At 35.9% G+C, this 72089-nt stretch overlaps 1 protein-coding gene and 1 long non-coding RNA gene across 2 annotated transcripts; one reads left to right on the top strand and one right to left on the bottom strand.

The window, feature by feature from the left end:
- The first annotated feature begins 18540 nt into the window (after positions 1-18540).
- On the top strand, positions 18541-41150 carry LOC122031114. Its single transcript, XR_006125747.1, has 2 exons — positions 18541-18604; positions 40919-41150. It is a non-coding gene; the product is annotated as an uncharacterized LOC122031114 (long non-coding RNA).
- A 14730-nt stretch (positions 41151-55880) lies between these two features.
- On the bottom strand, positions 55881-56353 carry LOC122031106 (calcium-dependent protein kinase 20-like). The gene is made up of 2 exons (XM_042590190.1): positions 56195-56353; positions 55881-56078 (listed from the first exon to the last, which is right to left on the bottom strand). Exons 1-2 carry the CDS (start codon positions 56324-56326, stop codon positions 55896-55898), a joined length of 315 nt encoding a protein of 104 aa, XP_042446124.1. The 5' UTR covers positions 56327-56353; the 3' UTR covers positions 55881-55895.
- Between the last annotated feature and the right edge of the window lie 15736 nt (positions 56354-72089).

The raw sequence follows: 72089 nt of genomic DNA on the forward strand, positions 1-72089 counted from the left end.
ACGATCCCCGTTCTTGATGCACCTGGGCTATTTCTGAGGGGGTTTGGAACAAGATGCGATGGAAGGGGATCGGCGCGGGCGACACTTCCCCTTGTGTGACGGTCAGCCTTCTGTTCTGCCCCCATACGGAGAGTGTTGGTTGCTACTCGGATTATCGTCCTAGTTCCCCTGTACAAAATATTTGTACAAGCATAAAACTATCCTAGCTACCCATGTGCTCTATTGAAATTAAATTTGGATTGCAAACGATGCTTAACATTATTAATCCAAATTATAGTTCAGAAGTTAAACTTGAATTAGGAACGAAACTTAACATTCTTACTTCAAGTTCAACCAATGAGATCTTCCTAAGTTAAACCATATTATAGAATTTATCAAATATATATTTCAAAGATCGACTTCTAGGTCAAACGTGGCGAGGCACTAGGCCTTCTTGGGTATGGGATCATCCACCACTGCCTAGACAAAACCTTTCAAAGAAATCGAATATTTAAACTTCTCACAGTAAACTAGGTTTAACTACAGAGACCTCAATAGAAACACAATATCAAAACATGAAATCAAAAAATAAAATCGATAACAAAATGATAAACTAAAACTCATAGCCTCTTGTGTTTGGTTTTTCAAGATCTAAACAAAGAACTAGTTATGATGCGGAAATAAATAACTAGTTATACCTTTCTTTGTAGCTAAAGATCTCTTGATCTTCGGTTGTATTCCTCTCCTCTTCTTGGATGTTGTGTGGGCAATGATCTACCAAGATAGAATCCACTCGAACCACTTCTTCTCCTCCAAGACTGCCGAGCCACCAAGGGATGCCAAAATAGGAAACTCCTTCTCTTCTTCTTCTCCTCCAAATAGTCGGCTACCAAGATAGAGTCTTCTCCAATTCTTTCAAGTTTTGGCCACCAAGAAGAGATGAGTGTCGACCTTAGAAAGAAGAAAGGAAGAGAAGAGATAATGGAGTGCCGCTGGCCTAAGGAAGAGAAAAGAGAGGGAGGAAGGGGTCGGCCACACCAAGGAAAAAGGATGAGAGAATAAGATTGTGTTACCTCAAGAGGCACCCTCTCCTTCTCTTTTATAATTCTTGGTCAAGGAAAAAAAGGAAAGTTTTATAACAAAAAATAAAACTTTCTTTTCTATCATGGTGTGGTCGGCCACAAGCTTGTGCTCCAAGCAAGGAAAAATTTTAAACAAAATTAAAATCTCTCTTTTAAAATTTCCTATTGTACATGGCAATAAAGGAAAGTTTTAAAATTAATCTCTCTCTTTTAAAACATGTAGACAACTACAAAAAGGAAAGATTAATTAAAACTTCTCCTTTTAAATCATGGTTACAAAAAAAGAATGTTTTATCAAAAATTAAAATCTCTCTTTTAAACATTTTAGATAACTACAAATAAGGAAAGATTTTAACAAAATTAAAATCTCTTTTTAATCTTTTGTAGATAGTTATAAAAGGAAAAATTTTAAAATTTTAAAACTCTCTTTTAAAACCATGAGGATGACTATAAAAGGGAATTGAAATCTTTCTTTTATCCATTATAGATAACTACAAATAAGGAAAGATTTTAACAAAATAAAATCTCTCTTTTAGCCATTGTAGATAACTACAAATAAGGAAAGATTTTAACAAAATTTTGTTTCAAAATAAAACTTCATTTTCCTTTTATTCTCCATGTGGTCGGCCCTTAGCTTGGGCACCAAGCTATGGCCGGCCACCTCTTGGCTTCCAAGCTCATGCTTGGTCGACCCCTTGCACCAAGCAAGAATGTGGCCGGTCCATTACTTGGGTAAAAAGTGGACTTTGTGGATACAAGGTTTTATAGAGGCTACAATAGGGACCGAGAGGAGAAATTAGTTTTGGTCTCCCGATGAGCTTGAGCTTCCTGTGTTCGCTCCGAACACCCAACTCAAGTTCATCAATAATAACTCATACCACTAAAGAGTTATTATTGAACTACCGCAGCAATCCTAAATTACATTATGGGCTTCTTCTTATTATGAGTGCATTAATCTCCCTGTATTTAAGATATAGAATGTCCACTAATTAAATGAGTTACTGACAACTCACTTAATTAATATCTAGCTCCAAGAGTAATACCACTCAACTTCATTGTCATGTCGGACTAGGTCCACCTGTAGAGTTTACATGACAATCCTTATTAGCTCCTCAAGGGGACATCATCAACCTAGATTACTAGGACACAATTTCATTCTATAATCAACAACACGCCATATAAATAATATCATTTCCCAATTTATCGGGCCTATTAATTTAACGAGTTAAATCACACCATTTGATAAATTAAAGAAATAAATATTAAATATACGTGCTTATTATTATATCATGATTAAGAGTATGCACTTCCATAATAACAGAGGTTTTGTTCTTTTATATAGTCAGTATAAAAAGAAAATACCTCAAATGGTCCTGCTCAATACACTCATAGTGTACTAGTGTAATTTTATAGTCAAGATAAACTAATACCAAATTACACTACAACCACTCCAATGGTCTGCCCATTCCATCTTGGTTGTGAGCTACTATTTATAATTTATAAGGATCTGATAACATGATCTTTTGTGTGTCTCCTCACACCATGTTATCTACAATATAAATTAAATGGACAACTACACTTAGCATAAATGTGAGCATTTGACCAATGTGATTCTTATTTCTAAATAAATGTTTATACAAAAAGCTAGACTTTTAGTATACAATCCAACAATCTCCCACTTATACTAAAAGACTATGCTGTCATATACCCTGCCATACATCTGATTCTCAACCCCTCAACATGCTCATTAAAAGCTCTTGTCTTAAGGGCCTTAGTGAAAGGATCTTCCAAGTTATCATCTGATGCAATCTAGGCGACAACAACTTTTCTTCGTTTATACGATGTCTCGTCTTAGGTGGTACTTACGCTCAATGTGTTTACTTGCCTTATAGACTCATAGTTTCTTCGAGTTTGCTACTGTACCACTATTATCAAAATAAATTGTAATAATTTTTGGGCAAACTAGGAATCATATCTAAGTCCATCATGAAGTTTCTGAGCCATATAGCCTTTATGGCTGCCATATACTCAGCTTCCATAGTGGAGTCCGAAAAAGCACCTATGCTTAACACTCCTCCATAGTTATGACTTCACCTTCTAAAGTAAACACAAAACCCCGAGGTTTACTTACTATTGCCCCTATCAGATTGGAAGTCTGAATCCGTGTAACTCACAGGGAGCAAATCATCAACCGTAAATGGACTGTTTGAGCTTACAAACAAGATGATCTTTGCCCTTTGCAATGAATCCCTTTGGTTGCATCATATGGATATTTTCTTCAAGACTTCTATTAAGGAAAGCTATCTTGACATTCATTTTCCAAGCCTCATAATCCATATGAGCAGCAATAGATAAAAGAATCTGGATAGACTTAAGCATGACTACCGGTGAAAAGGTTTCCTCATAATCGATACCCTTTTTCAACAAGCCTTGCTTTGAAGGTTTCCACCTTCACATCTGCCCCTCTTTTTCTTTTGTAGACCTATTTACACTCAATGACTTTTACACCATTTGGTGGTTCTACAAGCTCCCGGACTTCATTAGAATACATAGATTTTATTTCTGTATTCATTGCTATTTGCCAAGATGCTGCATCTTTATCTTGGAGTGATTCGTTATATGTCCGGGGATCAGGTTCACGTTCACCAGGGATCAAGTCCAAAGACTCTCCCCAAACATGAATCTTTCAGGTTGCCTAACAACCCTCCCACTATGACGAGACACTGTCTGTAATTGTGCATCATTTGTGACACGTGTTGCAGTTTCTTGTGGTTTCTCATCTTGTACTATTGGTACTAGATGAGACGTGTCCTTTATTATTTCCTTAAGAACAATTTTACTCATGGGCTTGTGGTTCATTACATAGTCCTCTTAAAAATCGGGTATTGGTGCTAACAATGATCTTCTGATCTTTAGGACTATAAAATAACCCACCTTTCGTTTCTTTAGGATTACCCACAAACAAGCAAACTTCTATACATGATTTCAACTTATCAGTGTCTCCCTTTAGCACATGTGTTGGTCTACCCCAAATCCGAATATGCTTCAGACTAGGCTTACACTCATTCCACAATTATATAGGAGTAGAGGGTACTGACTTAGAAGGTACCATATTCAGAATGTACACTACTGTTTCCAGAGTATATCCCCAAAATGAATTTGGTAATTCTAAATAACTCATCATTGATCTAACCATTTCCATAAGAGTCTCGTTCCTTCATTCTGCCACACTATTCTGTTGGGATGTACCTGGTGCAGACAGTTGGAATTGAATCCCAACTTGTAATAAGTAACTCCTAAACTCTCCCAAGAGGTACTCGCCACTACGATCAGACCGTAGTGTCTTGATATTTTTCCATGACGTTTCTCCACATCAGCCTTGTACTCTATGAACTTATCAAAGCACTCAGACTTGCAGCGCATCATGTAAATGTACCCGTATCTCGAATAGTCGTCGAAATATTTGAAACCACCTCTTGCATGGATAGTCATAGGTACAAATCAGAATGAACCAACTCCAACACATCTTTAGCTCTATACCTCTTAGTCTTAATAAAGCCTCTTGGTCATTTTCCCTTCCAAGTAAGGCTCGCAGGCTGGAAAGTTTTCCACCACCAATGAACCTAAAAGTCCATCGACTATTAATCTTTGAATCATACTCAAGTTAATATGAACTAGCCTTAGATGCCAAAGATATGTTTGGTTCTTTTCCAAAGGTTTCTTCCTCTTATTTAGAAGATGTGTTATTAATTTCCTTTTGTTGCATCGTGGGAGTATTGTCATTCAACATACCAGAATAGATAACTTCCCTATTTTTCTTGATAACAACTTTGTTATCAAAAGAGACAGAATATCCATTCTTTGAATAGTTTTAGAAACTGAAATCAAGTTCTTTCTAAAACATGGTATGTAAAGACAATCAATGTTTTATTCCTATCAAAGGATAAACATCTCCTACTGCAACAGCTACTGCTTTTGTAGCAGTGCCCATGTAGACGGTGTTTTCCCCTTCATATAGTTGTCAGGTTTCCTAGAACCCCTGCAATGAATTGCAGATATGATCAGTGGCTCCCGTATCTACACACCAAGTACCGATAGATAACACCATTAAACATGTTTTAACAACTAATGAATAAAATACACCTTTATTGTTCTCATTTCTGAGAGGACAGTCCACCTTAGTGTCCAAGTTTTGTTTCCAATCATTATAATTGGAACTAGTAAGTGTATTCTCTAACATATAGGGGATTAAAAAATATTTGAAATCCTAAGAATCACAAAAATATTTGGTCAAGACCAACACCTCAAAATCCCCGTGAATTTTGTATGTCACGTTAGTGTGGACGTATACAAATTCAAATATTTATAAGAGGAGATTTTATCCATTAATTTTATTGTCTTGTCAACCTATCTTTATGACAAATAAAATTAATAGTTGGTCTGTCTTCGATCAAATATTTGGTCAAAACTTTAGAATTTAAAATAATATTGATTCCTCAAAACAATATCATTTAAATTCATCAACACCTCAAACACCGTGAATTTTGTATGCCACATTAGTGTGGACGTATGCAAATTCAAACATTTGTAAGAGGAGGGTCTTACCCATTAATTATCTTGTCAACCTTAAATTACCTCAAACACCATGAATTTTTTATGCCACGAAAGTGTGAACGTATACAAATTCAATTATTTGTAAGAGGAGGTTTTACCCATTAATTTTATTTTGTCAACCTAACTTTATGACAAATAAAATTACTTCAAACAACATGAATTTTGTATGCCATGATAGTGTGGATGATACAAATTCAAACAATTGTAAGAGGGGGTTTTACCTAGCTTTATGACAAATTAATAGTTGGTTTTTCTTCGGTCACACAAATAATAGTAGTGACTCCGATGGGGAGGATACTATTAAATGTGCCTAAGTGTATACCATTACTTGATACTAAGTCCACTAAATAGAATTGTGCCCCTTCAGTTGGAGAAGATCACACACATCCTAAATAATTTCCTATAATCATCCATTAAGGAAGTTTGATCTAGTGATCCGCAAACAAACTCATCCGATGTGGAGGAAGGCACTCAGAGCTAACGAGTAAGTTTGAATGCATCACTTACAAACCAGTAATAGAGACCGTGGAATTTAATTAAATTCCTCTCCCACTTAGTTATTTAGAATGAGGAATTTTAAAATGCATACAAGCACACAAACACAAGCACTAACAGCATAAAAGACAATAAATAAGAAAAATAATTTTTCAACTATTATGACCTTTATCCATAGCTGTCCTCCGTGTGTCATCAACCCTAGCTGCTGCCATCTTTAGCCACCACCATCGGGTCTAGTTGTCGCATCTATCTTGCTTCTTTTTCTGTTGCGCCTCTGGTCCTCAAATAGTCCCACGCCTCGCAAGGATATGATCCGCGATAAGAATAAAATTTTACATTTATCGATCTTATATTCCATGAAGGAATGTACATATAATCTAGATCGAACAAAATGTAAAATCCTAATAATTAATACAGCTCCTGTTGTATTCAATATTACAATCATGTATACACATAAAATGCACTCGACATGTCCGAGGGTCCAATCACACACAAACACAACATGGCCATAATAGTTGGATCTAGGATGCCTGTAACCACAGAGTTAATCTATTTGCACATCCTACTATTATCATGCCTAATTATGTATGACATGTGCATAATTAAACTAAAAACCAAACACACAAAGGCTAAAACTTATCTCTGATACCAATTGTTGGTTGCTATTCGGATTACCATCCTAGTTCCCCTATACAAAAATTTATACAAGCATAGAACTATCCTAGCTACCCATGTGCTCTATTGAAGTTAAATTTGGATTGCAAACGATGCTTAACATTAGTAATTCAAATTGTCCTTCAGAAGTTAAACTTGAATTGGGAACGAAACTTAACATTATTACTTCAAGTTTAATCGATGTGATCTTCCTAAGTTAAACCATATTACAGAAGTTGATCAAATATCTATTTCAAGGATCGGCTTCCAGGTCAAACATGATGAGGCACTAGGCCTTCTTGGGTATGGGATCATCCACCACTGTCTAGACAAAGCCTTTCAAAGAAACCAGATATTTAAACTTCTCACAGTAAACTAGGTTTAACTATAGAGACCTCAATAGAAACACAATATCGAAACATGAAATCTAAAAATAAAATCGATAACAAAACGATAAACTAAAACCGATAGCCTCTTGTGTTTGGTTTTTCAAGATCTAAACAAAGAACATGAACTAGTTATGATGTGGAAACAAATAACTAGTTATACCTTTTTTGTAGCTAAAGACCTCTTAATCTTCTATTGTATTCCTCTCCTCCTCTTGGACGTTGTGTGGGCAACGATCTACCAAGATGGAATCCACTTGAACCACTTCTTCTCCTTCAAGACTCTCGAGCCACCAAGGGATGCCAAAATAGGAAACTCCTTCTCTTCTTCTTCTCCTCCAAATAGCCGGCCACCAAGATAGAGTCTTCTCCAATTCTTTCGAGTTTCGGCCACCAAGAAGAGATGAGTGCCAACCTTAGATAGAAGAAAGGAAGAGAAGAGAAGATGGAGTGACGCCGGCCTAAGGAAGAGAAAAAAGAGGGAGGAAGGGACTGACCACACCAAGGAAAAGAGATGAGAGAATAGGGTTGTGTTACCTCAAGAGGCACCCTCTCCTTCTCTTTTATAATCCTTGGTCAAGGCAAAAAAGGAAAGTTTTATAACAAAAAATAAAACTTCCTTTTCTATCATGGTGTGGCCGGCCACAAGCTTGTGCTCCAAGCAAGGAAAGGTTTTAAACAAAATTAAAATCTCTCTTTTAAAATTTCCTATTGTACATGGCAATAAAGGAAAGTTTTAAAATTAATCTCTCTCTTTTAAAACACATAGGAAACTACAAAAAGGAAAGATTAATTAAAACTTCTCCTTTTAAATCATGGTTACAAAAAAAAAGTTTTATCAAAAGTTAAAATATTTCTTTTAAACATTATAGATAATTATAAATAAGGAAAGATTTTAACAAAATTAAAATCTCTCTTTAATCTTTTGTAGATAGCTATAAAAGGAAAGATTTTAAAATTTTAAAACTCTCTTTTAAAATCATGAGGATGGCTATAAAAGGAAATTGGAATATTTCTTTTATCCATTGTAGATAACTACAAATAAGGAAAGATTTTAACAAAATAAAATCTCTCTTTTAGCCATTGTAGATAACTACAAATAAGAAAAGATTTTAACAAAATTTTATTTCAAAACAAAACTTCATTTTCCTTTTATTCTCCATGTGGTCGGCCCTTAGCTTGGGCACCAAGCAATGGCCGGCCACCTCTTGGCTTCCAAGCTCATGCTTGGCCGACCCCTTGCACCAAGCAAGGATATGGTCAGTCCATTACTTGGGTAAGAAGTGGACTTTGTGGATACAAGATTTTATAGAGGCTACAACATGGACCGAGAGGAGAAATTAGTTTTGGTCTCCAGATGAGCTTGAGCTTCCTGTGTTCGCCCCGAACACCCAACTCAAGTTCATCAATAATAACTCATATCACTAAAGAGTTATTATTGAACTACCGCACTAATGCCAAATTACATTATGTGCTCCTTCTTATTATGAGTGCATTAATCTCCCTTTGTTTAAGATATAGAATGTCCACTAATTAAATGAGTTACTGACAACTCACTTAATTAATATCTAGCTCCAAGAGTAGTACCACTTAACTTCATTGTCATGCCGGACTAGATCCACCTGTAGGGTTTACATGAAAATCCTTATAAACTCCTTAAGGGGACATCATCAACCTAGATTACTAGGACACAATTTCATTCCATAATCAACAACACACTATATAAATAATATTATTTTCCAACTTATCGGGCCTATTGATTTAACGAGCTAAATCTCACCCTTTGATAAATTAAAGAAATAAATATTAAATATATGTGCTTGTTATTATATCATGATTAAGAGTATGCACTTTCATAATAACAGAGGTTTTGTTCTTTTATATAATCAGTATAAAAAGAAACTACCTCAAATGGTCCTGCTCAATACACTCATAGTGTATTAGTGTAATTTTATAGTCGAGATAAACTAATACCAAATTACACTACAGCCACTCCAATAGTTTGTCCATTCCATCTTAGTTGTGAGCTACTATTTATAATTTATAAGGATCTGATAACATGATCTTCCGTGTGTCTCCTCACACCATGTTGTTTACAATATAAATTAAATGGACAACTACACTTAGCATAAATGTAGACATTTGACCAATGTGATTCTTATTTCTAAATAAATGTTTATACAAAAAGCTAGGCTTTTAGTATACATTCCAACAGAGAGTTACTCCGCTCAGTCTTCTTGCCTCGCTCCGGTCAGCCGTCAATGTTGTAGGCTGCGGCGCTAGCCGATCGGCTAACACTTATTGTTGTTGTTGTTCGATCATTTTTGCTGCTCGGGTTTGAACGAGCATCTCAAGCTCCTCCTAAGTGAGTGTCACGGTGGTGAGTCATCCAGCGTTCTCTATCTTCTTGGCTCGGATGCAGGTGACGTTCCCACAGACGACGCCAAATATAATCCTGTCCAAAAGTCGAAGAGATGGAAAGCTGGGGATGTGACACTGACGCATGGACCTGAAACACAGACTACGTCAGTCCAGAGCCAGGGAAGGTGTCCCCGGCGTTGGCCCTCCAATTCTTAAGTCAGTCACCAACGATGAGGAATGAAGCAGAGCAACAAGAAGATTATAGCATGAATAGTGAATATCGCATACCTCCAATGATGCTTGGACCCCCTTTATATAGAGCTCCGGTAGCGCGCATGTACGCTTCCCAAGGTGAACACGCTTCTCAAAGCATTCCCTGAAAAGACTTGTCAGTAAAGTGTTCCTGATACAGTACCTTAATAGGCCGAGCATATCTCTGAAGTGACAGTGGAAGGTTCCGCCGTACGATCTCCTTGTAGTCCATGCTCAGTGTCGACGACACCAACTCCAAAAAGGATGTTGAGGGATATCAATGTACTATATTGCTAGGTCGAGTGGGTTGGCCACTCGGCCGGTGATCCACCGCTCTGGTGCCTCGCCCGGTCAACCAGAACTCGCTATTCCTCAGTGTGTACCTGCTCGATCGAAGGTTCATTTTGTTATTGTTGAAGCCTGATGACAGGCCGAGCAAGGTCGTCACTCGGCCGAAGCCTATTGCCAGGCCGAGTGAGATAGTCGCTCGGCCGAAGTTGAACTCTGCACATCGATCTTTGTTGTCTGGCCGAGCGGGGTAGTCGCTCGGCTTCTGCACATTGTCTCCCTTGAGTGTCAGTTGTTTGATTGCTCCCCATGTCGGAGACGATGGCAAGTTGGAGCCTTATCCCCTGTCAAGGCATGCTTTGCCTGCCCGACCGATGCCATCTACGCATTGACCGCCTTGACTTTGACCTCCACCATGGCAACGGGGTGGAACCCTTCATTATCATCGCATCAACGTTGGTGAATAATATTTATGAATCATATTCATTAATAAAACTCTTATCAATATATTCAAAAATAAAAAAATAAATGAATAAAAAAGTTTGTATTATCAAGATCAATAACTAACAATAAAAGTTTCAAACAATTAAACAAATTTGAATTGAGAGCTCGATAACATCCTAACGAACAAGTTTAAGCTCATAAAAAGAAATCAAACCAAAGTTGAACAATCATTTCAATATGATGCCGAGGTAAATAACGATCCACATCGCTGGCCCTTGACCCGGGCAACAAGAAGGTCGGGTGACATTTTCCAGGACTTGGTCAGCACAAGGGTTATGTGGTAGTATCTGTTGGATCGAGAAGCGCTAGAGGGGGGGGGTGAATAGCGCTCGTGGCTATTTCGTTCGATTATCGGAAAACTATCGGAGTTAAAACGTGCAGCGGAATAAGCGGAAATAAAATAAAGAGACAACACAAAGAGACAGGTCGATTTTACTTCGTTCGGAGCCTAAGTCGACTCCTACTCGAAGGCCCACGATCCTTGATCGCTTCCGGTGGGCAACAACTATAAGCTCGTTAAAAGATTACAATTATGAGTACAAATAAAAGCTATCAAAAATTATACCGACAACAAGAAATGCTAATTCTGAAGCTTCGGGTCGTCGGGTACTTGTAGTAGCACTTCGGAGCGTCTTTTGGAGCAGCGTGTAGATGAAAGATCACTTAGAATTCGTTGTTGCTTGAAGCTGCACCTCAACCCTCCTTTTATATGCGGTTCCGGGCGCTTGGAGTGTGACGTGGCCAACCAACCAGGATGCTACACGTGGCGAAGTCGCGCAGGGATAGAATTTGGTCCCGGGCGCCCGGACATCCATCCAGCAGGCCTTTCTCCAGCAGGTTCCTCACCTGCAAACAAAGGTTAGTCCGAGCAAAATACCCTGCAAGACAATGTTAGAATCTGATAAAACACAGTAAGTAATAATTGACAGTCTTCGGACTGTCCGAATCTGACTTTGGATTTCCAACCGGAAGCCCTAGGTCGACCCGACGCCTACTGTTCCCTCTTCGGGGAACGCGTCCTCACCACGGAGATTTACCTGTTGCCGGTCGATCCTCCAGATTGACTGGACTTTTCTCAGACTCGATGCTTCCGGACTTTCTGCTGGACATCCGCTCCTCGGCCAGTCCAGACTTCCACCGGTTCGCGACACCAGGACTTTCCACCTAGGGTTACCACCCCCTAGGACTTTTGCCTGAAGCCATCGACCTGCCAAGACTTTCCGCATAGGGTTACCACCCCCTATGACCTAGGGTTACCACCCCCTAGGGTTTTCCCTTTGCCTAACCGCAGCTAGGACTTTTCTCCACCTAGGGTTACCGCCCCCTAGGACCTAGGGTTACCACCCCCTAGGACTTTCACCTTTGCCTAACCGCAGTTAGGACTTTCCTGAAACACTCATTCAACATGTTAGATAACAGAGAATCTTGACTTTGAATCCCTTTGCCATTATCAAAATTTAGGTTCGATCGTCGGATGCTTCCTGTACCAACAATCTCTCCCTTTTTTATTATGGCAACAAAAATTCAAAGTTAAGAAAATAATGCCATTAAAAGATAAGCATGAAAATACAAGCATAATGATAGTTAAGTGCAGAGCTCCCCCTTAATATAAAGACTCCCCCTTAATATAAAGCTCACTTTTTTAAATTTGAATTTCTTTTAATTTTCTTTAATTCTTTGAATTTTCTTCTACTCTCCCCCTTTGCCATATATCAAAAATCAGTTGAAAGCAAGTTTTAAGATTTTAAGAAAACAATCTTTCTGAGAGAAGGAAGAAGAAGTCTTGTGAAACTTAGTTAATCGGAATATTTTTAACTTAGAAAACTATTTTAGCATTTAGAGTTAAAATTTATAAGGGGGCTAAGTTTGAGAAAGTTTGAAGGTTGCTATATGAGTCACTTTAGCTAAGCCTTTTGCAAACAATGAATTTTGAGAATGTAGGTTCAGTTTAAAAGGTACTTAGCGTTAAAATTTAATTTTGAAAAGATAGGAGTAAGAATTTGTTAATACAAAGAGGGAGTGACTAAATGTTTAATTTAGGTTATTTATTTTAGCTGGTCTTTAAGTCCAAGCAGGAGGTTAAATAGATTTTAAATTATCCAGATTGTTTTGTTCAGGTATCAGAGCTCTAAAGTATGAGCATGCTCAAACTTCAAATCTCCATTTCCTTCAGGGCTAATTCCATATTCTTGTAAGTCTAGTAAATTTAGGGGAGCAAGATTTTCAAGTTAGTTTTTCAAGTATTTTTCAAAGGATTTTGAAATTAGTTTTCCAAAGATTTTTCAAAGGTTTTTGAATAAGTTTTTCAAATTTTTCAAAGGATTTTGAAATAAGTTTTTCAAGTATTTTTCAAAGGATTTTGAAATAAGTTTTCCAAGGTATTTTTCAAAGGATTTTGAAATAAGTTTTTCAAATATTTTTCAAAGGATTTTGAAATAAGTTTTTCAAGTATTTTTCAAAGGATTTTGAAATAAGTTTTCCAAGGTATTTTTCAAAGGATTTTGAAATAAGTTTTTCAAATATTTTTCAAAGGATTTTGAAATAAGTTTTTCAAATATTTTTCAAAGGTTTTTGAAATAAGTTTTTCAAGTATTTTTCAAAGGATTTCGAAATAAGTTTTCCAAGGTATTTCTCAAAGGAATTTGAAATAAGTTTTTCAAATATTTTTCAAAGGATTTTGAAATAAGTTTTTCAAATAATTTTGAAATGATTTTTCAAAGATTTTGAAATTAAGTTTAAAATGATTTTCAAATGATTTTTCAAAGATTTTGAAATTAAGTTTAAAATGATTTTGAAATGATTTTTAAAAGATTTTAAAATAATTTTGAAAAGATTTTGAAAAGATTTTAAAATAATTTTGAAATTGATTTTTAAAAGATTTTAAAATAATTTTGAAAAGATTTTAAATTAATTTTTGAAATTAATTTTGAAAAGTTTTTGAAAAGAATTTTCAAATAATTTTGAAATTGATTTTGAAAAGATTTTAAAATAATTTTAGAAATTGATTTTGAAAAGATTTTAAAATAATTTTGAAATTGATTTTAAAAAGATTTTAAAATAATTTTGAAAAGATTTTGAAAAGATTTTAAATTAATTTTTGAAATTAATTTTGAAAAGTTTTTGAAAAGAATTTTCAAATAATTTTGAAATTGATTTTGAAAAGATTTTAAAATAATTTTTGAAATTGATTTTGAAAAGATTTTAAAATAATTTTGAAATTGATTTTTAAAAGATTTTAAAATAATTTTGAAATTGATTTTTAAAAGATTTTAAAATAATTTTGAAATTGATTTTGAAAAGATTTTAAAATAATTTTGAAATTGATTTTTAAAAGATTTTAAAATAATTTATGAAATTAATTTTGAAAAGTTTTTGAAAAGAATTTTCAAATAATTTTGAAATTGATTTTGAAAAGATTTAAAATAATTTTGAAAAGATTTTGAAAAGATTTTAAATTAATTTTTGAAATTAATTTTGAAAAGTTTTTGAAAAGATTTTCAAATAATTTTGAAATTGATTTTGAAAAGATTTTAAAATAATTTTTGAAATTAATTTTGAAAAGTTTTTGAAAAGAATTTTCAAATAATTTTGAAATTGATTTTGAAATGATTTTAAATTAATTTTAAAAATATTTTGAAATGATTTTCAAATGATTTTAAATTAATTTTAAAAATAATTTGAAATGATTTTGAAATAAAGTTTTAAAAGATTTTGAAATAATTTTTAAAATATTTTTAAAATAATTTTTGAAAATATTTAAAATGATTAAGTTTTGAAAAGATTTTAAAATGATTAAGTTTTGAAAATATTTTAAAATGATTTTGAAATTAAGTTTTGAGAAAGATTTTAAAATGATTTTTGAAAAGATTTTAAAATGATTTTGAAATGATTTTGAAAATATTTTTTAAATAATTTTAAAGAATTAAGTTTTAAAGATTTTTAAAATAATTTTAAAAATATTTTAAAATGATTTTGAAATTAAGTTTTGAAAAGATTTTAAAATGCTTTTTGAAAAGATTTTTGAAATAATTTTGAAATAAAGTTTTAAAAGATTTTTAAAATGATTTTGAAATGAAGTTTTGAAAGATTTTTTAAAAGATTTTGAAATGAAGTTTTAAAAGATTTTTAAAATGATTTTGAAAGTTTTTTCAAATAATTTTGAAATGAAGTTTAAAAAGATTTTTAAAATGATTTTAAAAATATTTTTCAAATAATTTTGAAATGAAGTTTAAAAAGATTTTTAAAATGATTTTTGAAATTAAGTTTTGAAAAGATTTTAAAATGATTTTGAAAAGATTTTGAAATTAAATTTTGAAAAGATTTTAAAAATGATTTTTGAAAAGAGTTTTTTAAGAGACTTTTCAAATTGATTAATTGATTATAGAATTATAGTGATGAGTTTAATTTGAATTTTAAATTCCTTAGTCATCTCACCCGATCTAAGTTTTCAATTAGGTAATCTTATAATTTTTGTGAGATGAATTGAGGTTCAATTTAAGGGTTTGGTTTAACTTTGTGTTAGATTTAGATTTAGTTTTGGGTTCAACAAGTAAGCATTCTTTGGATAAACTTCTGGGCTATGGTGAGTCACAAGGAACTCATTAAAGTAACCATGCCTTCAAGGTTTTCCAAATAGTCCTACCCACTGAACTTAAAACTAAACCTTGGTCTAACTAGTTAGGATCCATTAAGGGTAGCTTCGGTCAGTTCCACTTGGCCAAATGCACCAGGTCGAAGCCATATCTTCCTAGACATGCGATGCCCAAGCTTCCCTAACGTACTATCATCCAAAAACTTCACCAGTACTGTGGTTCAAGTTAAACTTATCCCGTTTTAATCTAACCTTAATTACCCTGCCGGGTAATCTATTCTTGTTTTACCCATTTCGGGTAAATTAGGTTCAGTTACCCTATCGGGTAGTTCAGTTGGAGGTGGCAGCTAGTTTGGATCCTCCATCTATTTTTCAATTTTTTTAATTTAATTTTGAATTTAATTTTAAATTTTGAATTTGTAATTTAATTTTGAATTTTAAATTTAATTTTGAATTTCAAATTTTGAATTTTGAATTTCAAATTTTGAATTTTGAATTTCAAATTTTTAAGATTGTTTTTCTTTTTGCTCCCCCTGGATCATAGCCTCGATATGGTCTATCGAGGTAGTGTATTTGATCCTTCGGGACCCAATATTGACCAAGTCCAACTTGATTGACCAAGTTGGACTTAGGTACCCATGCTTGGACTACCTTTATATTATTTCTATTAACTAATGATAAATACGATTTGTATTTCATTTTGGTCTTAAATCCAAGTCCGGCTTTGTTGTAAACGGCTCGCTGTTTTCCAAGAATCAGATCCAGATTCTTGGAACCCCAGGTGAACTGTTCCAATGTGTTCTTGAGTTCTTTAATTTGAGCTTTCAAATTGGAATTTTCTTCCTCAAGTTGTTGGACTTGAGTTGAACTTCCAATTTGAACTGACTCAGTTAAAAAACTCGAGTCAGTCACTTCCTTAAGGGTTGTTAGCGACTTAACCCGGACGTTGGATTTAGCCAATTTTTTAAGCAAGTATGGAATTAAATTTTGCGAGTCATCTAAGTTAATACTAGACATTAAAGCACTTACTGTGGGCTTTGGTCCTTTGGAAACGGATGCGGATCCGTGGCTTCGCTTGGACTCGGTGTCTGATTCGCTCTCGGTCTCTGAATCGGACTCGAACTCGGACTCGGTGTCGATAATGTTCGCTAGTACTGGTAGAGCGAGAAGGCTCGGTTGCTCTTCAACGGATCCGGATTCATCTGATGACTCAGACCAGGTTGCTTTCAACATATGTTTCTCTGTCTTACTTGTACCTGCAACCATCGTAATACCTTCGTGTAACTGAATCAGATTCTCCCACAGCTCCCTGGCGCTTGAGAATGGGCCGGCGCGATTCAGCTCCTTATTCGTTAAGCCGCACTGAAGTGTATACGTTGCTTTTGCGTTTGCTTCTACCTTTTTGATAAGGTTCGCGTCCCAGTTCTCGAACGGTAGTGGCATGCCGGCGCCGTCAGTTGGTATTTTGAGCCCGGTCTTGGTGATCATCCAGACATCGAACTCGGTTTGTAGGTACGACTCCATTCGGCCTTTCCTGTAGCCGAAGTCTTCACCGGAGAAGAGCGGTGGTCGAGTGGTGCTATAGCATTCTTGGAGAGCCATTGAATCTTGCACGAGAAAATGAGCAAAAAACTTGTCCCAGGACTTAATCCTGGATTAGTAGTGTGGTAGAAGGATAGAAAAAGAAATTTACGAGTTTCAAGAAAAAATAATAAAATAATAATAAAATATTATTAAAAAAAATATTTAAAAATATTATTTCAAATTTTGTCAAATTCAATATTTTATCAATACTAATAAATCGTGAAAGGATGAAAATGTATTTTTCGAAAATAATTTTGAAAATAATTCGAAAATGTATTTTTCAAATGTATTTTACCCTATAAACACGACAAAGCCACAAAAAAAAAAGCTTGAATGGTGGTTGCACCAGTTCAAAGCGACCCCGCTCTGATACCAATTGTTGGATCGAGAAGCGCTAGAGGGGGGTGAATAGCGCTCGTGGCTATTTCATTCGATTATCGGAAAACTATCGGAGTTAAAACGTGCAACGGAATAAGCGGAAATAAAATAAAGAGACAACACAAAGAGACAAGTCGATTTTACTTCGTTCGGAGCCTAAGTCGACTCCTACTCGAAGGCCCGCGATCCTTGATTGCTTCCGGTGGGCAACAACTATAAGCTCATTAAAAGATTACAATTATGAGTACAAATAAAAGCTATCAAAAATTATACCGACAACAAGAAATGCTAATTCTGAAGCTTCGGGTCGTCGGGTACTTGTAGTAGCACTTCGGAGCGTCTTTTGGAGCAGCGTGTAGATGAAAGATCACTTAGAATTTGTTGTTGCTTGAAGCTGCACCTCAACCCTCCTTTTATATGCGGTTCCGGGCCCCTGGATCCCTTCCGGGTGCCTGGAGTGTGACGTGGCCAACCAACCAGGATGCTACACGTGGCGAAGTCGCGCAGGGGATAGAATTTGGTCCCGGGCGTCCGGACCTCCGAGCGCCCTGATCCATCCCGGGCGCCCGGACAGCCTTTTGTAACGACCCAATTTTCCCTATTTCGAGTCCTAAAAGACCTTATTAAAATTTAGAAATGCTTTAGAAAAATTCTAGAGATTTTTAGAAATTTTTAGAGTATTTTTATGGAATTTTTGGAGGTCGTTTGATATTTTTACCAAAAGAAAGAAGTTGTGACAAAAAAATGTTGAAGCCGGGTTTTGAACCCAAGACCCCGGACCCGAATCCGGACTTAGCCAACCAACTGGTCTGGAAACGTTTTGTTAATAATAAATGAGATGAAATGTATATGATGTAGAACATGGTAATGGAGAATAATAAGAAGGAAAATAAGTTGAAGAAGCTAGGTTTCGAACCGAGCTCCTCGGCCCGAGCAGAACTCGGCCCGACCAACCGAGCTGTGCTCGATTTGTTAACTAGATAGGAGAACAAATATATTTAAGCATAAGTTGGAATATTTAAAATAAAATGGTTGCAGCTTGGATTCGATCCCTCGAGTTGGGCTTTAAGCAGAACGCAGCCCACCAACAGACCAGCCGCGAGTTTGTTAATAAAACCCGAATCAAGTTGTATTTAAGCAATAGTTAGTTAACAGAATATTAAAGTTATAAGAAGAGAACTTAGGTTTTCCCCGTGACAAAAATCTTCTCCTCTCCTCCTCTCGTGACGGCGTTTTTTCCTCTCGGGCGAAAACAGAGACGAAGCTAGGGCTTCGTCTCCGGCGGTCGGCGAGCGTCTTCTTCCGTGAGTTCTTCACCGATCCAAGCTCCTCTCGTAAAGGAGAACTCGAAGACGCGAGGAAGAGGCCGAGATCGTGAGTTTCTCCGAAGCCCTAGAAGCTATCTTGCTCGGTTGTAAGTCCAAGAACCGAAGGTGAGTTGCTTCTCACCTGCAGTAGGAGTTGTTCCGAGCTTCGATTTGTTTTCATGGCTTTCGGATTTTACGTTGTAGAGTTTAGATCTTGTTGCTTTAGAAGCTTGCTGCCGTGTATGGAGATTTCGGATTCTTGATTTCTTCAAGATAACTTATAGTTTTGGGGACAGGTTCAGGTTTTCTTTGAAGATGTGTTCCCTTTCTGCTTTGTTGTTTCTTGTGAGCAAATTTTGGATCGGATTCAAGGTTGTTTATGTTCCTTAGTAGACTTATTCTTTTGTAGCTTAATTAGACATGCCAATTTGATTTCCTTTATAGCTTACTGGACCAGCATGTGTTTATTAGGCATTTTAGCTTCAGTTTTGATGTATATACAAATATATGCACATTGAGTATTATGAGTTAGTTTAATTTGTTGGTTCCTTTAGTTTTCTGCCGTGAGTCTTAAAGGAAGAATATGCATGATTAAGTTTGGTTTTTGGATGCCCTAACTAATGTTTCGAGCATGAACAGTTTTAAGCTTAAGGTTGAGTTTTAGTTCCTTCCTTTGTATTCGGATTTTTCCTATGGCTTCCAGATCATGCTTTATAGAATAGGGTAGCTAGGGACCTATTTGCTTGATGCTTATGTTCTGTTATAGCATGCTTAAAGGTATTTATTTGCTTGATGCTTGTGTTCTGTTATAGCATGCATGTCCTGAATTTAGTCTTGTACATGTGCAGATTGATATTTCATTTATATCATTGAAACAAGCATTATAAAGGTTTTAATTCCAGCATGTATTAGTTTTGTTTTGTGCTATTTGCTGGATATGAATAAGCATGCTTTTATTAGCAAATGCAGAACTTAGTTGAGTTCCTTTCATTGCTGTTTAGTATTTCCTGATGAAGCATGATATACTGTTAATTCCATGCAGCAATGATTCCTTTATTTTCTAGATTCTATTGCATGCCTAGTAGTTGAATTGGTTTTACAATCACAGCATGCTTAAGTTGTTCTAGTTTCTTATTTGCTATTGGAATAACATGAGCAGTCCTATTTTTATAGCATGCAGATTTTAGATAAGCTTAGTATGCAGATTTTGATAAACTTATTATGCAGATTTTTATTAAGCTTTACATGCAGATTTATGTTAAGCTTTGTATACAGATTTTCAGTACGTAGAGTGTGTTCTAGTGCACACCAAGTGCTTGATAAAATGCTTAGCTCAATATAATGCTACAGTAGGCATTTTAATAGCTCAGTTAATGCAGTAGAAGCATTTAAAATAACTTATTTAGTCTTGCTTCAGCTTATATGGGACTACGATCCAATGGGTGGGCTCCCACAGTCGCCTCTAGGTTCAGATAACCTAGTTCTAGGTTCAGATAACCTAGTAAAAGCAAGATAAGAAAATTAGCTATGAAATCAGTATTTTATTTTCAGCAATGGCACTGTACTGGATTAGATATCCATTGGGTTGGGCTCCCACAGTCGTCCCTAGGTTTAGATAACCTAGTAAACCCTACTAGACTCGGAACTTGCAATCCCGGGTTTAGTTAGGGATGCGCGCACAGCAAGTACAGTTGCCGGGCCCATCAGCAGCATGATTATTATTTTGATCTATTATGTAAATAGTTTTCAAAACTTCACAAATTAGTTATGTGAATACAAGTTAGACTCAGTTTAGCATTAATTAGTTTAGCTTAGGTATTAATTCAGTTTCTTATTGATACACATGATAGTTTTTTTATTATCTTTACATGTTAGCTTTTCAGTTAGTATGATTCCTTTATTGGTTTATGAGCATGATTAGCTTTACATGTTAGCTTTTCAGTTAGTTCCTTTGCTATTTATGAGCATGATTAGCTTTACATGTTAGCTTTTCAGTTAGTTCCTTTGCTATTTATGAGCATGATTAGCTTTACATGTTAGCTTTTCAGTTAGTTCCTTTGCTATTTATGAGCATGAGTAGCTTTACATGTTAGCATTCAGTTTTAGCATGTTTTTATTCATATACATGCATATTGAGTTTTTGTGAGTAGATAGCGCTCACTAAGCTTTATGCTTATAGACTGCATTTCCTCCTACTGCAGATAAAGGAAAAGCTAAAGTATGAAAGGAAGGCGACAAGGAGATGCTGTGACAGTGTGTGTGATGCCAGGACTATGGAGAGATCCAGAATTAGCTGGCAAAATTGTCAAGACTTTTCCCTTAGTTCTCTTTTAATGTTATATTGAAATTGAGTTTATTTCCGCATTTGTAGTTTGATACCTCCTATTGTTGGAGTGATATGGTTGTTGTCATTGCTAGAGTAGTTTCATATTTTTATTGAGCTATTATACTGCGTGGTTGTGAAATTATATGTTCCAGCCGCCTGTGGCTGTGTATATAGTGTTTGTATCCCAGTTTGGGGTCACCGGTACAGGGGAGACTATGCCGAAATTTTTTCGGTAAGGATTTCTCGAAGTTAAGTAGCGTACCGGTTAAGTAGAGTTAGTAGTCAAGTAACGGTCACCTTTAGAGAGTAGTAGTAGTAGTAGAAAGGTGGGTCGTTACAGTTGGTATCAGAGCAGTTCCCATTCTCCAGCATCACACATCAGCATCATCCTTGCCGTCTTCAAGTAAGAAAGTATTTAAGTTTTCCTTTCATGTTTTCTTTATTATTTGCAGTATAGAGTATCTGTTTATATGCGCTTAAGTAAGAAGAAGTTTCTTGTTTAATTTTCCTATGTTTTGATACATATGCTTAGGAAGAATAGAGACATTTTTAGTTTTATTTCTCTTATATACATATGCATAAGTATGTTTAGAAAGGGTAGAGAAGATATCTAGTCTTTTTTTTGGCATAACTAGATGTCAAGATAGAGGATAAGACAGTAGAGAGTCAGAAGTCCCAGTTAAGTAATTAGAACTAGAAAGATAATGATAACAAGAAAGCGATACACCCAGAACAGTTTTCAGGACTAGATATGGACACTACAAATTTATAGTCATGTCATTTGGTGTGACTAATGCACTTATGGTCTCCAGAGACTTTATAACAGGCCTTCCAAGGACCACTGATGGGTATGGTGCGATATGAATGATAGAGGACCGAGAAGTTAAGAGACTAAGGAACAAAGAATACCGTTAGTGAAAGTCATTTAGAACCAGGAGCACGAGGAAGTTACTTAGGAGCGTGAGGAAAGTATGAGATAGAAATGCCCAGATTTATTCTAAGTTCGAGGACGAACTTTTTATAAGGGAGGGAGAATTGTAACGACCCAATTTTCCCTATTTCGAGTCCTAAAAGACCTTATTAAAATTTAGAAATGCTTTAGAAAAATTCTAGATATTTTTAGAAATTTTTAAAGTATTTTTATGGAATTTTTGGAGGTCGTTTGGTATTTTTACCAAAAGAAAGAAGTTGTGACAAAAAAATGTTGAAGCCGGGTTTTGAACCCAAGACCCCGGACCCGAATCCGGACTTAGCCAACCAACTGGTCTGGAAACGTTTTGTTAATAATAAATGAGATGAAATGTATATGATGTAGAACATGGTAATGGAGAATAATAAGAAGGAAAATAAGTTGAAGAAGCTAGGTTTCGAACCGAGCTCCTCGGCCCGAGCAGAACTCGGCCCGACCAACCGAGCTGTGCTCGATTTGTTAACTAGATAGGAGAACAAATATATTTAAGCATAAGTTGGAATATTTAAAATAAAATGGTTGCAGCTGGGATTCGATCCCTCGAGTTGGGCTTTAAGCAGAACGCAGCCCACCAACAGACCAGCCGCGGGTTTGTTAATAAAACCCGAATCAAGTTGTATTTAAGCAATAGTTAGTTAACAGAATATTAAAGCCGATCTAACTTACCGAGTCGTTCAATAGCAGAGTTGATTCAATTGGGCAAGGAAGATTCTCTAACTCTACTTCTCACATTTACCTTTCTCCTTTATTATCGAAACATCAGTCTCACTATAAAAAACCAATTAATTAAGGATGAAATTTAGGGACAAACAATTTTCATCCCAAATTAGCAACAAATTTAATGACAAAATAAAAATTCATCCCAAATTAGCAATGAACTTTTCAACCAAATATTTTCGTCCCAAAATTAGTAATAAATAATATTTCGTCATAAATTTCATTGTCAAATTGCAACGAAATTAAATTTTTGTTCCAAATTGTATGACAAATAAAATATTCGTTGGTAATTTTGTAACGAAAATGAGATGGGATAAATCTAGGATTTGTCCCTAAATCATGGATTCATCCCTAAATTTGGGGCGAATCCAGGATTCATCCGAGAATTACAAAAATTAAAAAAAAAAGCTTCGGAAGCCCTAAATATGGACCTAGAAATGTCAGAATTTCATGAAACAAGTTTCTATATGTTTGTATTTTCTCCTGGTCATAAAAATATCCTTATCCATAATTTTAATATAATATATTGAGTGTGGTGATTTTATAACATGAATTAGATTAAATTTAAGGTAAAAAATTACCATACTCAATATATTAGGTTAAAATTATGGATGAGGACATTTCTATGATCAGGAGAAAAATACGAATATATAGAAACTTGTTTCATAAAATTTCAATATCTCTAGATCCATATTTTGGGCCTCCAATTATGTTTTATTATTTTTTTATTTTTACAATTCTAGAATGAATCTTGGATTTGTTCCAGATTTGGGGAGGAATCCATGGATTTGTCCCAAATTTAGTGATGAGTTTATAGATTCGTTGCCAATTCTAGGATAAATCCAGAATTCATCCCAGAATTGAAAAATTAAAAAAAAATAAAAAAATAATCTGAAGTCCTATTTATGGACCTAGAGATGTCGGAATTTTATGAAACAAGTTCTATGTATTCATATTTTTCTCCTAATCATAAAAATAGCCTCATATATAATTTTGATATAATATATTAAGTATGTTAATTTTTTAACATGAATTAGGTTAAATTTGAGTTAAAAAATCATGACACTCAATATATTAGGTTAAAATAATTGATAAACACATTTTTATGATCAGGAGAAAAATACATACACATAGAAACTTATTTTATGAAATTTCGATATCTTTAGGTATTTAGGGCTTCCGATACTTTTTATTTTTTATTTTTTATTTTTAATTTTGGGACGAATCCAAGATTCGTCCCAGAATTAAAAAATTTTAAGAAATAATCGAAAGTCCTAAATATGGACCTATAGATGTTAAAATTTTATGAAACAAGTTTTCATGCGTTCATATTATTCTCCTAATTATAAAAATGTCTTCATCCATAATTTTTACCTAACATTTTGAGTGTGATGATTTTTTAACTCAAAGTTGACCTAATTTATGTTAAAAAATCACTACACTCAATATATTAGAATAAAATTATAGATGAGGATATTTCTATAATCAAGAGAAAATACAAATATATAATAACTTATTTCATAAAATTCTAACATCTCTAGGTCTATATTTTGGGCTTCTGATTCTTTTTTTTTTATTTTTTTATTTTTGCCATTCTAGAGGATTCACCCCAAATTTGGGGATGAATCCATCGATTTGTTGCCAATTCTGGGATGAATCCAAGATTCGTCCCAGAATTAAAAATTTTTTAAAAAAATCAGAAGCCCTATTTATGGACTTAGAGATATCAGAATTTCATGAAACAAGTTTCTATGTGTTTGTATTTTTCTCTTGATCATAAAAATATCCTCATCCATATTTTTAACCTAATATTTTGAGTATGGTAATTTTTTAACCTGAATTTGACCTATTTCAAGTTAAAAAATTATCACACTCAATATATTAGGTTAAAATTATAGATGAGGATATTTTAATGATCAGGAGAGAAATATGATATTGTTACATCTTTAGGTCTATATTTTGGGCATCTGATTTTTTTTATTTTCGCAATTTTGGGATGAATCTTAGATTCATCTCATATTTAGGGACGAATCCATGGATTCATACTAAATTTGGGGATAAATCCATGGATTCGTCGTCAATTCTGTGACAAATCCAGGATTCATCCCAGAATTAAAAATTTTTAAAAAGATAATCGAAAGCTCTATTTATGGAACTAGAGATATTAGAATTTCATGAAATAAGTTTCTATGTGTTTATATTATTCTCCTAATCATAAAATATTGTCATCCATATTTTTAACCTAATGTTTTGTGTGTGATGACTTTTTAAGCCAAATTTGACCTAATTTGGGTTAAAAAATCATCACATTTAATATATTAGGTTAAAATTATGGATGAGAATATTATTATGATTAGGAGAAAAATATAAACATATAGAAACTTATTTCATGAAATTCTGACATCTCTAGGTCCATATTTAGAGCTTTCAATACTTTTTCCTTTTTTTTTTTTTAAAAAATAATTCTAGGACGAATCCATGGATTCATCTCCAATTCTGGGACGAATCCAGGATTCATCCCAGAATTAAAAAATAAAAACAATTAAAAGCCCTAAATATAGACCTAGAGATGTCAATATTTCATGACACAAGTTTCTATATGTTCGTATTATTCTCCTGATTATAAAAATGTCCTCAATAATAATTTTACCTAACATTTTTAGTTTGGTGATTTTTAACCCGAATTTGACTTAAGTTGGGTTAATCACCACACTCAATATACTAGGTTAAAATTCGCTGTGGTTAGCCTAGGAGATAACAACCTAGAAACTAATCAAATACATCATCAACTCTATCAGCATCCTAGTGGGTCATCTACTGATAGGAAAATTAGTTGATGTGTTAATTCAACAAATGACATAATGCAGTCACTCCACATTCTACATTCAGTATAAGTAAAATCATCATACTGCTACCAATGTATACACCTAGCACACATACTCACACAACATATGTATGATCAACAAAATCCTCCAATTATTATACACCAAACATACTCACAACTCAGGTATATTCAGTATGATACCTCCAACAATACATACCGAACACGTGTACAAAATCAATGTAGATAAAATCAACAATATACCTCAAACAACACTCACATAACATATCTTCACCAATGCCAAAACTATAACCAACATATACTTCCAATAACGCATACTAAACCCAGGTGCACTCACAAATCAAACATAATCAAAAAGTTACCTCAGATACCACACCAAACACATATGTACATATCCCAACTCAGATTAAATCGACAAAATGCCTCCATCAAAACACCACCGATGTACTTATACTACATCTCGGATTTAATCAACAAGATATCTTCAATAATTCATCCAGATACATACACCGAACTACATATCTATAATCCACCAGGAACCTTCAAACCATATCAGAACATGGATACATATACTACTTGCAAATGGACAGTCTACCACAGAACTCCTACAACACATAACAATCATAATATACATCCAACATAGACATGCAAAATCAGCATACCAGCTCAATCAAAGAGACCAACCTTATGCTACCAACACTCATGGGTTACAGTATATCTAAACAAAATTCATGCATATGTATCAAGCATGAATACATCAATCAAAAGCAACCCAAAATAAAGCAGTCTAATCATCCAGTAACCACCCTGCTATAGGTTCAAAGGAACTAGCATCGGACAAGAAAGATATACACCTCATGGTATAACATTGCAAGTCAATGTCATACACTACCAAGACTATATCTAATGGGGAAAATTTTATCATCATAAATCCAAATGTACTCTTCCCGTATACACTAGTAACGATTGTATCCCATAAGTGTTAAGCAATTAGCTCTACACTTCCTTACATCAGTAGGGTCACATATCCCAATGCACCCTCTAAGTTATCCCACCAGGTATACACAGTCCATGGTCAAAGTCTTCATAGAATATGATACATCGATCCTCTATAACCTATCCAAGCCGATAATGATATATGGCTAAATCAGTCATTTTCACGTCAGTACAAAACATGTACTCAAATGTGCTCTAGATACATAACTAAGCACAAATAACCTAAAGGTTCGAACCTCTAAAAATAGAGTATGGCAATCCTCTACTGATCAACCAACAAAACTAAATCATTCATCTACTAACTAATCAAAAATACCTTAATCCTCCACAAGCAACTAAGGTATATCCAACCACATAATATCATATGTAGAAATGTGTACGACCCAAAAGAAAAGTCAGAATTTAAGAACATCAAGACACTCTCATCTTCATCCTCAAAAACATCAGCCCACACTATATCAGATGAATAAATCTCCACTCCACATGAGGGCAAGTTAACATTCAAAATATCAATCATTATTTTTCCACATAGCCCCAGAGGAAGCATATATCATTTTTTTTCATCCTGTTAACTATCCATAACCAACCAGATTTATTAAAATCTCATAGGTACATTCAACCGTAAAACTCTCCAACACCCAATTTATAATCTGATCACCAATCATAATTATCAAACCTGTGAATATCATAAATGACACTCACTATGTCACCATCAATGACAACCCAAATATAAATCATCAAAACAAATATCTAGTAATTGATCATCAGACAACCACATAACATTTACTCTCATAAATCATTAGAAATCAACATATCATAATATCTTATCTCACAATATCCCTCAACCTCAAACCATTCTCAACAATGATCAAACATGGTAACCCCCAATGACCAATTTCCATCGTACCTGGTACCCTAATATCCAAAAGATATGAGTATAAAACTCTCCTGGCTAAGTCCACAGGAATATATGGGTATCATCCACTACCCAGCTAACAATAGCAGAGGCTGGTATATGCCTCAATCTCCTACTAGTAGTAACAGAAGCCAAAACTACTGATGGTATGATCTGAAAAATCACCAGAGACTATAATCCTTGATCTCTATTAGATCAATCATGCTCAATGGCTATCCCATCACATATAATATGTGTTACAACAACCAGACAAGTACTAAAGATAAAGTGCTAATACATGTCATAATTATCAAATTAAACATCATACCTGTATGCCGTCTGGAGATGTTCCGTCGCTGTCCAGTCCCCAATTTGACCTCAAAATTCCGAACAAGCATATCGCCGAAAATCCAAATAAATCCGAAACGGAAATCCGAAACATAACCATATCGAAAATCCGATAATGCCGGTTTGACTACTGAACTGCTAACAAATATCCGAATACCAACAACGGTATCCGATAACTCTCGAATACAAGCGGTGTCATAACGCTCGATGCAAATAAATTGGTATCGGATAAATCCGAAAATCCATGTCTGAAAAACAAGTATCGCCAAACTTGGCGCTCCGATACCAAGTAAATAAATTGGTATCGAGTTATCTAAACATCAATACGAAGACAAAGATCGTATAAGCGTGCTCGATACCACTAAATTGTCACGCCCGGAAGAGTCCCTGTCCGAAGAAATTCCCCCCTGTACGGCGGACAATCAAAATTTTCTACAAGCACTAAATACTCGACCACGGTGGTGGAATAATATGATAATAAAATCAATCACCGCGGTTTATATATATATTGACCTCGGTACAACCACGATAATAATACTCGACTAAATCAACCCTACTCAACTACACTCGTAAAGCCCAATCCGATTTTCTTACCTCTTACGCGTCCGGCGGCGTATAATAAAGTAAATCCAAATCATCTGGAAAGTCCATCCAACGGAAGATTCCATACAATATCCATATGTAAGTCAAAACAAAACTAAAATAAACTCTGGTGAAAGCTAAAATGAAACAACTCAAAACCGGCGGGTACACTACGTGCGATGGGGACTAATGGAACTCCCTCAGCGGCGTCAGAAAATAACAACAATGGGCGGGGTGAGTCAACACTCGGTGATGCAGTTGATATCAGTAAAGAAACAACACCTAGCACTAATCATGCGTACAGTCTCGATAAGAAAGATAAGAATGCATCGAAATAAGCAGGAGAATCTGTCTAACGAGTCCCGAGTATAAGGTCGATCAGGGATAAGGAATCATATGCATGTCAAACATAGGTATCGAACAATACGTATAAATCGTGACCACAAACCTGCAATAAATGCATCATGCGTGATGCGATGATGCGTCTGGTCACCCACGGCGCGGTCGATCATCTCATACAAAGTGAGGCCGGTGGGTAGGGGTGACAACCGTGCACTCTGTCGTCACTACTCACGATGGTGACCGAGTGGCGGGATCTGTCGGAGTACACCTATCCTCCTACCCCAAATCATAATGGGAGCGCAATGCTCTCATCTCCCGGTGCTCAAAGACGGGAGGAATCCCTGTCGGATAACACGTTGTGTCACACTACCCATGGCGGACCAGCGGTGCCTAGAGTCCTGCGCACACACAGATCGACCACTAACCCGGGTGGTGGTGTGCGAATCCATATAATGGCGATGTGCTCGACAATAATGGAGCGGACTATAGCATGCAATCATGCAAATGATGCATGGCAATAACCATATAAACATCCTGACCTAATCCATATATATAGAAAAATACATCAAAGGTCAACGAATCCAAAACAATCCAAAGGTATACAGAAGGTATAAAACCTAGGTCCTGAACATGGTCAAGCATGGCATATCACTACCCCTATAAGCATGTATAAACAGGTAAAATATACCTGAGATGCAAAACCAATCAATCAATCAAGCATGTAAGATTTGGGTAGTGATTAACCGAAACAGATAAGAAACATAATTAATGCAACATGTTAATTTAATTACTAAGCATATCAAATGACATAAGTCAAAAGTACCCACCTCCAATAAGAAATGGTCCAATCCGATAAATCGAGATACTCGTCTCGCGTCAAACTCCTGTGTTAAATCATACAGTTTAGCTAATTTAATTATAAACAAATAGCTAAACTAATTCCTAATCCATCGACCATCTAGGGTTAGTTTCATTAACCCTATTTACACCATCAATCAAAATCAACTAACATATTTGATTGTATTCATTAAGCCTTACCTCTGGATCAAACAAAAGGAAGATCACAGCGGTTAGTGCTCTCTCTTCAACAATGTCTGCAAAGGAAATCACCATATAAGGTCTACCCAGGATTTAATATAATTAATCCTATGCTTACATAACAAAAATAATACCAATAGCTCAAACCATCTAAATCATTAAATTCATCTTCCCAAACTCACCTCAACAGATACGTAATTTTTCCTCTTTTCAACGATGGCAGCAGATCCAATCAAATGGTGGGTGGTGACCTTAGGTCAAGTTGCTGCCCAACAAATCAACATTTCTAAAATCAGACACCTAACATAGTTAAATGCCTAAACCCACAATAAATTCCACAACTAAATAAGATTAAATCAATGTTTACCCTAAACTTGTGTCGGTAGCTTTCTTCCTGCCGGCATCTGATGACGAAGAAGGATGACCCGATAGAGAGGTCTCAGACACGGCTTGAAGGCTTCAACAGTACTAGGGCAGATCAGAAGGGCTCTGCCCCACAGCAAAGAACTAAGCAGTGGTAACTGCGGCGGCGCTGAAATCTCCACAGCAAGGGGTGACGGGCGCCGGTGACTAGCTAGACACGAGCACAGAGGAAGATGACCGGCGCTGCTCCGTGCATCGCTGGCGGCAGTGGGCCCGGTGCTAGGGCACAGGAGAAGAAAGTCTCGGCCGAGGAAAAGTAGGCGGACGGCGGTGTCGCGCGGGCACAAGCACAGAGAAGAGAAGGCGTCGGCTTCTCCCTTGGTCCGGGGCTTATGCACGCGTGGGATAGGAGAGGAGAGAACCGCCGAGTGGTGGCGGTTAGGGCAAGCCGTCGGCGCCGGTTAGGAGGAGGAGACGGCGTCGAAGGTCTTAGGGCACGGCACGCGCGGGGAGAGGAAAAGAAACGGAGAGGAAAAGGGAAAATAAAGGAAAATGAAAAAAAAAAGAAATATAAAATAAACATTTCCTCGCTTAAATGGGTCGCCTAAACAGGTTTTTTCCCCGGATCCCGTTTTCATCCCCGTTAACTCGTCCATACGAGCTCCGAAAAATTCCCGAAAAATTTCCAAAAATTCCGAAAAATTCCCTTATTAATATTCGCCTATTTTCCGGTATTTTACATCATTTTTATGAGAAAAATCACCACACTCAATAAGCTTATATATGTTCGTATTATTCTTCTAATCATATAAATATTCTCATACATCATTTTTATCTATTATCTTATTTTTCATAGTAAAGTGAAATATATGTAATTTACTCCTAATTTAAAAAGTTATTATTCAACACATATAATATGTGTGTCCGTAATACTAAATATGGACCTAAAGATCTCAAAATTTTATGAAATAAGTTTTCATATGTTTGTATTATTCTTCTTATCATAAAAATACCCTCATACATTATTTTGACCCAATATATTAAGTGTAGTAATTTTTTTAACATGAATTAAGTCACATTAATATTAAAAAATCACTACACTCAATATATTGGATCAAAATTATAAATGAGGGAATTTTATAATCAGCAGAATAATACTAACACATAGAAACTTGATATATGAAATTTTGATATCTTTAGGTCCATATTTATGGCTTTGGTCGCTTTTTCCTTTTTATTTATTTTTTTTTCAATTCTTCGACAAATCAGATTCACCCCAAAATTTGCCACGAATCCAAGATTCATCCCTAAATCTGGGATGAATCCTAGGATTCATTCCAAAATTGAAAAAAAAAAAAAATAGAACGAAAAAAGCACATAATCGAAAATCCTAAATGTGGACCTAGAGATATCGAAAGTTTATGAAACAAGTTTTTATGTGTTTGTATTATTCTCCTAATCATAAAAATATTCTCATCTATAATTTTGACCCAATATATTGAGTGTAGCAATTTTTTTAATAAGAATTTGACCTAATTCATGTTAAACAAATCACTACACTCAATATATTTTGTCAAAATTATATTTGAGGGCATTTTTATGATCAGTAGAATAACACAAGGTCATAGGAGCTGGTTTTATATTATTCCGAGCTCTTTAAGTCCATCTTTAGGATTTCTGATTATTTATTTATTTTTTTTTTTATTTTTTTCAAATCTGGAACGAATCCTCGATTCATCTTAGATTTAGGGATGAATTCATGGATTCGTCCTAGATTTGGGGATGAATCCTTGGATTTGTCACCAATTCTAGGACGAATCCAAGATTTGCCCCATAATTGAAAAAATACAAAAAGAAAAAGAATTGCAAACCCTAAATATAGACATAGAAATCTCAGAATGACATGAAATGTAACACCCCACCCTCCTCACTACTGGATCAGTAGAATAACACAAGGTCATAGGAGCTGGTTTTATATTATTCCGAGCTCTTTAAGTCCATCTTTAGGATTTCTGATTATTTATTTATTTTTATTTTATTTTTTCCAAATCTGGAACGAATCCTCGATTCATCTTAGATTTAGGGATGAATTCATGGATTCATCCTAGATTTGGGGATGAATCCTTGGATTTGTCACCAATTCTAGGACGAATCCAAGATTTGCCCCATAATTGAAAAAATACAAAAAGAAAAAGAATTGCAAACCCTAAATATAGACATAGAAATCTCAGAATGACATGAAATGTAACACCCCACCCTCCTCACTACTGGTCTGCGAGGGCGAGCGCTACTGGACTACTAACTTGTAACAACCACTCTTCTTACTTACTACTCTCTAAGGGCGACCGTTACCTAACTCCTACTCTACTTACTAGTGTCACTTATGCTATTATTAGCGACACTTAGATTTATCACGATTCAGAGAAATTCCTACCGGAAAATTTCGGCAAAATCTCCCCTGTACCGGTGACCAAATCTATAATACACAAGATATATACACAGCCACATGCGGCTGGATCACAATTTATTCACAACCACGCAGTAATAAATCATATCATAATCAAAAACTAATCTAGCAACATGAACTAAACTCAAGCTCCCAGAATGAAGCATAATAAGCTACAATGCACATCAAACTCAATCATAAACTCATAATTTCATAACAGAAATAAGGAAAATAAACTAGACATAAACTCTAAATAAATAAGTCTTGCTAGTCCTCTCTGGACCTCTCCATAGTTCAGTCACCACACACATCCATCATCACCACCACCCTGTCGCCTCCCTTCATATCTTAGCTTTTCCTTTATCTGCAGTAGGAGGAAAGAAGACAAGATCTATAAGCGAAAACGCTTAGTAAGTACTAATCTATCTCACAAAACTCGAAGTGCATAAAAGTAATGCAATAATACTGGAACTGAAATGCTAAAGCAAATCTGCATGTGCTCATGGTATACAGAAAATGAAACTGAATACTAAACATGCTCACTATCTAACAGGATAATAAGAAATCAACACTGTAAGCTTAGAATTAACGAAACTAACTTTTTATTTATTCTAAGCATAAAACTTATTATATTTTCTTATATCCTTGTAATAGAAATTAATCTTTTAATTTCTATCTTTTACTTTCTTCTTCTTTCTTTCTTCCTTCTTACTTCACTTTTCTTTTCTTTGTTCCTTCTTACTTAACTTTTCTTTTCTTTGGTTTTCTTTTCTTTGGGCCCAGGCTTAGTACCATCTCATGCGCGTTCCCTAATAGGTTGGGGTTGCGAGCCACCAATCCTAAAAGAGCAGACCTCGGTCTACCAGGGCCAAGACCTCGGAAATGGTCACATGGATTTGTTTAACGACAAGCTCTTGGATGTCGGGTACTAGCCTCTTGCTTTACTTACTTGTTATCTCTTTTTAACTAGACTTTAGTCTTTTTCTTGACTCATACTTCTCATACTCTTTTATTAGAGTTTATTAGAGTCTTGTAAATGTATTTAACAGGTATAAGATTACAATTAACTAAGCATGCTATATACAAATACACTAGGGAAATCAGTTTGAACCCTCTAGCATGTTATAAAACCAAATCAAGGAGAGTGACTTTGAACTTACTAATCATGCCATATAATAGAGCAAAGGAAGGTGATTTTAGGCTTTCTAAACATGCTGTAAAAATAGATTTAACTACTAGGCACGCAATGGAATCAAGTTAAGCATACTGTGAAGATCAAGCTGTGAAAGTTAAACACATTCAACTACTGCTCATGCTTAAATCTATAGCAAAGAAATAGTACATGAAGTCCGATCATGCATGTTCAATAGCAAAGGGAAAAACTAAACAATACTACTCAAGTTTTACTAATAGAAAAATTAGCAATCTGCTCATTGGAATAAAACTCTACTGCTGTGAAAAGAAGTTTTCATGCCCGGTTGCTGGAAATAAACAAGTTTAGGGCTGCATATCAAAAGAATACCACTCCTACTTAGTAACCCAGCAAGAAGAAGAGTCTAAAGCTGATCTGAAATCTAGGGGTTGTTCTTGTTCGGATCTTAGCAAGAAATCTGCAGCTGAAATGCTAAACTAAGCCACGAAAGTATCTAACTAATTCATGCTCATTGCTTGGAAACAAAACTAAATTCCAAGAATACATATACATAATCCGGAAATGGCATCTCCACAAAGCATGGAAGAATTGAAGAATTCAACCTACCTAGCACTACACGACACATAACATCTCATGTTCATTGTGACAGCAAGGAGAGAAAATTGAGCAACGACACTAACCATGGCAATTCCACACAACCAGGAACAAATCTTAAGAAATCTCCTCCTTCTATTTCCCCAACCCTTCTCTTACGGCAGTATCATCAAACAAAAACCCCAATCCTTTCTCAAAGAGCTCACGGTAGAAATCAAAAGACTTCAAAATCCATACAACTTCAATTCCGAAAGCCAAGACATCAAAGCAATACTCGGAACTACTCCTACTACAGGTGAGTAGTACTTACTGCGATGTGCTTGCACTTACAACCGAAGGAGAGGGCTGCTAGGGTTCGGCGAGACTTGAAATCACCACGCCTTCTTTGCGTCTACGTACTCTTCACGTCGAGGAGGTCACGAGGATGAGAAGGATTCTCGGAAAAACCCCTCGCCGGCCGCTGGAGGAAGCGCCCTAACTCGGCTTCGTCTTCGCCCAAGCACAGCGCCGTCGCATGCGTCGGGAGAAAGGAACAAGAAGAAAAGGGATTAGGGCTCGGGGAAAGAAATTAACCCTTTATAACCTAGGTTTAATTTCTGATCCTTACTATAACTTAAACATATTTCGTTTCATATCTTTTCACGAAATACCCGCGGATCAGTTGGTTGGCTTGGTTCGGTTAAGGCTCGGTTCAAGTCCGAGGTCCATGGTTCGAATCTCGGCTTGAATATTATTTTTGCTGAAACTTCTTTCATTTAGTAAAAATACCAAACGATCTCCAAAAATTACGTAAAAATGCTCTAAAAATTCCTAAAAATCTCTAGAATATTTTAAAGGTATTTACCAATATTTTTATGGACTTTTAGAACTTGAAATAGGGAAAATTGGGTTGTTACATAACTTTACTTAACTATCCTTGTTCACATGTTGATAGAAATTCCTAAAACTCTCAGAGAACTCAAAACATACAATTAACTAGCAGCAGAAGACTAAATGACTCATCTAATATATTCTTAATAAATGACAATCTTAATAAATTCTTATGCTAAATCCCAAGGCTTCTATAGTCTAGGCATCACACATTCATCCGCACCTCCTTGTCGCCTTCCTTTGCTATAACTTTTCTTTTCCTGTATCTGCAGTAAGAGGAAATGCAACCTATAAGCAAAATGCTTAGTAAGCGCTATCTAACTCACAAAATCTCGATATGCATGTACATATACTGAAAACTAAAACTGAATGCTCAAAAGGGAAACTACTCATGCTCATCTACTAGTAAAAGAAACAAACATACTGAAATGCTAAACATGTAAAGCTACTCATGCTCTTCTAATAGCAAAGAACAATAAACTAATCTAAATAACATGCTAGCATAAAAGAAAACTCAACTTGCTGCTTTTAAAATAAAATGAAACTTATTTCATTTGTTCTAAACTTATTCTTTTATTTTACTTGTTTAAAAACTTCTTCTTTAATACTTTTATACTGATGTAAAACTTACTTTACTTATTCAAAAACTTATACATATAATACTTCAAAATAATAATCAACTTTCCTCTTGGGCCCGACAACTGTATTTGCTATGCGCGCATCCCTAACTAGACCCGAGATAGCTGGTCCCGAATCTAGTAGGGTTTACTAGGTTATCTAAACCTAGGGACGACTATGGGAGCCCAGCCCAAGGACAACTGAGAGTCCTGCATACTAGGTTATCTAAACCTAGGGACGACTATGGGAGCCCAACCCAAGGACAACTGAGAGTCCAGTACAGTGCCACTGATAAAAGTAAAATACTTGTTATCTTTTAATACTTCTAATATATAATGCCTCGGCATTTTAACGAGCACCTTGTGTGCCAAAATCCCTAAAGTCTTGACTTTGGGATCTACTTAAGGCCTTGGCCTTTTTCTTTCTTTTCTTTATCTTTCTTATACTTGTTAATAACTCCAATAAAAGAATGCTTCTTTAAAAACTGAAATGTTTAAACAAATTCTAACTTTGAAATGCATAAACAAAAATCTGCATACTATGCTAATCAAAATTCTGCATACTATTCTAATCAAGATTCTGCATTCTATGCTACACTATTTCTGCATACTATGCAAACATAAAATCTACAGTATAAGCTTAATTAAAATATGCACTATAAGCCTACATAAAAATCTGCACTATAAGCTTAATTAAAATCTGTACTATATGCTTAATTAAAAATCTGCACTATAAGCGCTTAATTAAAATCTGTAATATAAGCTCTACATAAAAATCTGCATTATAAGCTTAATTAAAATCTGCACTATAGGCTTAATTAAAAATCTGCACTATAAGCGCTTAATTAAAATCTGTAATATAAGCTCTACATAAAAATCTGCATTATAAGCTTAATTAAAATCTGCACTATAGGCTTAATTAAAAATCTGCACTATAAGCGCTTAATTAAAATCTGCAATATAAGCTCTACATAAAAATCTACATTATAAGCTTAATTAAAATCTGCACTATAGGCTTAATTAAAAACCTACACTATAAGCGCTTCTTATGCTTCGAATTCAAGAAGAACAAAGGTCCGAAACTACTCCTACTGCAGGTGAGAAGCACTTACCTTGATTCTTGGACTCACAACCGAACAAAAAGGGCTTCTAGGACCTTGGCCGACCGCCGGAGATGATGCCCTAACTCCCTTTCATTTTCTTCCCGAGCTCCGCCATCGTACGCAGAAGAGAAGGAGAGAATGGTTTAAGTCACGGGAAAACAGAGCATCAACTTATCCCTTTTTATAACTTAATATTTCTGTTAACTCCTTAAATAAATTCGCTATCTTTTCTAAACAGACAAATCCAACATCAACTTATCCCTTTTATAATCCAATATTCTGTTAATTATCTTAAATAAATTTGCTACTTTTTTTAAACAAACAAATCCAACATCAACTTATCTCTTTTATAATATTCTGTTAACTATCTTAAATAAATTCGCTACCTTTTCTAAACAAACAAATCCAAGATCAATTTATCCCTTTTATAATCCAATATTCTGTTAACTATCTTAAATAAATTCGCTACCTTTTCTAAATAGAAAAATCTGTTTGTACACCTGGTCAGCCGGGTTTTGATCTAGTCAAAGGTCATGGGTTCAATTCTCAACTTGTACATTTTTTTGTCGAAACTTCCTTCGTTTTGTAAAAATACCAAACGACCTCCAAAAATTACATAAAAATACTCTAAAAATTTCTAAAAATCCCTAGAATATTTATATAGCATTTTTAAATATTTTTAAATTACTTTTAGGACTCTAATTGAGAAAATTTGGGGCGTTACATGAAATAAGTTTCTATATGTTTGTATTATTTTCCTAATCATATAAATATCCTCATACATCATTTTTATCTATTATCTTATTTTTCATAGTAAAGGGAAATATGTGTAGTTTACTCCTAATTTAAAAAGTTATTATTCAATACATATAATATGTGTGTCAGCAACACTAAATATGGATCTAGAGATCTTAAAATTTCATGAAACATGTTTTCATATGTTCATATTATTTTCCTGATCATAAAAATACCCTCATCTATAATTTTAACCCTATATATTGAGTGTAGTATTTTTTTTAACACAAATTAGGTTATATTAATGTAAAAAATTACTACACTCAATATATGGAGTCAAAATTATGGATAAGGGTATTTTTATGTTCATCAAAATAATACGAATACATGAAAACTTGTTTTATGAAATTCTAATATCTCTAGGTCTATATTTAGGGCTTTGGTTACTTTTTATTTTTATTTTTATTTTTTTTATTTTGGGATGAATTCTAGATTCATCCCATAATTTGCGATGAATCCAAGATTCATCTCTAAATTTGGGATGAATTCAAGATTTATTCTCAAATCTAGGATGAATCCTAAGATTTGTCCCATAATTGAAAAAAAAAATAAAAAGAACACATAAACAGAAATCCTAAATGTGGATATATAGATATCAGAATTTTATGAAACAAGTTTTATGTGTTTGTATTATTCTCGTGTTTAAAAATTACTACAATTAATATATTGGATCAAAATTAAGTTGGAGACTATTTTATGATCAGTAGAATAACATGAAATATAGAAACAAATTTCATATTACTCCGAATTCTCTAAATTTATTTTTAATGTATTGATTTATTAATTTATTAATTTTTTATTTTTTATACTCAGGGATGAAAACCTTTTTCGTCCCAAACTTTGTGACGAACTCTCTTCTAGTCCCAAAATTTGGGACTTATAATGTCCCCCCTCTCACCCGAGATCCCTAATTCACTCTCCCGATCGCGCGTGTTGCTTCTTGTCTTCGATCTCCCCCTCCCTGGTGACGGCAGCGAAGGAGACGGCGGCGATGGCAACGAAGCGTAAGCTCCCCCTTTCCTCTCTTTTCTCCTCCTCAACCGTGGCCGGTCTTGCATGCCCTCGGCCGGCTCCTGCTTGCCGCGTTTGGCCCTGGTGACCGAGCGTAGCCGCGTCCGCCCCCTGGTGGCCGGGCGTGGCCGCGTCCGCCCCCTGGTGGTCGGACGTCGCCGCGTTCTACCCCTGGTGGCCGAGCGTGGCCGCGTCTAGCCCTTGGTGGCCGGGCGTGGCCGCGTCCCAAACTGCCTTCGTTTGCTCGTCTCTCCTGGCGATGTTCACGAAGGCTTCCTCTCTTCATGACTGCCTTCATGTGCTCTTCTCCCGGGGTCTCTTCTCCGACATTCCTATCTCCTTCTCGTTGTTCCTCTTCGTAAATTCCAATCGCGCCATCATGTTTCATTTTGGTTGGTGATTTTTAGTTGCTTTAGTTCGTGTTGATAAATTCTCCATGGCTCGTGTTAGTTTTGATGTTTCTGAAAGGGAGTAGTGGATCACTAGCTTTATCCGACGCGTGTGGTTTCTCCCTTCTTTTTTTTCGTCTCTGTTTGGTTTTGGGATGTTCCATGTGCTTTTTGTAGTTGTGACATTGAATGAGTTTTGGTTTGTGGCTGCATTTACTTGTGTCAGGCTGGGCGTCATGAGGAGGGCTGCTGGTGTGGTGTGACGTTATTATTCCTACCTTCATCTTAAGGATCGGTTTAGTCGTTGGGTTACATAGAAATTATATACGACAACACAAATTGGGTAGAGTTTATATGTTCAGATTTAGATGCTTCAAGATAGATTACAATGATCTTAGAGGCTAGGATAGTTAATAATCTGCAACACTGACGACTAGCCATCTTAGAGCAGAAAATTTTGGAAGATTGTAATTCTTATTGAACTGTTGTACATAGGTAGATCCTGCTTGCTTGTCGTGCACTAGATGACAACAAATTATGTGGACTGTTACAATCCATGATAGCATTTAGACTATCTAATTGTAATATTATGATTTTTTTCACTTTCAACTACAACCATTTTGATTTTCAATCAGTTTTATATATGAAGTTTTCTATCTATTTCAATTTTTATCAGATCAATCTTCACCCAATATTGATGACAATTAAATAGTGTATTCATGAAAATTTGGCGCACTTATTACTTTGATAAGTTGTTCACTTAATTTCTAAGCACAATTACCTGTGCAAGGATTAGTAGTGCATTGGCAAACAGGGTTGCCAGAAGCATGCCAACCATTAAAGCCATGATCCAAAACTATAACATGATAGACCTGCATCTTCTTTTATCTCTGATAAATAATCTAAAAACTTACGAGCACATGATGGACCTCGAACCTACAAAGCATTGCATTCAATTTAGAATATATTGGTTACCGTTAATTTCAAATTGATTCATATTTAGTATAGTTTTCTTTATGTTAGTGATGTTTGTTACATATTTCAATTGGATTGCAAATAGTTATAAATTATTGTTACCCTTATATTTGATTGTTGAGTTTGTAATATTTTTATGTGCAAGCCTCATTTTCCTGTGAGCTTAGTATGTTTGGAGATACTCTTTTTGCTTCACCTGTTTTAGGTATATCTATGTTCGTTACTAAGATGCTTGTTAGATTTTTCCAACTTATTAAATTTGAATTCAATTAACTTTCTACTTATTAGAGACATATTTGGTGTTAAACAACTTTAGTAGGAAAAAGGTTATAGGATTTAAACCCTTTTGAGTTGACCTTGGCACATTCACACTTCTTCCGAACATGCTTGCACAGGTACTAATACCATACCATTTTTGGCTTCAAACTGAAACTCCAACACAGATTGATATGTAAACTTGCTTTTAAAATATGTGGCATTAATTCTATTAATTCTATGTAATGATAATGAAATTTGTATAAAATTTGACTGGGATGAAATTATAGAGGGACAATACCTAGGGCTAAAAATGAGAGTTATCTTATTTATGTGTTGCTAGTTTGACTCTGTCAGAGAGATGAAGGTGCATTTACATTATAATTTGGTTGAAATATGAGTTGAATAGGTTGTACTTGTAAGTCTTTTTTTTATTAGTTGCATTTGAAGTCTTGGTTTTTTGATGTCAAGACTTTGTTTGTTCAAATACAAAGGAAATAAATTGATTAAATATTTGGAAGAACTTTTGTTAGCGATTTGACATATTGCATGCACTTGTCTTTTTAGTAAATTGTTTCGCTTTTAGTAAATTCTACAAGATAATCATTTATATTCATTTTGTATTATATTGTTATGTTCTTATAGTATTTATGAACTTTTAAGCTTTTAGATTCTTATAGAAGCAAAATCATTCTTATATGTGTAAATAGATAATTGTTCGAGTAATTATCTTTCTTGTTAGTTTAAGTAATTATTTTTGTTGTTAAAAATGATCTATTTTATTTGTTTGTTTGTTTGATGCCGGAAAAGAAGATTGAATGGAGAAGAAAATTTTTGTGGAAGCAAAAGATGAGTTGATGTATTTGTAGTTTCTTTTGAATTGACTTGTTTAACTACTTAGAGTGTTGGATATTGTTACATACCATGAGTTGTATGCATTGTATATGCTTCTCTTGACTTTTTTGTATGATTATATATTGACAACATTGGACTTGTATTATTGTAGATTTTATTTCAAATATTAATAGGATGTGTATATATGTTAGATAGGATGTGTAATAAGATGTGTGATAATTTTAATTAGGATGTGTAATAAGATGTGATAATGTTAAATAGGATGTGTTAATTAAATTTATTGTAAATAGGTTTATAAATGTATTAGATTGGATTGTATTAACACGATAAATTATAGAAATGAATTGGTTATGGTTATTTTTTTTATTTAGGGACGAATTTAGCGATAAAGAAAATTCGTCGCCAAATTATCGAAACTGAATATGCATTGAAAAATTTGTGATGATTTATTTTTTGTCCCAAATTTCATCTTAGATTTTGGGATGAATTCTGAGATTCATCCTAGATTCTGGGATGAATCCAGAGATTCATTCCAAATTTTGTCCCAGAATCTAGGATGAATCTACAGATTTGTCCTAGAATCTGGTGTTTGTCCTAGAATTTGGTGTGAAATTGATTTTTCACAGATTTACATATTTACCAAAATTTGAAAATCATTTTTGTCATCAAATTTTGGGCATTATATTTTTGTTGCCAAAATTGTCACCAATTTTATGACGAATATTATGTTGTTGTAAAATTGGTGACAAATTTGACAATAAAAATATAAGTAATCCCAAAATTTGGCAACAAATTTGAATTCTTTTGTTGCAGATTTGGGCAACGACAATTTTGGGATAAAAAATTATTGGTCTCTTGTAGCCGGCAATAGGGGGGTGAATTACTCTCCACAAAATAAAACAAACAAAACCTTTCTTGAACTTTACAGCTTGATTAAAATAAACACTTGCATAAAAATGAATTAAGAAATTAATTAAAAAGATAAAGAGGCATAGAAATTTTATTTGGTTTGCAATTAGGGGATTGCTAATTCAAGACGTTGAAAACCCATTAAAGTTTCCTTCAGGCGGAGAAGCCCTCTTACAGCAGTCAAAGCTGACAATTACAAAGTTAAATTCAAATGGAATTGTTTACAAATGGTTTTAGCTTTTGAAAGTAGGGTTGTATTTATAGCTCTGATTGGAATGCCTGAAAGAGTTTCAGACACTTGGAGGGAGATAAAATTTTATCCTCGTCGTAACAGATCGCGACAGTTGGCATTTCAATAAAGTTTTTGGTCCGGGCACTTGGGCCTGCTTTGAGCGCTTGGACCGGGCTGAACCAGCTCGACCAGGGTGCGAGCCTGGGGCCCCTTGGGTCTGGGCCATCCACATGCTCGGAGCATAGTCAACCTCCTGTTGACTCTTCCTCCAGGTCTTTCGCTCCAGCCCCGCTCGCTTGGGTGATTTCGGCCATCCGGAATAGGGCTCACCCAAATATATTTTTTGGCCTTCTTGAGTGTCCTTTCGCTCGGGCTTCTCGTTCCTCAGAATCGTTGTGTTATTTTTTTCTTGTCCACTAGCGTACTCTTTCATAGTGGGTTACTCCTTGACTTATCTAGACTTTTACATCAGCTATCAGATCCAATATACATAATTGGATTTCAACCTAGTGTCAGGTTCTCTAGATCCGTCAAGTCCTGCATACTTGATAGAAATGTTAGATCATAACACATCTAATTTTAATATATTTGTCATTCATCAAAACTTAAATTTAATCATTTGTACCAACTGCACCAATACTTACTCCTCTCATATAAAGATTAGGCTAGGTATATGCTCCGGGTAAGGGAGGCTCCCTAACTCAAGCTCTCGCATTTATATTTTTCCTCTATTATTAAAACACCGATATGACTTAGGCATTAGAATGACTTCACTAAGGGAACTCTTGGTGAGCCCTTTGATGCTTATTACTCTTCGTAATAATCACTATGCTACAGGAAAAGATATAGGAGAAGACGTCAACGTCATTGTTATTAGATATCAGGTGAATTTCTACCGTCGTATTATCGAGGTGAGATTTCTAAATCAAAACAAACAACTTGATTCATTTTAAATTTAGCTTGACTTGATTGGATTAATTTATCAAATAAATTTAAATACCACAACGCTTGGTTCAATTTAACTTGTTTGCATCCTATTTATATGATCCTTCTATCATCATAATCTCTAATATTAATAGTCAATAACAATTGAATGGTTAATATTAATGGCGATTATTATATTATTTATAAAATTTTTAATCAGCAGAGTAGATACTTACATGATAATTATTATTAATAATTAGTCAACGGAAATCGAATAGGACTCAAATGATTAAATATATATTTTCTTTTAGAGAGGGTGCTCATAATATTTGCATAAACCTTTTAATTTAATAAAAAGTGATTATGTTATCTTATTTATCCCTTATAATTTATTCTTAAATTATTTAAAGGAAAGTAAATTATAAAATTAATTTATAATAGACTATAAAGTGGCTAAAAGATTAAAAAAAAATTCTTTTTTCCCAAATATAGAAACATGCTCTTATTAGAAAGAAATTAATCTATTATTTCATTATAATAAAGTTATTTAATCTAATACTAATAAATGTTAAGGTACATCTGTCCTTCCTATCATGATGATAAAAGTTAAATACGTTCGTCCTCAGTTCTCCGTCAATTCATCCTAGGATCAACACGGAGGAGGTAAATCACGAACAGTTACTAGCTTTTGAAATAGTGACTAATACATAAGGGAGGTATTTAACTCAATTCTGTCGAGATTCGAACCCCAGACCTCATGATAACTAACACCTAATGTGCTAGTCATTAGACCATCCTGAGAGGATTATTTCCTCCCTACCATCCGTTTAAAGAGAAATGTTCTTCTTTCTCTCTAGAATTTCTAAAGAGAAGGTGCGAAGTAGGGAAGGGGATGTGGAAACTTGGCCGACTGGAGCTCCTCTTCTCTAGGATCCACGGTTTTGATGGGGGAGGGGACTTCCTCCTCCACTGGTTGAGTCACACCACATGAATGCTGGCGACGGGAAGTGGCGGCAAAAGCTGTGGGAGCACAGTTTCGCCGGAGCCAAACAATGACAGCCTCATTTGACTGCGTTGCTCAAACACCAGAGAGGAAGCAGGGCCTTTCGCTGCACTGTTTTGTCGGGCAGGCTCTCAGTTTCGGGTTGTGGATGTTAGTTAGAGCCCTAGAGCCAATCATTTGATGATTGTATTATGGACTTGTTGTATCATATTCTTATATAAATAAAGGTATTTATTTTTTGTTATTATACTTACTTGTATTGGTGCCAAATAAACTAAGTATAATAGCGTCCTTAAGTAGAACGTTCTCACCTATATCAATCGGTTAGTTGAACCGATTGTGAGATCATATAGGGAATACTACTCTTAATCATTCATAGTCGAGTATTAACATTCAGGGACAATGTTAATGCAATAAGACTAGCATGTAGGTCAACTCGATGACTTGATCTCACAAGTCATGGATATAGAGATATCAAGTTGACACATGGGTATGCATTGGAGAATGTATACTGAATGACCCGCCATGAGAAAGTATCATGGATCGTTATATGAGTGTCATATACTTTCTCATGTGGTTATTAGTATGACTACTAGTCCTTGGACCTGAAGTCACCATAGATCCCTACATAATGAGTTATGTACTTTGGTTTCGTCAAACGTCACCCGTAACTGGGTGGAGTATAAAGACGATTACTGGATATGTAACGAATTATGCAGAGGGATGTGAGTGATGTAGATGAGATCTATTCCTCCTATATGACGGGAGCGACATCGATATTCTTGATAGAGTGAGACCACGAAGTGCATGGCCATGCCCAAATGAGTCAATATGAGATATTGACCTCGTTTGATTTAGTGAGTCTACTTGGAGTTCAAGATTTAGATTGGTCAGAAAATGACACGGTCTATTCCTCACATTGATCAATCTATGTCTTGGATAGAAGGACACTTGTCATATATTGTGAGGAGTCACAATTAGTAGTCACAAAGGTGATGTTGGATCTCAACATTCTTGTAACTTGGGTAGTAATGATGTGTTGCTAGATACCGCTCATTACTTATGCTCCTAAATGAGTTTAGGGGCATTACCAATGTTACAAGAACCTATAGTGTCACACACTAAGGACAATTAGATGGAGATTAGGTTCATATGATGAACCAAGAGGATTAGATTCATTTGATGAATCAAATTGGATTAAGAGTAATCCTAATTGGGCTAATTGAGTTGGACTCAAGTTGATTCATGTGTTCAATGAGTCTAATTTAGATTATGACTCATTGAATCAATTTAATTAAATGAATTAGATTCATTATATTAAGTTGCTTGAATTAAATGGTTGGATTAGATCCACCTTGAGAGAGATTAAGTCAAGTTTGACTTGACTTGAGAGGAAGAGGAAGAGTCAAGTTTGACTTGACTTTATGCCACATCATTAGTGAGTTGGCATGATGTGGACCAATGATGATGCTCCACATCATCATGGTTACTTAAGTGAGATGTCACCTCATGGAGGTTACAATTCTTCACTTTAATGACCTCCACATTAATTGTGATTAATGTGAAGGGGGTTACACCTCCTAATGTGGCCGACCACATCAAGGCAATTGAGGAGGAGTTTTCATTTTTGTGTGTATCTCTCTTTTCTTCTTCCTCCTCAAGCTCTTCCTTCTCTCCCTCTCCTCCTATCTTGGTCGAACCATCTAAAGGTGCTAGCACACCTTTTGTGTGGTTTTTCTCCACCTACCTGTTTGTGTGGATACTTCTAGAGGAGTGTCTATTTTGACACTCTCGAGATCCGACACCTTGGACGAGCGGGATTCGCGAAGGGCGCACATCAAGAGTAAATCTCTTTAACATATAGTTCTAGTGTAGATCTATAGGTTAGTAAACTCGTACTCATATTTTTCGAAAGTTTTATTCTTCGCACGGATCCGTAGCTTGGGGTTTCGGGGTTTCCGCGACGCGAAAAAGCTATTTTTGTGGCCCGAAAAATCCAACAGTGGTATCAGAGCCATGTGCAAAGACTTGTACGAGTTTATTTTTGATTTTTATGAAAAATATAGCTTCTGTTATTTTCTGTAAATTTAAATTCTTATGGTTTTTTATGAGTAATTTTCTCGTAGAAGCGAAGCACAAGTGTTTCGACACTTATAGGCTTCGACTACCGAGAAGATTTTTCTGAAACGGCAAGGTTTCGCCTCAAAACTTTTTGGGACAGCGAGCTAAGGCGCTGTAGGATCGCTAAGGAACCCTCGCGATGGTTAGATCGCGGGTAGGTGCGTTGCCCCTGGCCCCGCTAGGGGATTCGTTCCGCGATTGTGCCCGAAAATCGTTAAACGGGACCGTCAGAAATTTTTGCTCGTAAAAATTGTAAAAGTTGGTATTAAAATTGTAGAAAATTATAGAAAATACATAATTTAGAATTATGTATAATTTGTGATAGTCATGGCCCAAAAAGACCCAATTGGATTGGTATATTTTGTGTTGTAATTCATAATACGACCTGTGTGTCGTCATGTGATTGTATGTGTTGTATTTTTAATACGCGACCTACGCGTCGTGCCCTTCTCTATTTATTCTTGCTTGAAATTAGTTTAGACTCGAATGTAACTCGAGTTTCAAAATTGTAATGTACAAAATTGGAGCCGTGGAAGGTCCACTCGAGACGGAGTTACGAGGAGGGCGCGAGCAACACAAGGTGGTCAAAGGGAGGAGCTTGAGAAGCTGTTGACCCTAGGTTGACCATCCGATCTTCTCATTGGCTTGAGAAGATCGTAGTAGGGTCATGACTAATCACAAATTAATTTAATTAATTGCTTGTGTATATGTGATGCATGATTAAGTAATTAATTAGTGTCTAACGATTAGATTAGATCTAAGTCGTGCACATGATGCACCCCACGATTAGATTAGATCTAAATCGAGTATATGATACGCATCATCGTTTAGATTAGATCTAAATCACGTCAACTCTAATGCCTACCGTGCCGTGATACCTATCACTACCTCGATCACATGTGTTGTTGAATCTGCCAAAGCAGAGCAACACATATTATCTTGGTAGGGTACGGAGGGACAATCTTGGTCCCGCTTATCAACGCATGGGCGAATACAAACTCAATTAGATTGAGTATTCCTAGTTAACTCGGTTGGATCGAGTACAACTATAGGCATTCTTCCAATGGTTGGAAAGATAGGACATAAATCACATTTATATTAATTCTTGGGTGTATTAGCCAAAGCTAACTCAAGTTTTAATATAACTACGGATAATGATCCTATAAACAAGAGTTGCATAGAGATGTAATTGGTAATTTGTTACCTACCGTTCATACTAAGTCTTGGGCGTATTAGCCAAAGCTAACTCAAGGGTTAGTATGATGTGGATCTTGTCCCACATGAATTATAGAATTCAGTGGGAGCATCATTTAGTTAAAGGCCTAATTAAATGATTTTAAAGAATATGATATTTATTTTCTACATTTTTCTGTTGTAGATAACCATGACGTCGAATACGAACACTTTCTCCCTGCGTTCTGTTCTTGAGAAGGACAAGCTCAACGGAGCAAATTTCATGGACTGGTACAGGAACTTGAGAATAGTTCTCACCCAGGAACGTAAACTGTACGTTCTGGAGCAGCGCATTCCAGAGGCTCCTCCTGCCAATGCCCCGCGAGCTGACAAAGATGCTTACAAGAAGCATCAAGATGACGCATTAGATGTGTCCTGTCTAATGCTCGCGACCATGAACTCTGAGCTTCAGAAGCAACACGAGTTAATGGGCACTTACGATATGGTTGAACATCTTTGTCAACTGTATCAAGGACAAGCGCGGCATGAGAGATTTGAGATCTCAAGGGCATTATTTCAGTGCAAGTTGTCAGATGGGGCTCCCGTAGGCTCATATGTACTCAAAATGATTGGGTACATAGAGAACCTACAAAGGATGGGGTTCCCACTTGGCCAAGAGCTGGCCACTGACCTGATCTTGTAATCCTTGCCGGATAGCTATAGTCAGTTCATTCTAAACTACAATATGAACGAAATTGACAAGCCACTGCCCGAGCTACTTAGCATGTTAAGAACTGCTGAGCTGAACCTTAAGAAGGCAAAGCCTCACTCTGTTCTGATGATTCAGAAACATAAGGGCAAGCCCAAAGGCAAGGGAAAGTCCCAAGCCAAGGGCAAAGGCAAGACACAGAAGCCTAAAGGAGGGGTTGCCAAGGATGCTACCTGCTTCCATTGCGGTCAGACCGGGCACTAGAAGAGGAACTGCAAGGTGTAGCTGGAAGATCTTAAGAAGAAGCGAAGTAGACTTCCACTTCATGTATATATGTTATAGAAGTCAATCTATCTATTTCTTCATCATGGGTATTAGATACCGGATGTGCTTCTCACATTTGTACTAATGTGCAGGCGCTGAGAAATAGCAGAGCATTGGCGAAGGGCGAGGTGGACCTACGCGTAGGCAATGGAGCACAGATTGCTGCTGTTGCTGTAGGAACTTATCATCTATCTCTGCCCTCTGGGCTTGTATTAGAATTAGATGAATGTTGTTATGTGCCTGCATTAACTAAGAACATAATTTCAGTTTCTTGTTTGGACAAGAAATGTTTCTCTTTTATAATAAAGGACAAATGTTGTTCTGTTTACTTAAAAGATATGTTCTATTGTAGTGCACCTCTGATGAACGGACTCTACATTCTAGACCTTGAAAGTCCTATTTATAACATAAATACCAAGAGGTTCAAGTCAAATGACATGAACCAAACCTATCTCTGGCACTGTAGCTTAGGTCATATAAATGACAAGCGCTTATCCCAGCTCTATAAGGATGGTATGCTGGACTTATTTGATTTTGAATCTTATGAGACGTGCGAGTCATGCTTTTTAGGCAAGATGACCAAGACTCCCTTTAGTGGGCACAGTGAGAGAGCGACTGACTTGTTAGAACTTATACATAGTGATGTATGTGGTCTTTTCAATGTCGCTGCTAGAGGCGGTTATAAGTACTTCATCACATTTACTGATGACTTCAGTAGATATGGTTATGTGTACTTGATGACATATAAGTCAGAATCTTTTGAAAAGTTCAAAGAATTCAAGAATGAAGTACAGAACCAGCTTGGCAAGAGTATTAAGATACTTCGATCAGATCGAGGTGGAGAATACCTTAGCCATGAGTTTTGTGACTACCTAGCTGAGTGTGGGATTCTATCCCAACTCACTCCTCCTGGACACCACAGTGGAATGGTGTATCCGAAAGGAGGAATCGTACCCTATTAGATATGGTATGATCTATGATGAGTCACACAGATCTTCCGACATACCTTTGGGGCTATGCTCTAGACACGACAGCTTTTATACTCAACCGAGTTCCATCCAAGGCCGTGATAAAGACACCATATAGGATATGGATTGGGAGAGATGCCCAGGTGTCTTTCATGAGGATTTGGGGTTGTGAGGCTTACGTTCGACGTCAAGTCTCAGACAAGTTAGGACCCAAATCCGACAAGTGCTACTTTATTGGATATCCCAAGGAAACTAAGGGATATTACTTCTACATTCCCAGTCAGCACAATCTTTCTAGAAAGGGACTTTGTTTCTAGAAAGACTAGTGGGAGTACATTCGAGCTTGAAGAAGTTCAAGATGCAGACCATAGCACTGAAGCCTCGATGGAAGTTGAACTGGAATCACAAAGTGTTGTGGATGATGTTGTTCCACAAAGAGTTGAGGAACAACAACCAGTTTAAGTAGACATACCTCTTCGCAGGTCTGATAGGGTACGTCGTCAGCCAGAGTGATACTCATTTCTCTTGTCTGACTATGATGACGTTGTGCTCATAGAGGATGAGCCTACCACCTATTAGGAAGCTGTGATGAGACCAGATTCCGAGAAGTGGCTAGAGGCCATGAGATCCGAAATGTAATCCATGTACACCAACCAAGTATGGACTTTGGTTGATCCACCTGAAGGGGTAAAACCCATTGAGTGTAAGTGGGTCTTTAAGAGAAAGACTGACATGGATGGACTAATCTATAAGGGTCGCTTGGTAGCTAAATGTTTCAAGCAGATTCATGGTTTTGACTATGATGAAACCTTTTCTCCAGTAGCGATGTTTAAGTCCATTCAGATCATGCTTGCTATTGCAGCATACCATGACTATGAGATATGGCAGATGGATGTCAAAACCGCGTTTCTGAATGGAAACCTACTCGAGGATGTGTACATGACACAACCTGAGGATTTTGTAGATCCACAACATACTAGCAGAGTATGCAAGCTGCATAGGTCCATTTATGGACTAAAGCAAGCTTCTCGAAGCTGGAATCTTCGATTCGATGATGCGATCAAACAGTTTGGTTTCATCAAGAACGAGATGAGCCTTGTGTCTACAAGAAGGTTGTAGGGGATATAGTTATCTTCCTCATATTGTATGTGGATGACATACTACTCATTGGGAAGGACATCCCTTTGCTTCAGTCTGTCAAGACTTGGCTAGGGAGTTGCTTCTCAATGAAGGACTTAGGTGAAGCATCCCGCATTCTAGGGATACAGATCTATAGAGATAGATCTAAGAGATTGCTTGGCCTAAGGCAGGGTACATACATTGACAAGGTACTCCTTCGGTTTGCCATGCAGAACTCCAAGAAGGGATTTCTGGAGATGTCACATGGCGTGAGTCTTTCGAAACTCAAGGTCCCTCTTCTAGAGAGGAGAGAGACCGCATGGATCAGATCCCTTATGCCTCAGCCATAAGATCTATCATGTACGTCATGCTATGTACTCGACCTGATGTCTCGTATGCTTTGAGCATGACGAGCAGAGACCAGTCAGATCTAGGTGAAAGTCACTAGATAGCGGTCAAGAATATTTTTAAGTACTTGAGAAGGACTAAAGAATATTTCTTGATATATGGAGGTAATGATGAGCTAGTTGTAAAGGGTTACAGTAATGCCTGCTTCCTGACCGATCAGGATGATTATCGATCGCAGTCAGAGTTCGTATTTTGCATTAATGGTGGTGCTGTGAGCTGGAAGAGTTCGAAGCAGGACACAGTAGCTGATTCTACGACAGAGGCCGAGTACATTGCTGCATCAGAGGCAGCAAAGGAGGCAGTTTGGATCCGCAAGTTCATCACTGAACTTGGGGTGGTTCCCAGTATCGCTGACCCTATTGAGCTCTATTGTGACAACAATGGAGCTATAGCACAGGCGAAGGAACCTCGCTCACACCAGCGGACCAAACACATACTACGGCGCTTCCATCTCATTCGAGAGATTATCGAGAGAGGAGATGTGAAGATATGCAGAGTACCTACAGAGGCTAACATCGCAGATCCCTTGACCAAGGCTTTGGCACAGAGGAAGCATGATGGTCACACTAGGTCATTGGGGCTTAGAGCCTACACTGATTGGCACTAGTGCTAGTGGGAGATTGTTAGTTAGAGCCCTAGAGCCAATCATTTGATGATTGTATTATGGACTTGTTGTATCATATTCTTATATAAATAAAGGCATTTGTTTTTTGTTATTATATTTACTTGTATTTGTGCCAAATAAACTAAGTATAATAGCGTCCTTAAGTAGAACGTTCTCACCTATATCAATCGGTTAGTTGAACCGATTGTGAGATGATATAGGGAATACTACTCTTAATCATTCCTAGTCGAGTATTAACATTCAGGGACAATGTTAATGCAATAAGACTAGCATGTAGGTCAACTCGATGACTTGATCTCACAAGTCATGGATATAAAGATATCAAGTTGACACATAGGTATGCATTGGAGAATGTATACTGAATGACCCGCCTTGAGAAAGTATCATGGATCGTTATATGAGTGTCATATACTTTCTCATGTGGCTATTAGTATGACTACTAGTCCTTGGACCTGAAGTCACCATAGATCCCTACATAAGGAGTTATGTACTTTGGTTTCGTCAAACGTCATCCGTAATTGAGTGGACTATAAAGGCGATTACTGGATATGTAACGAATTATGCAGAGGGATGTGAGTGATGTAGATGAGATCTATCCCTCCTATATGACGGGAGTGACATCGATATTCTTGATAGAGTGAGACCACGAAGTGCATGGCCATGCCCAAATGAGTCAATATGAGATATTGAGCTCGTTTGATCTAGTGAGTCTACTTGGAGTTCAAGATTTAGATTGGTCAGAGAATGACACGGCCTATGCTTCACATTGATCAATCTATATGTCTTGGATAGAAGGACACTTGTCATATATTGTGAGGAGTCACAATTAGTAGTCACAAAGGTGATGTTGGATCTCAACATTCTTGTAACTTGTGTAGTAATGATGTGTTGCTAGATACCGCTCATTACTTATGCTCCTAAATGAGTTTAGGGGCATTGCCAACGTTACAAGAACCTATAGGGTCACACACTAAGGACAATTAGATGGAGATTAGGTTCATATGATGAACCAAGAGGATTAGATTCATTTGATGAATCAAATTGGATTAAGAGTAATCCTAATTTGGCTAATTAAGTTGGACTCAAGTTGATTCATGTGTTCAATGAGTCTAATTTAGATTATGACTCATTGAATCAATTTAATTAAATGAATTAGATTCATTATATTAAGTTGCTTGAATTAAATCGTTGGATTAGATCAACTTTGAGAGAGATTAAGTCAAGTTTGACTTGACTTGAGAGGAAGAGGAAGAGTTAAGTTTGACTTGACTTTATGCCACATCATTAGTGAGTTGGCATGATGTGGACCAATGATGATGCTCCACATCATCATGGTTACTTAAGTGAGATGTCACCTCATGGAGGTTACAATTCTTCACTTTAATGGTCTCCACATTAATTGTGATTAATGTGAAGGGGGTTACACCTCCTAATGTGGCCGGCCACATCAAGGCAATTGAGGAGGAGTTTTCATTTTTGTGTGTATCTCTCTTTTCTTCTTCCTCCTCAAGCTCTTCCTTCTCTCCCTCTCCTCCTATCTTGGCCGAACCATCCAAAGGTGCTAGCACACCTTTTGTGTGGTTTTTCTCCACCTATTTGTTTGTGTGGATACTTCTAGAGGAGTATCTATTTTGACACTTTCGAGATCCGGCTCCTTGAATGAGCGGAATTCGCGAAGGGCGCACATCAAGGGTAAATCTATTTAATATATAGTTCTAGTGTAGATCTATAGGTTAGTAAACTCGTACTCGTATTTTTCGAAAGTTTTATTCTTCGCACGGATCCGTGGCTTGGGGTTTCGGGGTTTCCGCGACAGAAAAAATAATTTTCGCGATCCGAAAAATCCAACAATGGATAGTTGCAAAAATCACAAAGAGCTCCTCGTTGGCAAGTACCATAAAGTCCCAGTAAAGAGACGGGTGATAGAGGGAGGGGGGACTGGGCTGCTAGGCCCATGCGTTGACGGGGAAGCATGGGTTTTTGGCTGCTCTATTTTACAATCGGAGGGGAGAGTTCGATTGGATGCAGGATTCCGGCAACCGGCCGGACAAGGGGCGGCTCAGGCAAAGTCAATGGAGGGGCACATTCTTTGAAGACACTTGGGAAAGGTGGCCAGCTGGTTTATAATCGGGAGGGAGATTTAAATTTCAAAAGGTGACAGATTTGGGGAAACGAAGTTTGAATTTCAAATCCAAATGGCAACTTGAGCTATGGAAGTGGGCTTTGAGTTCTAACTTGGGTTTGCAACCGACCACCCGAGGGGCACAATTAAGGCCGGTGGGTAATGACCTTCTCCTCCATTAAGGTCTCAGCCCTCCAACCTGCCGGAGCCGCGTACAATTGGGGAGCGAAGAAACCACTCGGCTCAGCGTTTCAAGAAAGAGAAAGCTCCCTGATGGTGTGTAGACCATGGAGCACATATGGAGGGAGGGAGCGGAGACAACTTTCCGTTAATGGCGCTGTCGGCGTTGAGATAAGGGGGTGTGGGGAGGCTGCGGCTGCCATGGTGGAGGAGCTAGGAGGCACTTTTTTGGGGTGTTGTCGCCAGGGAACAGCGTGTTTCCGGATGCCGTCAACACCGAGTCACCCATTTCTTCTGCTGGTGATTGTGCCGGGATGTTGTGGATCAACTTGCACACGGAGATCAGAGCTGCCGGACTAGCGGAGCATGACCGGATATTTGGGAGGATGACGGGATGTTGGGATGATCGACGATGAGAAGAAGTCACGAGTGATGGGATCACATGGATGATGATGATATACATCGGTGCGTAGGAGATGTACAGTCGTGATTATGTCTGTGATTGTGTTTGACGATGATGTAAATTGATGTGCCTGTATATACACCAATCGGATGTCACACGAGTATCTCATCTGATCTGGCTGATGCCGGATGTGAGGAGACCGATAGTATTATTGATTTCTATATATTTTTGATATATCTTATTTACCTTATTATTAAAAAAAAAAGGGTGAGTTGGTATTACTTTATCAATTTAATTTAAAAAATTATTATTGATTAAATTAAAATATAAATAAAAAATAATTCGGCAATTTACCAAATCACGCACTTAAATATCTTAATTGACCAAAAGACGTATGTTACTTTAGTTTTTACCAAAGGGCGCATTTTTTCAAGTGCACTTCCCTTTTTATCCTTCTGACAAATTAAACCTTTTTTTTGTCGTTTTCCTTTTCTCTCTCTTCTCTTTCATATTACCTCTTTCATCAACGAAATGTAAGATTTAGTTATTTTTTTGATAACATTTTAATATATTTAGAGAAGCTAAAATAAACAATGGATAACATAGTTAAACTCCTTGCAACATCAGGAATCCACAGAAACTGAAATGGGTGTAATCTGAGGTCTCTAGGTCCATCAGTGAGTTTTGACCGAAACTCACTGATGGATCTAGAGACCTCAGATTACACCCATTTCAGTTCCTGTGGATTCCTGATGTTGCAAGGAGTTTAACTATGCTATCCATTGTTTATTTTGACTTTTAAAAGGTGTTAAAATAGCAGAAGAAAAAAATCAACAAAAAGGCTCCAAATCAGGCCCATGTTGGGCCTGATATGGAACCATATCAGGCCCAATGTGGGCCTGATATGATTCCATATCAGCCTAACGTGGAACCTTTTTGCTGATTTTTTCTTCTCCTATTTTAACACCTTATAAAAGTCAAAATAAACAATGGATAGCATATTTGAACTCCTTGCAACATCAGAAATCCACAGGAACTGAAATGGGTGTAATCTGAGGTCTCTAGGTCCATCAGTGGGTTTCGGTCAAAACCCACTGATGGACCTAGAGAGCTCCGATTGCACCCATTTCAGTTTCTATGGATTCCTGGTGTTGCAAGGAGTTCAAATATGCTATCCATTGTTTATTTTGACTTTTAAAAGATGTTAAAATAGCAGAAAAAAAAATCAGCAAAAAGGCTCCACGTTAGGCCTGATATGGAATCATATCAGGCCCACGTTGGGCCTGATATGGTTCCATATCAGGCCCAACGTGGGCCTGATATGGTCCATATCAGGCCCAACGTGGACCTGATATGATTTTTCCTTGAGTTTCATACAATGTAGAGAAATTAATTTGATGATAGAAAACCAAGAGTTCTGTTAGTCCTATGATTTAATTGTCTTTTTCTCAAGCATGTTGTGCAAATTGATTCTCTGTTCCTCTGAACATTGTTTTATCAGTATATTGCTGATAGGTCCATCTTTGGATCTTGTTTGGTCAGCAACTCTTGATGAATTTCTTGATGGATCTAGTAGGGTTGTGGCTTGAATTTGTGCCTAATTCTTTGTGTTTGTTTTCCCTTGTCACCCCATAATTGTGTAATGCCAATGGAAATGGTGTGATTGTCATAACCCACAGTCAATTTTTTTTACTTTAAAAAAAAAGATTGCATCTTCAGCAATAACTTACTGCTTCCAATAATGCTTTGACATCTGAATCAGCAACCTGGTGTCTGAGCTTGTGCAAACCATACTTTAACTCATCAAAATTTATCTGCCCTTTTTTGTTGATATCCATATTCTCAAACATTTCCTTTATGTCGGCAATCTCCTCCACAGACAAGTGTTCAGCTATCACCTGCATTAACACAGTTTTAGAATGAACATAATAATACTAGGTGTGTCTTGGAATAATCAGCTGGACAAATGTCAAGCATTCACACAGAAAGAAATCATGAAAGAAAATATTCTCACCCTAAGAGCTTTCTTTTTAAATTTATTCATCACTGAAAATTGCTGGAGTCTTGCTCGAACAGTTTCACCAAGATTTACATTGGGTGCCTTATTGGCATTCTGCAGCCAAGGATGATCTGTAATGTGAATCATGAGGGTAATGTTGAGAATACAGAAGATATGATGCAGTATTAAGGCAAAGGTATTAGCAGATATTGCAATATACTGATAAAACAATGTTCAGAGGAACAGAGAATCAATTTGCACAACATGCTTGAGAAAAAGACAATTAAATCATAGGACTAACAGAACTCTTGGTTTTCTATCATCAAATTAATTTCTCTACATTGTATGAAGCTCAAGGAAAAATCATATCAGGTCCACATTGGGCCTGATATGGTTCCATATCAGGCCCAACGTGGGCCTGATATGATTCCATATCAGGCCTAACGTGGAGCCTTTTTGCTGATTTTTTCTTCTGCTATTTTAACATCTTTTAAAAGTCAAAATAAACAATGGATAGCATATTTGAACTCCTTGCAACACCAGGAATCCATAGAAACTGAAATGGGTGCAATCGGAGCTCTCTAGGTCCATCAGTGGGTTTTGACCGAAACCCACTGATGGACCTAGAGACCTCAGATTACACCCATTTCAGTTCCTGTGGATTCCTGATGTTGCAAGGAGTTCAAATATGCTATCCATTATTTATTTTGACTTTTATAAGGTGTTAAAATAGGACAAGAAAAAATCAGCAAAAAGGCTCCACGTTAGGCTGATATGGAATCATATCAGGCCCACGTTGAACCATATCAGGCCCAACGTGGGCCTGATATGATTTCATATCAGGCTCAACGTGGGTCTGATTTGGAGCCTTTTTGCTGATTTTTTCTTCTGCTATTTTAACACCTTTTAAAAGTCAAAATAAACAATGGATAGCATAGTTAAACTCCTTGCAACATCAGGAATCCACAGGAACTGAAATGAGTGTAATCTAAGGTCTCTAGGTCCATCAGTGGGTTTCGGTCAAAATCCACTGATGGACCTAGAGACCTCAGATTACACCTATTTCAGTTCCTGTGGATTCCTGATGTTGCAAGGAGTTTAACTATGCTATCCATTGTTTATTTTAGCTTCTCTAAATGTATTAAAATGTTATCAAAAAAATAACTAAATCTTACATTTCGTTGATGAAAGAGGTAATAGGAAAGAGAAGAGAGAGTAAAGAAAAACGACAAAAAAAAGGTTTAATTTGTCAGAAGGATAAAAAGGGAAGTGCACTTGAAAAAATGCGTCCTTTGGTAAAATCTAAAGTAACATACGTCTTTTGGTCAATTAAAATATTTAAGTGCGTGATTTGATAAATTGTCGAAAATAATTTCGCACATGAGACGATTACGAACCGCTATTTTGATTTAATATAGCACAAGTTTTGATGTAAATAAATCAATACTACAAGTTCCAATGTTAAATAAATTAATAGTAAACCATTTTTTCATTTCCCTTTCACAAATGATTGTAAAACGCTTTTTTATCGGTGATTCCATTTTACGGTGAGCAATTCATGGGCTTGGCTACAAGTTTATAGTCATCATGAGTGATTTATAACCTTGTCATGAGTTCAAAGCCCGTGCGAGTGATTTAAAATCTTAATTGGGAGGTTACAATCATGGTAAGCAATTCGTGACCTAGCTATGTATTCATGGCTCCCACAAGTAGTGCACACAAATTGGTCAATCCAATATGTCATATGGTGGGGGTGGGGTGGCCCGTGACCTTGTTGGATTAGGAAAATCTCAACCCAATTTAAGATGGATCATGAGTTAATGGGTCAAACCCACGAATCTATTAAAATATAAAATAAGATTATAAGAATTTATTTTTCTCAACCCGCAAATCAATCTCCCATCTAGATCATCTTGAAATGGGTTGATAAAATTTCAACCCAACTTGTTTAAATTATTTGATGAGACAAGTCAACCTGATGGGTCCAACCCAAATTGATGACTCTACCCACAAGTGAAAATTATGAAATGTGTTGCATGTGACTGTAGCCCCCCGCGTACCACATATGAGAGAAAATCTCTCTTATATTTATTCAAATTATCAATACATATAAATCAATCAATATATCTTAAACTCTAAATATGAGACTAGAGTCTCATTCATAATAAAATTTCTTTCCTTTCCAATTTTTTTTATTTACATATATCCAATAATTCCAACTCCACAAATTATACTCCGTGTGAGATTTAAACTCTGGTTGTAATCATCATTACCTTTTACCACTATACTGTACCCCATGACATCATCATTACCTTTTACCACTATACTGTACCTCATGACGTATAAATACTTAGCGTGAGATTTAAATTCTCATTATCTAAGAAACTTATTCTACCTTTTAGCATCATAGCAACAAAGTCCCTAGGGCACAGTTGTATAGTGTTATTTTTTATTTTATGAAAAATTATGTTGTGCTATTGTAATGTAAGATGATTACACTCATAGTAGATGTCTTTACAGTCTATCCTAAATTATATTAAAGAAAGTGCATCATCGGATAGCATGCGTGTGCTATTCAAGAATGAGTTGATGTGGTTTTTGTAATGGTTCTGAAAATTTATGGCACAGGCTTGATCTAATCGTGCCAAGAGGGTTTTCTGGGTGTTGCATTGAGTATGAACATTTAGAGCATCTATACTAATTTTTCTATTCAAAATATATAGTTTAAGGTAAAATATTATTTTATTAATATTTAGATATTTATTTTTTTAATACATAAGTTTCCCTATTTCTTCTCTTTCCTTTTTTAATGTTTAAGAAATTTAATCCATTCTCTAAATTTAGAGAAGTACTATTCATAATACATAATTTAGGGAATAGATAAGATAGTTGATGCAAAGATTTTTAGTTATCATATCCAAAATTTAAAGTAAAATTTTTGAATAGGACATCTATGTGGATGCTCTTACCATTATCAAAATAGCTCAATTTTGTAAAATAATAATAATTTTTATCTTAAAGTTAGTTTGATTAAACTAATTTTAAAGTTTTGTTTACTTTTATTTTCTTCTTATAATTAGCAATTTAAAATGGAAAATTAAAATTTTTGATTTTTTTACATTACCCTTCTTTTATAATTTTTAAGTTTTTAATTTTTTTAATTAAGACTCTAATTTGAAAATAAAAAATATAAAAAAAAATCAGAAGACCAACCAGAACAAATTAAAAGTTTAAAACTGTGAGTCATCATCAATGACTTTGATTAAAATTCATTGAACTTCAAAAACAAATATATAATCTTTAATAAAATATATAGATAAATTTAGATGTTTTTAGGAGTGCAGTAATATTAATTTGATATAATTTTAAAATTATTAAGGTAATCAATGACTACCTGATGATATATTTTTTTATTTTTTATTACCTCAATTCGATTTGGGGTTAAGTGAAAAAAATCAAAATTTATTTTAATTTGGGGTGCAATAAGTAAAAAGTATTTTAGAAAAGAAATACACTTTAGGTAAAAATGTAAAATATGGTGAATTTTTGAAAGAAGGGGAGTCTTAGCCTACATGTATAATACAATCAATATGATCTAGGGCATCTTCAGCAGTTTTATGGTAAAAAAGGTTTTTTGTCACCCCATCGAAAATGAAGAATGAAATTAGGAAACTGGGTTCAAAAACTCAAACTTAACTCCTAATTTTTTCTTACCACGTCAGCATAAAGAAAATAAGAAGCTTGTATAAAGTTGCCGTTGGAGATGCACTTAAACCGCGGGGATTTTTATGCACTGAGCAAATATCAAAACTATAAATTAACAGAAAGCGGAAAGCTTATTGTTATTCTTCACTATCTACACTGCCCTCTGACCTTACGTGACACAAAGGAGTCCCTTACAATGATCACTACCAATGATACGAGAAAGCTTAGATTCATAGAATCGAACAAGGGTCAATTTCCAATCAAATTGACAGAAATATCTTTTCATATGATGATATATTTTATTTCCTGATTTATCTTTCTATAGATGATTATGAGATTAATTGTGTGGATCGTTCGGAGTTAACGTATGACAATTTTGTAAGATAACATAACTATGTCTAAACTCCAATATAACTTAATCTAAACCGAAAAAAATAATAATAAAAGATTAAGTAATATTTAAATTTATTAAAATTAAAATTGACCTATTCTAAAATTTATTCTAATAATCACAACTTATGCTCTCAAAGTGATGCCAAAGTACCTAAACAATTCTTAGGCATTAATCACTCAAAAACATCTTTCTCAAAAGTATTAACTTAAACAGAGGAAAGTTAATGCACAGAGCGACTCCATAGATTTTTAAGCGTGCTTGAGCGGGACTCGCATTGCATCTATTTCTCAAGACGACTCCACTTAGTGAGATATTGTACAGCGACATCATAGATTTGTGAACTAATTATAATGTTCTCTACAAAAGATATCGCTAGATTGTGATTGGCATCCTCTGGTTGGCATTGCATTGTATGAATCTCATGTTTATGCTCCTTTCAGTATCTTTTGGCTGTCACACATCACATTAATTCCATTTGTATGCCAGAATATGAAGGTGAAGTGATGAGGTGCCTAATTGTTAGTTCCTTGAAAGCTACCTTTTCCTAGCCTCAAGAACCAAACAAAAAACACAACAATTATTAAGATCAAGGCATCTATGATTCAATTAATTATATGCCTCAAGATCACTAACGATTGTTGAATGAATATACTCAAAATAATGGTGAGTATAATCTTGGTGCAATTGACTTTTGATAGGCTTGACCAAGTTGACCCAATTTGAGTTGACTTGAGTTGGGATTTTGATGATTGATTAATATGCAGTGTAAGTTCTAGTGAGAATTAAGCAATATAAGTCTTAGTTGAGAACTAAGCAATGGAAGTCCTAGCGAGGTTAGGCGGTGGAAGACCTAGTTAAAAATTAGACAATAGAAGTCCTAGCGAAGCTAGACGGTGGAAGACCTAGTTAGGAACTAGGTAATAGAAGTTCTAGCAAGACTAGGTGGTGGAAAACCTAGTTGAGAATTATGAAATAGGAGTTCTAGTTGAGAATTAGACAATGGAAGTCCTAACGGGGCTAGGCGGTAGAAGACCTAATTGAAAACTTGGTAAACGAAGTCCTAGCGGGGGCAGGCGGTGGAAGTCCTAGTTGAGAACTAGGCAATGGAAGTCCTAGTTGAAAATTAGGCAATGAAATTCCTAGTGGGGATAGGTGATGGAAGACCTAGTTGAGAACTAGATAAACCTCGTTGGGAATTAGGTTAAGTCCAAAGTGGATTGATTAGCTAGGAGTTGAATACTTGGTATGAGACGGAAAGTCCAAATAGGTCACAGTTGACCGGACACTTGCCAGTCGGAAGTCTAATAGGGATTTAGCATAGAACGAGGAAGTTTCGACAGAACAAACTTCTAAATGTTATAACTTTTTATTCATATATCATAACTAGGTGATTTTTATTGCGAAACAGAGCTTATTCATATATCTATGTTTGTCAAACTCAACTATTAATCAATTGATGGGTTTGATCAATCGACTGATGACTTTAGAAACCAAACAGAAGCAAGTCAATTCTATTGCTAGACTCAACTGATGGGTTTGATCAATCAATTGATGACTTTAGAAACTGAACAAAAGCAAGTTAAATTTTCTTAATTTGATTTGACTGAGTCAACTGATGATTCACATCAATCAATTGATGTCAAATTAAATAGAATAGAAGTGAGTGAGACTCACTTGTTCTGTTCGATTAGTGTCGAATTAAAGTGCACAAGAGTGAGACTTGCGTGCTCTGTTTGACTGATGCTCTCAGTCGATTGATGTTGAATATCAGTTGATTGATGTTCGAATTATCAACAAAATCAAATAGATTTCAAAAAGTTCAGAGGTTGTTCAACGGTCAAAGACCATATCAAACAACGGTCAAAGACCATATCAATCTATTGATGAGTAAGATCAGTTGACTGATAGGCGAAAATCAATCCCGATGTAAAGGAGAAGTTTTTAGGAGTTTTTTTTTACTATCATGGGGTTTTGGAGGATAGTGTTGCTGTATTTTCGGACCATCAAAAGGTATTTCCAAGCTACAAAAAATCAAGTAAGGTATTCAAGTGTAAAGTGTTATTACTTTCATATTCATTTGTATCTTATATTGTTTGCCCTTGTTCTTGTAAGAACACATTGGAGAGGCTTCTCCGCCTTCAGAAAATTTCCGAGGAGGAGGGATTTTTTAGTGGATGTGATCGCTAGGAGTAAATCCTTATATTAGTCATCTCAAGGAGGTGAATATTAAGTAAATCACAAAGTTGTGCATGTAGAGTCAAGATTGAAGTAAGGATTTTGTTGCGCATTCAACAACAATCACAAAACATTAAAGAAAAATGATTAAAACTATTCACCCTCCTCCCTCTCTAATTCGTACAAGTCCTAACATATAACTTTGTAATGATGGATTTATAAAGATACGAAGCATTGGATGTATTGTGTCTAGCCTCAATGGATGTGATACAGTATTAAACACTTAAGAGAATAAACGAGAGGATCAAAATTTAAATCTCAATAGGAAGGAAATATTATAGAGGTTGACCTCTAAGTATATATAAATTGTATTATGGATTTACTTGGTAGATGAATCAGGGAGAAAGATCAAAGTCTGTTTATTGATGAAGTTATTTTATTGAACTAAAGAAAAAACTAGCTTCTTACTCCAAAGAAAAAAAAAGGCTAATGGAGGTCGTTCTATTAAATCATTTTTTTTTCGCTCGAGTTTAAGTTGTTAGAAAAATTAATCAATCTATTTGCATGGTATTCAAAATCCTTAATATCATCATGAATAAGATGAAAAAAGTATCATGATATGGGAGGATAGATAACTCATATTAAATCATTAGGTAGACAATATTCATGGCCGACCATTATCAACAATTAGGTTTGCATGCAAGTCGTCTTTCATATTTATAGATGAGACATACACATATCTTTAGAGATTCGAAGGACAATTTCCTTCCTAATAATATCTTATATGATATCAAGTTTAGGTATAAGTTGTCCCTAGGTAGGGTATTATGGTTAGGTCTTTTAGTAATAGATCAGACATCTGGAGTTCGAAATTTGGTTGCGAAATATTATAGAGGATTTTTTTCTTAATGGATAACGGACTCGAGAATGTTAGCTGTCAGAATGGGCCTCTTTTGTTTCCCCGATTTACCCAGATGGCTAATGAGAAACATCCATATAGCCGTGCCAACCATCCACAAGATTAGTCGAGTCAAATGCTTTGATATCTAATGTATATATATAAATAAAAGGGTTGTTACTCTGCACATCCCGTTCGTAGGTGATGGCTGGGTGACTCTCACTGAGTTTGGGTGCTCGGGCTTAGTGAGAGTCACCTATGATCGTCCACGAATGGGGTGTACAGGATAATACCCCTATATATATGAATTGTTTCAAGACCGACCTTGCCTATTTCCTTGTATGCCCCATCAAAATAAGATTTACTCAATTGATATCAAACTCTGGAATGAATGATTTAATAATTGAATTGAATATTCAATTCTTCTTTCAACTTCTAGTAGGTCGGATTTATAATAACTCTAATTCTAAATTTTTCATATTTTAAATATCCATCTAATATAATGGATTCGAGAGTATATATATATATAGCACAAATTTAATATATTATATGTGATAAAACAAATTAATTAATCTGAATAGAGAAAGTTACCCTACACACCCTTACCATGCATACTCATTGGGGCCCTCACAAGTCCAAGTTCCTAAACTCTCAAAAGTAAATCGGGGTGCCCAAGAGTCTGGACCTGTGAGGATCGCCCATGAATGTGCAGGGTAAGGATGTTTAGGGTAACATCTCTCTCTCTCTCTCTCTCTCTCTCTATATATATGTATATATATATATATATATATATATATATATATATATATATATATATATATATATATATATATATATATATATATATATATATATATATATATATATACCATATATCTGTTCTTGATATTTAAAAATATTTTGAATACTTAATCTATAATCTAACTACTAAATTCTAAAGATAAAATCTTATTGGCATAACTGGGAGTTAAAAAAAAAAAAAAATTGTCACGTCTACTGTCGCCTATGGTCGCTATATATATATATATATATATATATATATATATATATAGCGACCATGGGCGACAGCAAATGTGGCCATCTGATATGGTCTAAACTTGAATTTTTTTAATCTCACTCTTCCTTCATGTGAGCTTATTTGTTCTTTGTTCTCTTCCTTTGTGTGCCTCTCTCCCCTGAAATGAAAGGCCTAAACCCTCTTCATTGCGAATCCGCTCCTCTCTTCTTCCGCTTCCAATCTTAGATATAGGTCATCTTATTCAACTCTCAAGTCACGCCAAGCGAGTTAGGGTTTTCGCTCATAACTATACTGAGCTCACGTCAAGTGAGTTAAGGTTTTCACTTACAACTACACTAGTCATCTCCCTCCTCTCCTTCTTCTACTCTTGTTTTAGGATGGCGCAAAAAGGTATTGCGAATGTGTAACGCCCCGGCTCGGGCGGGCCCCACCCGAACCGAACCGGGAACGCTACCTGAATTGCCCATCGGGTTGATGACTAGCTCCACAGACCACCGGAGGTCCTTTCAGCATGCTTTGTCCTCACTCGCACGCACCCTGGAAAACTTCCCAGGAGGTCACCCATCCTCAGATTTCTCCAAGCCAAGCACGCTTAACTTTGGAGTTCTTAAGTTTGGGCTTCCGAAAAGGAAGGTGCACCTTGGTGATATGGATAGTATCATCTAACCTTTTAAGTCATACTTAACCAGAATCTCAGAACCGGGGTATTACAATCACCCCCACATAAAGACACAACGTCCTCGTTGTGTAACCACAAATCACACCACAAACAAATCCCAGAATCTCCCTCGCTAGGTGGTGCCCTGGGTGCTCCTACCACAGGCGCACTCACGGTCGCAAGGTCGCTCTGATACCATCTGTAACGCTCCGGCTCGGGCGGGCCCCACCCGAACCGAACCGGGAACGCTACCTGAATTGCCCATCGGGTTGATGACTAGCTTCACAGACCACCGGAGGTCCTTTCAGCGTGCTTTGTCCTCACTCGCACGCACCCTGGAAAACTTCCAAGGAGGTCACCCATCCTCAGATTTCTCCAAGCCAAGCACGCTTAACTTTGGAGTTCTTAAGTTTGGGCTTCCGAAAAGGAAGGTGCACCTTGGTGATATGGATAGTATCATCTAACCTTTTAAGTCATACTTAACCAGAATCTCAGAACCGGGGTATTACAGAATGTATCTTTAGTGTTTGTCTTTTACCCATCGTAGTTTCAAGAACCAGCTATTTAAAAACCACTGGGAGAACACTTTGGTGCTTGATTTCGAAGAATATGATGGTGTTGGTTTTTAAAAATTACAACATTGGTGCTGGTCTTCAAATCCCATTGATTACATGTTGGTGCTAGTTTTTGAAGGCCAGTACTAACGTTGGTGATAGTTTTCAAAAATCAGCACTTTCCATGTGTAAAACCATCGCCAACGTTGGTTCTGGTTTTCAAAATCCCATTGGCTACATGTTGGTGATTGGCGCCGTTCTTTGCAAATCAACACCAACGTTGGTTCTGGTTTTCAAAAATCCATTGATTACTACATTGGCGCTGATTTTTAAAAATGGTCACATTAGTGCTGGTTTTAGAAAACCACCATTAATGTGGTGTTGGTTTCTCAAAACCAGCACCACCCAATTTTAAAAAATACAGAAGTCACACCAACGTGTTTTAGTATATGTCTAAAAAACCAACATAAATGTGGAGCATATGAAAACTATCACCACCCCAACATATTGATAAAGACATAGAAGTTAGAAAACATATTGTTATATCAATGTCAAAATCTTAGAACCATTATTTGTGCATATGTACATTTATTTATTTATGTTAATAATATACACTCTGAATAATTCCAATCATCAATTGATTTTAGCCATAAATTCCAATGGACCAATGTTTTAGGTCACTTTAATATTTTTTTGGCCATCCAACAATGAAAGTACGGGATCATGGGTTAGCTCCCCTTTGCTGTATTTTTGGACATACAAGATATTCAACAAATTCGTTGTCTATTGGTCAATATATTTCAAAGTTGAGATTCAACATTTCAAACCTTTAAATTTTCAGGGACATTTTCTAGTTTTGATAGTTATAAGTAAATAGTAGAAAATTAATCATTGTAAATTTACAAGTGTCCCAGTTACTTTTACTAGAAGAGATGTATCTCTTGTTGGGGTTTAAGATTGCAAACATAGTCTCACATTGAAAACACTAATAAAAATTATGGATTTATAAGAAAAAGATATCCCCATTGGTATGAGACCTTTGGGCAAAGTCCAAGAGCAAAACCATGAGAGCTTAGGTCCAAAGTAGACAATATCATACCATTGTGGAGATCTAAATTCTTTTCAATCCTTCAATTAGTATCAAAGCAAGGTCTCTTTTTATCGAACTAACCACCGTAAGAAGCATGAGCTAGAGTCATGATCCAAGATTAAACCATGTGGGTGAAACCTTGAATGAAGTAGGAGAGACCCTGAGCAGGTCAAGAGTGACTCGATACTTGAGGGGGAATCCTGTGATCCTTTGTTTGGGGGGGGGGGGATTGTTGGGGTTGTAAGGTTGAAAATATAGTCCCACATTGAAAACACATAAGAAATATCATGGATTTATAAGAAAAAGGTATCTCCATTAGTATGAAGCCTTTTGGGTAGAGCTCAAGAGCAAAACCATGAGGGCTTAAGCCTAAAGTAGATAATATCATACCATTATAGAGATATCTAAATTCTTTTCGATCTTTCATCTCTATTGTTAGGTATTTTAGATAGAGGTGCTTCTGTTCCTATGAACTCAACTAGTGCATCGAGTGATCTCTTTTTTGTTCAATTCTCTATTAAAAAAGAACCTACTAGATAAAAAATTAAGGAGTTTCTTAAACTCTATTCTCATAGAGTTTAAGTAGATCATGATGTTTAAGTATTTTATAAATTATATATTTTGTATATATTTGTTTGTATGTTATTTTCTTCTACTACATACAAGGTTCCATTATATTTTATAGATATTGTAGATGATTTTAAAAATCTAGGTAGATTCAATTGAGTTGAAGTGACTCATCAATTTTTTGCTCTCCAATTACCTACCATTAGGGATCTTTTTTCATCAAGTTAGACATATAAAATGACCACTTCAGTTCCATACCTAAAGGGATTTACTGGTCTTTTGGTTATAAGTTTTTTTAATGGTAAATATAATTTTTTATATGGACATTATTATGTATTTAAGATAGCATATAATGAAATAGGCATGGTTTTTAGAGCATATCCCAATTCAGAAACCATATAATATTGAAGGTTCATAAATAAATAAATGGAGGTATACTCCTTCACATATTAGCAAGGTAAGAGCTTTGTTGGACCAAGTCTGACCTGAAGAGGCAAATATGGAAGACTATCACCTAACTTTCATTTGCATTATCTAAATAATTATTTTTAATTTGATAGGTTATTAATGAACTATTTTCTACACCTTCTGAAAATACATTGATAGAAAATCTCCCTTATCTCGATGATACTCCACATCCATTAGAGACATCACCAATATATGATATAGAACCCAGATGCTCAAGTGATAGTGAATACCCTAATTTTATTATTCATCAGAACTGAATCAAGGAGCTAACAATCGAGAACATATAGCTAAATGAAAGGGATAAATAATTACTTGGAATAATAGAAAAGCAAGACATTTTGGCTAAATCAAGTGACCCTGTAGTGGATCCTCATCCTGAACCAGTTGCTTCATAAACAAGGACTAGGAGAGGACATGATTAAAGTGCTATGATTATAGGGATACTCCTATGTGGTCCAAGCTTTTACCTCAGAAGAAGAGAAGCAAGATACAAATCTACAAGCCTTCTGAGAACATCACAAGACAAGGAGTTGTTCTTGACTGGGGAAAAGAAAAAATTGATTACTACAATAAGCAAGAAGAGGGAGAGATTATCTCAATTTCTGAAGGAAATTCTAAAGCAGAGGCCAAGAAGGAGGTTGAAAGAATTGTCAAACTTAACAAAATGAGATTGCAAGCCATTGCAATAAGTCTGTATTTACACATCAATTAGTTTGAGTAGTTTGATTTTAATCACTAATTATAATATATTTTTTTTGTTTATGGTAGCATGACAAAAAACAATTTAAAACTCCCAAGAAGGAAAAACAAGATAAAGATGTGACTTACTTATTAAATACATTAGAAAAATTAAAGTATGATCGTTTCAGCCCCTCATTGTATAGTAATTCTATCACAAGTTTAAAAATTCATACATTCTAATATTTATTTACCTTATTGAAAGTTATTGATGTGATTTTTAAACCTATTACAGAACTTGTTTAGGAGGTAGCACCTTTTTGTTTAACTACGACTTCCTTATTATCTGGTGTAAATACTAATGTTTTTCCAAGAGGGGAGTTAATTGATATCTATTGTTCAATTATATTTAGGGAGGCCTCCTCATCTAGTATGTCATACAATAACTCTCTATATATTTCAACCATCTTCACTTTAAGGAATTTAAATTATCGGATATTGTATAATGGTTGAATATGTTGTATTAATTAGTTACTTATATATCTCTTTCCATAATTATAGTCAACATCAAAATTTTTATGGAAGAGTGTCATGACACAAAGCATAAAAATATATATGGTAGAGGGAGAGGTTAAGTATATATTTATACCTATTAACACAGGTGATGCACACTTTCACTTGTTGGCTATCGACACAAAAGCAATGACTTTCAATCATTACAACTCTCTTGGACATCATGAAAAATCATCATCAGATTTTGAGGCATTGGCGAGAATAAAATATTCCTGTTTATGCTAGTATTGTAGTATAAATTATAGTTGATGTTAGTTTTTCCATTTCATTCTTATAGGTATCCGAATTAAAAGAATTTTCTCTTAAAATATCACCACCCTTTGACAAATGGGTTTGTATCACAGTTGATTATCCACAACAAGAAGTCAGGTAATTATAAGAGAGTCAGTGTGAATATATAAATGGACCTAGAGGACTCTGATCAGACCCTTTCCAAGTCTTATGAGTTTATATGGATCATAAGAGCCTGAATATGCCCTCATTTAGTGCTTCCTAGCGTTATTTCAAATGATTTGCATCTTTATATACATTGTAGTGCTACTCTGAAAAGATACCAGTACTACGTTGGTGCTGGTTTTGCAAGACCAGCACCACGTTGGCATTGTTCTTGTAAAATAAAAAATAAATAATATTAGAAACAAATAAATTTTTTACTAAGATTTTAACAAGGACAATTTTATATGTAGTAAAATAATATTTTTACAATAAAAAAATTCAAAATCAATGATCAATTAGGTCACATAGTAATAACACTATTAATTATATTAGTAGAATTTTAAAGGACAATGAGAGAGTATTATTATAAAAGGATAGAATTTATAGAATTGTCATGACAAAATTGCCATTTTCACATTTTTGGTCATAATAAAATTGTCATGCATTGAACATACTCCAAAGGGGAGTTTCTAATCCTTATTGTGATTTGAACCATCATCTTTTACGGTTATCTAAATGAGATGATACGCCTTGGATCATTACACACGTGAGGAGGGGAGGGGGGTGAATCATGTAGAAAACTTATCTTTTTAACCTTTTTTTTTAAACAAAGAGCGCGTAGCCGAATAAAAAACAAAAATGAGAAAGCACAAGAACTCAAGCGGTTTAACTTGGTTCGGAGCCTTCGGCGACTCCTACTCCAAGACCCAGGCCCCTTGGATCTATCGATGGGTAATTCACTAAAGTCTCTTCGGGAACTGCCGAAAGAGGGAATCAAGTACAAATAAAAGAATAGGAAAGTGTAACAAACCTACACTTTCCTTTTGCAGATATTTAAAGTAAGTACAAAATTGAAACCAGTTACAAACATTAAGATGTCAGAGTGAGAGTTCTCATGTGTCAGTGATGGCTTGTTTGCAGTAGTCGGGTGTGGCAGTATCGTAGCAGAATATCAGCACAAAGTTGGAGCAGTTGGAAGATCGAATGAACACATAGAAGCTTGTAGAGGAGATGCGTCTTGAAGGCTTGCTGAAACACTCTTTTATTGAGCATTGAAGGTGTCTTCCATAGCACTGAAGACGCCTTCCATCCACTTAGTTTTATCCCGAATAGCTCGCCTCTTATCATTGACGAAGTGAAATTTTATTCGACTGAAGGAACCTTCCAAGCTATCAAAGGCGCCTTCCATCGCCCAGCTTAAGCCACCTTCCTTCACATGGAAGACGCCTTGGGTACTGTTCACCCAAGGTATTTTGTGCTCTTTTTCCCTTGCAAAATGTATTAGTCTAACATAAAATATCTAACTTACAAAATAAAGTTAGCACAATAAAAATAAGAAGTTTAGTAATTAGATCCTATCTCCCCAAGAATAGGATCTAGTTAGGGTCTCAATTTAGATTTTTAAAATGAATCTAAATTGGACCTATGTCTAAAGTCCCTAAATGTGACTCGCCCTCATTGGATCACTTTTCTCCAGTGCTTACCTTACCAATCACAGACTTCCTTGATGTCAGGTCTCTTGACCCACTAGGACTTCCTTTCAGATCTCAACTAATCTGGACTTAGCTAGTTGTCAACCCAACTAGACTTCCTTCTGCTAGATCTCAACCAATATGAATTTTATGCTAGCTGTCAACCTAGCCAGATTTCAGTCTATTGTTTCGGTCCTCTAGACCCATTAAGTTCATATCCTGCATACTTGGTAGATAGATTAGACAAACATAACATCTAACTTTAATCCATTTGTCCTTCATCAAAACTCAGATTTGATCATTGGTGTCAACTGCACCAATATAAATAACACTTATTTTCCCTTTATAAGGATGCGTTCCCAACCCTCTTTTCTCATTAGTAATGCTCTGATCATTCTTCCTTCTCTTCATCTATTTACTCCTTGGTTTGGCAGAATGGTCCGGAATCATCTGAGAGAGTGAATGGGAGCTCCTAATGCTACACTACCCGGAGGTGGCCGTAAGACGAGGCCCTCCATGGGAGGTGTCAAAGTTCCTATGCCCTTAGAGGGATCCTTTGGGGATTCCAACCATGCTTTGTCTCTCCCATGGATTCAGTCAACCTGGAGGATTGTTCTGCTTCCTGGTGTCATTAATACTCTGTTTTTTTTTCTTTTTCACCTAAGATACCTTATTTCTTTTATGGTCCACATGTATGCTCCTTGAAGCTCTTTACTAAAATTATTTGTGCTATCAGGAATAGGGTTCTTGGTGAGAATTCTAAATCAAGGTGGAGTCTCCTTGTCACGCCCCGGAGGAGTCCCTGTCCGAAAAAATTTCGGCAGCATCTCCCCTGTACGGCGGACAATCTGAAACTTTCTACATATCCACATACCTCAGCCACAGGCGGCTGGAATAATAGCAGAAATAAAATACAATACACAGACATTTCATGTAGTTTATATAACAAGTAAACGGAATGAATAATACTCTGACTCAAAATCAACCCTACTCCACTACACTCGTAAAGCTCAAATCCGATTTACTCACCTCTTCTGCCGTCCAGGCAGGCATGTAGTAAAACATATCGAAATAAAATCCATCAACACATAAAATTCACACCAGATCCATAGTATCAAAAATCCATAGTATCAAAAACAGAATAAGTCTGAACATAGACTAATAAAGAAGAAAACCAAAAGATTACTAAGCCCTCGTGGTCAGCAGGGGACTAGCAACTGGAACT

This window comes from Zingiber officinale, chromosome 11A, assembly GCF_018446385.1.
Source record: "Zingiber officinale cultivar Zhangliang chromosome 11A, Zo_v1.1, whole genome shotgun sequence".
In the NCBI taxonomy this organism is placed as follows: Eukaryota; Viridiplantae; Streptophyta; class Magnoliopsida; order Zingiberales; family Zingiberaceae; genus Zingiber; species Zingiber officinale.

What these genes read in the sequence shown, in the direction of transcription:
- LOC122031106 (XM_042590190.1), bottom strand. Translation starts at nt 56,326, where the DNA reads ATGATTCACATTACAGATCATCCTTGGCTGCAGAATGCCAATAAGGCA. An exon ending in TTAAAAAGAAAGCTCTTAGG is followed by an intron (nt 56,079 to 56,194) that starts GTGAGAATATTT and finishes GTGTTAATGCAG; the next exon opens with GTGATAGCTGAACACTTGTC.